A 71598-nucleotide genomic window follows, 5' to 3' on the forward strand; every position below is an offset into this window, starting at 1 on the left:
CAAATCAGCTAATAGCTGACGCAAATTAGCCAATTTTCCCTTTTTTTTGGTTGACAACATACCCTAATTCTGTAAATCGACCATATATGCATGACCATTCACTGTCATTATGGGTGTAGATAACTAGATAACAGTTCAGCCGTGTATATTCATGTTTTGTAGTGGCATATATTATCATCAACAGGGACTTTCAGTTTTCACGCGTCGCCAAATTGGGACCCTTAAGAGTTAAGAGTATAATATTATCCTCCTCTTAAGGGAGGGAAATATCTTTGGCCTAACGTCCAAAACTTAGAATTGGACAATTCCTTTGAATATTATTGTCAGCAGTATATAGTGAATGTCGTGACTATGAAATTATACAACTTTTTGTGCGAATAAGCCTAACTAACTATCAATGTAGTTCCTAAAGGACAAATATTATTAGGACGTTTACCTTTTTTTTCTTCAAATTTTACTTTCTTACATGTAAATGTGCATGGAAGACTTGCAAGTGCCTTTCGAAGTCAATGATTTTGCATAAATATAGAAACCATATATACGGTGGTTGGATGTGGGTATATAATATAAAGGTTAAAAAACATTTTTGGCCTGATGTTTCAAGTTTTGTGCAAAATATGCTCCTACATTATTTTTGTCGATGTTTTTACTACTCATGTTTTCAAACAGTGTATCGTCTACTCCTTCGTCAGTCAGACGTTAAAAAACTAACAGAATGAGCTGATGTGACTTTTTTTAATATTTTTTGGACCTGTCACGTGGAAATTACAAGTAAAATTGGAAAAAAGAAGCAAGGGAGATTCAAACTCAAGACGTGTAAGTAGCAAAACATGCATTTAACCAGTTCAATTACATACATAATTGATATATACATCAAGCAAATTTAATTTATATCATTTCCTAGATCATCATCAACTTCATATACTCATTTTCATTTTTCCAATCCACTCAGGAATCTCTCATGAGAAAGCCTGACTGACGGAGGGGTAGACGGTGCACTGTTTGAAAACATGAGGGGTAGAAACGTTGACAAAAATATAGTAGGGGCAGAATTTGCGCAAACTTGAAACATCAGGGGTCAAAAATGCTTTTTAGCCTAATATATAAAGGTTTTTAAATCTGAATTTTACTGGATTGTACTACGACAGAAATGACATTCTACATCGCCTATTTTAAAGCGCTTAATATGCAAAATGCTTTAAAAGATATCATGAACAAATACTAAATCGCCCTCTTTAATGAGCGCTTTAAAATATTGTACATTTCATAGCGTTTCATACTGCAAAACGCTTTAGTAAAATTCTTGTATTCTTTAAGGCGCTTTTTGCCTAAAAACGCTTTAGGAAACAAAGATCGTTTACAACACTTTATATGTAAAAGCGCTTTAAGTGTTAGTTTAAAACGCTTGTGGTATTAAACGCTTTAAGTAATACAGTATACTCTACAACGCTTTCGATATAGGAAACGCTTTAAGTGATTATCTCTTATCAAAGCGCTTGAGACAGGAAGTGCTTTAAACGCTTTAAAAACATAATTCATTTGACAACACTTTAATAGAAAACGCTTTAGATTATTGGAATTTTTCTCAAAAAAAAAAGATAAAACAAAATTTTCGAGAATCTCTTAACAAATTTTTTTTTTGAAAGTATCTCTTAACAAATTTCTGAAAACAGATAACAACATAACAAAATTTACTTCTTATTTCAAAAATAAAGCAAAAGTTATCTCATAAAATAAATTTGTGTTATTTTTCAAATTCCAACTCAAGTGCAGATAATAATATAACAGATGTAGCTTCCTTAAAAAAAAATATAACAAAGTTATCTCCCATTTAAATAAAATAAAAAATGAAACAAAATTTATCCCATAAAATAAATTTAATCTAAGATTAAAATCCAAAATCCCCCACTCAGAAACTGCACACGGTAAAATCGCAACATCTCACATTCTCACTCTCTCATCTCACCCGTCGCCCCAATTTTTCTTTTACGCGGAAGCAGTTTATGCGAGAAGGCACGAGTAGAGGGATTCAGGCACCTCTGGGCTTTGGCTCTCTTTTGCGCGCGGGTAGTCAAGGGAACCGCTAGGGATCGTATAGAGTGCTCTCTTTATCTCTCGTCACCAAAGGTAATCACTTTCTCTCCCAAACCCATTGCAGTATCTTGATTCTATAAGATGTCACTCAACACTTGGGGTTATTAATTATAATTATTCTTTCATGTGTCTCTTGTTGCCATACAAAAGAATTAACATATTTGGGTTGTATTTTGCTGTGGTTGGATGTTCTGGGGTTCTGAGTTGGTGGTTGAATTTAACATTAGTAGGAGCTGAGATTTGGTGTTGTGCTAATGTGTGCAGGACACCTCTGATTGAACTCAATTTCTAGTAATTATGATTTGTATATGTTTTGAAGTTGCATTTGATATGGTGAGGTTTCCTTGAGATTGTGGGGCTTGGGTGGCTATCCCTTGGAATTGAAGGCTTAATGTTTTTTATTCTTCAGCACAAGTGTGGGAATGACATTTCTTAAATCTCCTTAATTTTTCTTTTTCTAATTGGCTTATCTTGCAACTTAATCGTGGAAACCACTTGCTGGTTTATAATGTCCAATGTAGTTTTAAGAATACAAAAGAAAATGAAATATATATGCAGAAATTGATGAAGTAGCTTTCATAGTGTTGTAGCTTCTTTTGGGAACATGGGATCAATTAGGTGAAACTAATTTAGTCCTTGTGTATATGTATTATATTACTCACACTATATAACAATGCAGCATGTGATATGTTTTGTCCTTTACATCCTATTAAAATATTGTCCTTAAAAATGTTATCTGTATCTAATCTCACTATTCAATTGTTTCCATATGCTAAATTTTCTGCAATGTGAGGTTGAAGGTAACAAACTATGGCTTTTTCTACCCTTGATTATTAGTTGAGGCTTCTTTGATTTACTAGCCTTTGTTTTGCATTGTTATCCGCTGTTGCTGAACATGTTGTGCTTCACATGTGGTTTTTTTATTTTATTTTTATTGACAGAGAGAAGCTCTAATTTTGCTTGCCATGTTAGGTATTTTCAATTTTTTTTACCATGGGGTATCTTGTTTTGCATCTCTTTTTAGTTTGGCTTTTTTTATCCTAATCTTTTCCCAGGCTGTTTGTTGCTGTATAGATTCAACCATCTCTGGTCTTTATCCTAATCTTTTCCCAGGCAGTTTGGTGTTGTATCTTGGCTTACTAGTTTACTGGTTTTTACTGGTATATTTGAGCAATTCTTGACTGTGAGTTTGCTGGTTTTTTACTGGCTTTTACTGGTATATATGAGTTGTTATGGACTGTGAGTTTGCTGGTTTTTTTACTGGTTTCTACTGGCATAAATGTGCTGTTATTGACTATGGCTAGTCTAATTTGGAGGCTGGCTTTAAGGGCAGCTTGCTGTTGTGAGGGTCACGGTGTTGGCTAGCTAGTTTTTGAGGGTGGTCTCTCTCAATTATGTTCTCTGATGGTCTCTCTCAATTATGTTCTCTCCTTTTGCTGAATGGTTCGTTTCCCCTGTGGAGATTGAGTTCCTTTGAAATTGGCATGCTGCCCCCTTGAAGATGCTGGTTGAAAATCCTGGTCTTAATATATAATGTTGTTTGTTGCCCCTATTCAGATCAAGATTGATCTTGCTGTTGCTGCTTTTTATTTCATTATTTTTCCTCTTTTTTACTGTATGCTCTTTACTCTTCTAGCTATTGTCTAGTTTCTTTGCTGTTGTTATTTCTTTTGCTATTGTTGCTTTGCTTACTCTTCTAGCTATAGTATGTTTTTACTTAGGTTCACCTTGCATGCACTGATAGGATTAGAAAAACTAATTAGTTGCTTGAGAAAGATAGTGTGTTCATTAATGTAAGTTCTTAAGATACTTGTGTATACTGACTTAGTGAGCACTGAGCAATGCATTTTTATTTTGCACAAGTGTTATATGTTATGGTGAACACTGAGGATTATAATTTGTTTTGCCCATAGTAATATGTTGCTTGCAGGGTAGTTCTCAAGGGTGGTGCTTTGGATGGGTTGCTTCTTGATTGGGTTGGTTGTGCTATTTTTACTGGGTGCATGTTTACTGCTGTTTTTTTTTTTTGCAGGTTTTTTGCTGGTTTTTATGAGTACAGGGCTGGCAGTGTGGCTTCGGGTTTGAGTATGGCTCTAGGTGTGTGCTGCTTTGTTCATTATCATCATGTCTATAGTAGACTTTTCTCCACTTCAGATTGAAGATTTACATGGTAGTGAGGCTTGTGGTTGATGGCTATGGTGATATAGAAGTTGTGCTAACAAGGATCCATGCGTTGGCTTTGATTTTCTCTAGGTTTAGTTTGTGTTTTTGAAGGCTTCTAATGTCTTTATATGTGGTTGTCTAGGTTATTTTGGTTGACTTGCTTGGGAAGGAGTACTCTTTTTCCTTCATGTGGTGCTGGATTTGTTGTTCCCTTCTTCATGAGAGAGTTGTTCTCATGGAGTTCTTTCTATTAATAATATTTTTTATTACAATTTATTTGTTTAGTGGGAAACAAATTTAGGAATTGTTTTATGTCTCAAGAATATAAAAGTATATATGCTATAGAGTACAATGCAAAAAGTATATATCCAATTTAAAATTAAGTTCATTCTAAAACGTCTTTTTTTTTTAATTTAAGCGTTGTAGCATGTCACATCCTACAACGCTTTTCAAAAAATACGTTGTAGTTCATTTCTTTATTACCATGCTTTCTAAAATTAAGCGCTGTAGGATGACTCATACTACAACGCTTTTCTAAAATTAAGCGCTGTAGGATGTCTCATTCTACAATGCTTCTTCAGAAAATATGTTGTAATATATTCATATAATACCACGCTTTATAAAATTAAGTGTTTTAGTATGTCCCATGTTCTACATCGCTTGTTAAAAAAAGCGTTGGACAGTATTACAGCGGTACAAGCTACAGCGCTTCATAAGCGCTATAAAAATGAAAAAATAAGCGCTTTAAAATGCAATTTCTGGCGTAGTGTAAAGATATTTTACTTATAATACATGCAGACTTATGCCGTGAAAGCTAATGATATATTACTTGTAATACTTGAATAATAATATAATTATAGAGCATTTACTTGTAAAAGGTAGATGGGAACCTCTATATATGAAAGTATGAAAGAGCATTCACTTCATGAGAAGAGACGTTTCAGAGTAAATTTTTGCCAAATAAAGAGAGAAAGATGGATGCTTGTGTCATATGGTTTGGTTGCTCATATTGAGCTTCCAAAAGACATAGTTATCTTTTTCTCTCATTCTTACTCCTTTTAATAGCTGAGTTTTGATTTGAAATTGTACAAATAATCACATTTATGGGAGAGTATAGGGTTCGGATGACCATACTACGATTCCACATTTTCCATTCTCAAACTCTTATTAGATTTATTGATATGTATCTTGGTAATCGAACCATTTCTTTTTTCCCTTTCAGTTCGTTTTAAAATGTCAAACTCCACAAGAATTCTGAATGAAAAAGCACACACATACAAAATTCAATTTGCCCGAAAATTGAAATGACTTTTATTTGCTCTAAAATATAAATCAATTAATTATATCACTTTTTTTTTAGTGTCATGTAGTTCTTTGATTTTTTTTTTATAGGTCAATGTTAGTTGTTAATTGTTAGTAAATTAGTTCCTTCACCATGATTCGAACCCTAGCCCTTCACCCTGCAAATCCCTTTATTCCCTTAGCTCACTAAGTGAGCTACCTTCCCCCCCTCATGTAGTTCATTCTTTGATAGTTCTTTGAGAATACTTGAGCAGTTGAGAATTGGACATTCTTTGCAGCAACTTCCAAGTCAGTATTATATGCATTTAATGTTGAATTTGAACATTTATGATCCATCCCAGAGTGTAGAAAAACCTGACATGAAAGTTTCGGCCAAGAGTGACCATTGACCAATATCCACCAAGTGAAGTATACTCCACAAATGAACATAGTTTAACTCTTCATCTAAATTAGCATTTGTCTAATTCCACAATTTCTACGCATAATATTAGTATAACATTGGTGCATCATATCTTGATATGCTTGATGAATGAGTATGTAGATTTTTTATATATTTGTCAATGCAAATTTAATGATGACTTACACCATTTTTAACTTTTGGGGGTTTCTAAGTCGATGGTATCTTGATGGCCAAGCAATACGACGTCCCCTAACTTGAAGATACTAAGCATATTAACTCCAAGTCAAGGGTATTGTTTGAGCGGGACGAGATCAACCAATTTAGATATATCCTTAAGCAACGACCAAATGACTATAACTCTCATTATGAAATTTGCATTGACAACCAACATCTGCGCAAGTTATGGCTAACGCGACATTTATTATAAATAATATTTTGAAGTTTAGCATCAGTCTACCAAAGCCAACACTAATTATCGTAAATAATACGACGGATGTTGATAGAAAGAACAATAGCATTGATCCTATTATAAAGTGTGCGGTGTTGGCTTGAGCGCCATTAGTACATTGTCAGCCATTGGGATCGACCCTAAATAACTAGCTTCAAGTCGTTTAATGTGAGCCCTGACGCTAGCGTTAAATCATCTGTAGCGTTGGCTTTTCACCGAGGCTAATACCTATTTTCTTCTAATGCGCACAATTGAAAGTGGACCCATATAATTTAGTGGATCTACCATTGATTACAGCCGATAAAATACAATGTTAAAAATATGTGTCATCTAAATGGCCTATAGAAGTGATTTTTTTGTTACAGGAGCAAAAATAAACACCGAAAAGAAAACTAATTACAAACATCTAAATACAGAGCTTCAACTAAAAAAGAAGGAGGTTCCCTTCAATGTGTCGGTTCCCTCCGTTAATGAGTGATGTAGTTTTAAAATTCTATAACTGATCAATTAACTTGAAGTCTTGAAGGACCAAGTTGGCGACATGGATCTATTTTTCTGACCATTCTGGACTTATCACATTATTATAGTCATACAGATCTTGTTTATCCCTTTTCTCTGACGTTGTTTATTTCATAAGTTCCAACGTAATATGGAGAATATTCATGCCCACTTAATTATTGACCATTGAGCTCAGAAATAATTTTCTTCCAACTATACGTCAAGGTTCCGTTGACAATTTGAAGGGTAATGATATATACACACCTCTTTTTTTATACACTTCATTTCCACCAATTTTTATTTCTATCTCTCTCCTCTTATCATCTATCACATCTTATACTTTCTCACTCTTACTTTTTCTTTTCTTCCTATCTCTCTCTTTCTCCACCTCATTCCACCTCATTTTGAGGTGTGAATAAATAATTATTGTAATTTGGCAACATAATTATAACAAAAATAGACAACTGTATAAGTTTTTCTCATTTGGGTTTCCATAAGAGTTTGACCACACTACTCAAAGGTTCTCGAAATACAATTTAAGTAGTAAGAACTAGATGATATATGAATTAAGAAGGGAAAGGTTAAGAGATCAAATCCCAAAAGGGAAAAATTGCATGGGTCGATAAATAAAAAGTACGTACTAAAAAACGTTAAAAAAATGGTAGTGTATACTCCTCTAATTATTTTTGGGGAGACTAGTGTGGAACTTTTAAAAAGTTGTTTCCTTGGGGTATCCAGATTATTTAGGTAATTTAAAACAAGTTAAAATATATCAAAAAAAAAAGAAAGAGATGCTAATATAGTGGTCTATGTTGTTGCTGAGTCTGTGGAGAGGTTACCCAGACCGGTTGGAATCTCGCAAGAGATGAGCCTCAGCGAACCATCTCCTACTTGATTATTTGTGTTAGTATTAAATCTATTTGTTTCATATTCCATATCAGAAGCATAAATTGAAATCGAAATGTTGGTCCAAAAGATTATTCGGTTTTGAGTCCAGTGCTGCACAACTCGCCGTCAACTTCATGTGAGCTTCCCGGGCATGTTTCAGCTGCTTCTTCTTCTTTAAAGCAGCTGGTTTGTTCAATAGTCGCATAGGACTTGATGTAGCCGGGTAGGGGCTGATGGCAGAGCTAGAAGGTGAGAGAAGGAGAGAAGTGGATAGGGAGGGGAAACATTTTTACTCTTGTATTATTCATCAAATCTAGTCTGATGTGGGCGAACCAGTTATTTGGGCTTACCAACTTAGTGTAATATATGGGCCGGACAACCCATGGTCCAATCGGATAAAAATTCAAGCTATAAATATTAGACGCCACCCAAGCGTTGGGATCTAACTTTTCACGCATTTTCCCATTTGTTTACTTGCTTCTCTTTCGCTCTAAATCGACTAGCCTGTGTTCTCTAGTTCCATACCGGAACATTGGCGTCCACCGTGGGGCCGACGGAAAATTTTTCCCAGGCTTCGTTTTCATCGACAATGGTGACTCGATCCGGGGCGAACGGAAACAAAAATCAAGTCCCTCTAGACAATGTTTCTCCCGACGTTCTTCAGTGGATCATGGATGATCCTAATGATCTTCGTCAGCACAATCAGCAATTGAAAACACAACTTGTTGATCTCAATCAGACTCATAGGCTACGATAGGGCGATCGAAGAATGGCTGAGACGGTGGTATATTTTCAACCTTTCACGGAAGAAATAGCAAACACTACCATTCCAGACAATCTGAAGACACTCGTCTTGGACTCTTACTATGGAGATACCGATCCAAAGTACCATTTGCATTGGTGTATTTTAATACGAAAATGGTTATTGTGGGAGCGTCAGATGCACTCAAATGCAAGATGCTTCCATCAACTTTCAAGAAATCTGCTATGACTTGGTTCACAACGTTGCATTCGCGTTCGATAGTGAACTTCACTGAATTATCGCCGAAATTCCTTTCTCAATTCTCAACCAGTCGTGCCCAGAAATTGACACCAGCAACGTTGTTCAATGTTCGCCTGGGACCAAATGAGACTCTGCAATCATACATGGGGCGATTCAATCAATTGTCAGTTCATTTGGAGGACAAAATGTCAGAAATTTGTATCGCTGCTTTTGAGCTAGGTTTGAGACCTGAAAATTTGAATAACAACTTGAGCAGGAAGCCGGTAACGATTATGGCACAATTACGAGTGAGAGTTCAAGGCTTCATCAAGGAGGAATAGAATGATGTTAACAGGCTAGTTGATTTGAATTCGGCAGAGGAAGCTCAAGCAGTGGTTCGTTTGCGACAAGAAGTTGTGAAGCAAAGGTCAGAGAGGCGATATAATTAAAGAGTAGTTCCTAGACAAATGAAAGTGGGCGATCTGGTGTTACGCCGAAAAGCAAAGGGACCTGATGATTCAAAGCTATCACCAAATTGGGAAGGACCTTACAGAATTTTGCAGGAACTGGGCCAAAGGGTATTTGGAAGAACTGTCAGGGCGAAGGGTGTCGAGGGCTTGGAATGCACAGCACCTCCGTTATTACTATAGTTGATTCGCCACACGTTACTTTTCAGTTTCGTTTGTTGTTTGTTTCAGTTAGTAGTAGTTTATGTGTTGAAGACTATGTTTTTTCGCCATGTTGTTGTTTAAAACTATGTTTATGTGTGTAAGACTTAGTGTGGTGTGCTTTTTCTCTACCCGGAAGGGAGAGTTTTTAATGAGGCATCACACATTAATAAATAGCAGGTATGCACTCTTTTCTCTACCCTAGGCGGGAGAGTTTTTAACGAGGCATAACCTTTTAAAAATGATCGATTGTGCAACATGTTATTTTGTTCTCATGTTCATGTTGAATATGCATCAACTTAGGTCTATCAATTAGGCGATGCCAGGCAATTGAGAAAGAGTAAGTCTCTTAAAACTAGAGCGTTTGACCACGAATTCATAAGCACAGCCTTATGTTGGATTAAGCTAGTCCAAATTAAGCACAAGTCTCCACGCGAGCACATAATTGAATCGGATTGTGAGACTCTGGCTCAGCTTATAACTAAGTTCAAAATGAAAATTTTGGCTAAGTTAAATATACAAAGGCCTTATGATTCAAAGACTAGTTGATTGAAATAAAATTTCTCTAGAAATTTTAAGGCTAAATAGCACTTTTGGTCCCCCACGTTTCAAAAATGTGCAATCTTAATCCCCCACGTTTAAAAATAGCATAATGGTACCTCAACGTTTAGCTCCGTTAGCAGTTTTGGTCCCTCAGCTAATTTGCCGTTAGAAACTTAACGTTTTTGTTTGACATGGCATTTTTTTCTGATGTGGCATTAAGACTAGGAGAGAGAACCGGTTTTTAATGAGCTCACATGCCCCTCACATGATTATCTCCTTCCCCAAATCTGAAAATCACGAACCCTATTCTCATCTTCTCCCCCAAATTCCAAAATCGCGAACCCTAATTCTCTTCTTCTCCTCCAAATCCCAAAATCGCGAAACCTAACCATGGGAGGATCTTCAGCCACTCCTAATTTCAGGGATTTTGAAGCTGATTCGAGTTGCAGGGTACCTGAATCGCAAAGAAGAAATGAAGGTTATCATGGGTTGTCTGGCTTTCGCGATATTTCATCCAACTCGACTAGTTCTGAGACGAGGCGACGAGTAGTGCTGTGTGATTGTGGTGTTCAAAGTCCATTGGTGACAACATGGACTGGGGTCAATCGTGGAAGGAGGTTTTATGGTTGTGGGCTGTTTGAGGTTTGTATGGTTAATTGGTTATTGAATCAGTGACTAATTTCTTCTTCCCTGATCTGTATAACTAACTTAAAATTACAGGTGCATCGTAAGAAGGTATGCAACTTCTTCCAATGGCATGATGCTGATGATGACAATTGTAATGCTAGGGAGAAGAAGTTGATTGTTGTCTTAACCAAGAAGAATGAAGAGCTGCAGAAGAAAGAGAGGATCCTAGTTGCCTCTTTGTTCATGTCAATGTTTGTGATCCTTGTGTTGTTGGTAGCTTATGTAAGGAAGTAGAAATACTAGTTTGGGGTTAGATAAGTAAGGGGGGCAGAACATGTATCCTGTAAGTGAATGTACTTGCAGTTAGATGGGAAAAAATCCAAGCAGAAAGTTAATGTACTTCAATTTGATGCAAGAAATGAAATTTCATCAAATATGTTTGGCCAATATGTTTCTATTAAGATCAATGTTATGCAATTAAGTCTGTGGTTAAATGTATCCAAAAAATAACTTCACCTCAAAAAATAACTTGACCTCAAAAACTAATAAACTGCCACCAACATTTGTCATATATAATCAAAGTCAGCCACCAACAATGCTATATACTGTTCAACAAAGTTGGTCCAAAAACACAACCAGAAACACTACATAATTGGTCTATACCAGAAAGATACATAAATCCTTCCACAGGACAATAGGTTCATTACATGACCATCCAAAACATATATATAAAAACACCATCCACAGGACAATAGGTTCATTACATGACCATCCAAAACACTAATCTGAACACACAATCCAAAACACTACTGAGTGCCACTAGTAGCTTCAAAGCAGACATAGATCCTCTCAAAGACTGGCCCATGTACTCCCACTGCTGATTTTATAACGACTGTGGACCCAGGATTGCTTCTCAGCAATTCAGCAGCATACTGCCTCAGATGACTGTATTGCTCCATACTTGCACCATGCAACATCTCCAGACTTTTCACCTTTGCCCTGTAAGCCTTGAACCTCCCTATCACAATGCCCCACCTGAGCCTTGCCTCCTCTATCAAGCCCCTCACTTTCAGATCCGGTGTGTGTCTCAGAATTTGCATAAATTTCTTAGCAAGCCAAAATGTCGTTGCCTGCCTGTTAGTGGCTAGCCTGCAGCAATTATGGTTGTTACAGAAGCTTACAATTTGCCAAGTAGGCCTTGAGGGAGTCTTGCTTGCTCTCATGTAGAATGGACACTCATCAACACATTTAACCACCACCCTCTTTTTATCATTTTTTGTTATTGTCAGATTCTTCTTCGTTTGAATTGCAAAATCCTTGACAGCATCTGTAAACTGATCTTTGTTGTTGAAAGTCATACCTAACTCAAGGTGGACAAACTCCTCATCTGCAGTAGGCTTGAACTTAGGATATTTCCTTGAACCTTTTCCTTCATCATCACTTTCTGATGGACTTTCTAAGTCCTCAGAATCACCATCCTCATCTTGAAAGTCCTCATATGTACTGGGCTCCTGGTTACTTGACTCATTCACAGCTTGTGTATATGGCTCAGTAGAATCTTCTGCAAAAGTTGGATCTGGAGTGGCCTCAGGTATATTCAACAGAGACTCTTTAGGAAGCACGCAGAGCCAATCCCAATCTTCTTCATAATCACTGTCATCCATTGAAAAATCAGAGGGTGTGTCTTCATCATCTGGATCAAATTCAGCATCAGAATTATCATCTTCATCACTGAGAACAACCTGACTGGACTTTCTTTTTCCCTTATCTACCCCCTTGTCTTTTTCCACAACATCAACCTGTTCATCATAATTTAATTTACATAACTTACATAAACAACTTAAACATAATTTAATTCATAAATTGTCTCATAATTTCCTTACCTCGGCCTCCTTGTCTTGAATAATCTCAGCCTCTTTGTCTTGCACTACCTCGGCACCTATTCCCCTTTCAGATTGAAGAACCTGAGGATTATCATAAACATTAACACAGGATCAAGCTATTTTTTCATGACAAGTTAAAGATTATATTAACTTTATTTCAACTTAGACAAAAATTTCATTCATAATTTCATTACCTCAGCCTCCTTGTCTTGCACTAACTCAGCCTCTTTGACTGTCTCAGTCTCCTTCTCTTGAATTACCTCAGCATCAAAGTCTTGAACAACCTCAGGAAGCTTGTCTTGTACTGCCTGAGACTCAGCTTCCTTCACTTGAACAACCTCAGTTTCTTTGTCTTGCAATACCTCATCATCACTATCAGAATCAACTTGCAACACATCAGGAGTATCTTCAGCACTCTTGTAAGCAATTAGAGGAACAATATCTGCCTCTTCCACTATGTGTTCAACATATAGATCAACTTCAGCTATATCTTTAACATCTTCAATGAATTGTCTAACCTCTTCATCATTGGAAAGTGGACTAAAGCTGACAGAGCCATCACTTTGAACATGCCTATACCACAAACATTTGAACCTGGCATATCCCAGGTATTTTACAATCTTACCCAATTCAATGGATGAAATGAGATCCACATCATACGGATGCCAGACTTCGCAAAGCCCACTTGGATAGGGCATAGTTGGGTCAAATGTCAATTCACCCCCATGATACACACTCATGGTTATCTTATGGGGAGCAGTAGGCCTGCAGAAGAGACAATACAATAGAATACAATAAACTTTGTAAACTTTAGTGGAAGAGGGAATCTCGTGGACCACATGCAAGCACAAAGCAGAGAAAAGGATAGAGAATCTGACTAGGAAAGGCACCTACTTAAATAATATACATCAATGCACTTAAATCCTTCAACAACCATGACTCACAAGATAGAGAAAAGGATAAAATATATACCTGGAAACATAGTTTGCGGGCAAATCTCCATTGAGCCAAAAGTCCAATTTTGAAAACGGAGTTTTCTCTGGGACCATCTTCTCTGGGACCACCGTCTCTTTTGTCGGAGTTTTCTTCTTTGGCCTTCGAGGGGTCTTCTTCGACACACCTTTTTTGTCGGTCGCCATTTCCTTCCTCTCGATTTTGCCTTCGGACCACCTTCTCACCACCGATGACCTTCTTACCCAGAAACCGTCTTCTCACACTCGCAATCGCAGTTCCTTCACGACCGCCGGGCTTCGTTCCTCTCGATTTGGTCGTCATCGTCGCGATTTGGAACCAAGTTGCAATTGGGAATGGATTAGGTTAGGATAAGACTCACGTGATCCTCACATGTTATGTCTGAATGCCACATCAGAAAAAAAATGCCATGTCAAACAAAAACGTTAAGTTTCTAACGGCAAATTAGCTGAGGGACCAAAACTGCTAACGGAGCTAAACGTTGAGGTACCATTATGCTATTTTTAAACGTGGGGGATTAAGATTGCACATTTTTGAAACGTGGGGGACCAAAAGTGCTATTTAGCCAAATTTTAAAGATTTTCCTCGGAAACTACGACACGCAGTAATAATGAGGCGAAATGATATTTCAACAAACCCGAAGGTGAAGGTTAGTACATTTCAAGTGTCGAGTAATACCATTACTTAATATGAAAAGATCATGCTAGATGACTTAGAATGTTTATGTTCTATTTATACTCTTATGTTGCTTCGTGTGAAGTATTTTCTGAGAAAGATTATGACTAGGGTTTAAGTTGGATTTAGTTGTGAGATTCCGAACATTTTTCAAGTGAATAGAATTCATTGGGGTTATTATTTGTTGTGATTGTAAGATTGAAAATTTCTTACAGTTAAGTTAAATACTTTGGGAAAGTCTGAGATTAAGATGAACAAAAAGACATATTTCATATATAGATTGATGGAGGTATTACATAATCAAAGGGGAAAAACAAATAATCATAAAATGTTCAACACTTAGACAATTCTAGAAATTAGAAATTTAAAAAGCACTTGGGTAGAACTTGGCGAAGGATTATTGATTCTCTCATTCGCCCTTCTTCTTCTTCTTCTTCTTCTTCTTCTTCTCGTTTTCCTTCTCAGCATTATCAGGGTTCATGACCAGTTTTCCTTCAATGATGCGGGAATAGGGGCCACTGTTTTCAAGGTTGAGGGGCACTTCAGGGCTAAGGAAGGAGATTTGTTTTTTCTCCTTCGCGAAACCAACTTCAAATTGCTCCAGGATGGAGTCCTTCAATTCTGAAACTTCAGAGTTCAACTTAGAATTTTCATTCTGCAGGGTGGTGTTGACAGAAGTTAATTGTGTAACTTATGTTTTCAGCTTCAAGTTTTCTTCATTTATTTCCTTTTGTAAGGCATTGCTCTCTTCCAGAATCTTTCTCAGATTTGTGTTCTCCAAAGGCAGGTCTGCGGCTTTCTTCTCATTGGCTTTGTTGGCATTATCCAACAACTTCATTGTGGCTTTCATCTTTCCAAGTTCTTTTTCTTTTTCTTCAAGCTGCTTGGCGTTTGAAATCCCATCAAAGTCAGAAGTCTCCAAATCCACCATCTTTGAGATTGCTGAAATCTCCAAGCCTTTGGTCATAAGAGCCTGACAAGCCTCCTTAAGACCAATTTTTTTAATCTTTTCACGGTCCGGATCAAAGACCAAGTTTGTTTCCACCAGCGAGTTGAAGTTAATTTTAGAATCCCGGAGTGAGGTAACGTCCTTAGAAGTAAGTTCTTCAAACTCCTTCAACAAACTCTTCCATGAAGGAGGCGGAGCGCTTGATGAACCACCTTTGTTCGCTGAATCAGAAATTGCCTGTATCATGAATTTTTCCATGGAGGGTTGGCTTGAATTTTTTCCCTTGGTTGATTCAGGAGTGTCATTCTTTCTTTTCTTCCTTGGTGGACGGTTGGACTCGGTGCCAGAATGGCTTGCACCATTTTCAGTGAGAGTCTTGGTAGGATTTTTTTCTCTTTTGCAGCCTGCTGTTCCCGGCGAAATCGAAGGATGTCATCATCGGAGAGGCGAGTGATTTTAGCTGAAACAAAGAAAAATTATAAGTTATAATAGAAGGAAAAATTTGTTATATGCAAATTTAGATGTCTTACCCACATAAACGCCCAATTTATTTTCAAAATGGGCATCCGGTAAACCACTAAGGTTTAACTCTATAGTGGACAAGAATCGACAGTCTACCAATTCTTCAGGGGTTAGGGAATCATCGGGCAGCTTGATGATGACTTCATATTGGTTCGTCCAGTAAAACGGAAATCGGGGACTTCCATCATCAAAGTAAAAGACATCTCTACACTTCTCAGTCTCTTGGAGTTTGAAAAAATTTCCTTTAAATTGTTTGTAGTGGTTCTTAAACAGTGTGAATAGACCCATTCCCCTAGAGGTGGCAAGAGAAAGATATTCGCCTTTAAAGGTAGGTTCTATTCCTAAGCAACCACACAGGATTTCAAAAGCTTTTAGATACGCCAAACTGTTACAATGAAGTTGAGTGGGCGCAACATTCAGTATGGTTAGCATAAGGCATGTGAAGTCAGACAGGGGAAGTGTGTATCTTAAGTCGGCGAACATGTTTTCAAAGAAGTATGTAAATTTTTTGCCTTGGCTATTAGTTTTTCAAAACAGCATGGTTCATTTGGGGAGCAAGGGACTATATTTAAGTAGGCATCTTGGCCGTCAGTTCAAAAGGTGTATTTAGTGATTGAGTTCATAACAGCTTTGGTGGTACAGATTTTTAAAACTTGTTTTTGATTTTGCTAGAGACCCAAAGAGACTCAGCGGTAGGTTGAGAGTTAGGCATATTAGTATTCCTACGAGAACGCTTAGAGGCCATTTTCAGAAGGGATCCTGAAAGTAAAGATTTTGAAGTAATGAGATGAAAAGATGGAGTTTTGTTAGGTTTCAGTAAAATGTAGTTTGCATTTCATGAGTGAATAAATGAAGGCCAATGAATAGTAGGAATTTTTAGAATACATGCATGTTTATATGTAACATTTTTTGGGTTTTAGAGGAGGAATAAGAAGATTTTCAGTATGAAACACAAGTGGAGAAGATCAAAACCAAGTAAGTTGAATAGAGAAGGGAAGAAAGAACATGAGACTTACCGTTGAATGGATACAAAGAAACAAAATGAACAACTAGACCCATTTGTACCGTTTTTTCTCTTGCTTCTTTTGTAATCGGTTGGAGTACCCATTTGTACACCTATTAATATCTTTGGGCTTATCTAAAAACAAACTTATCATTGAATGGTGGAAATTTCAGAGGAATCGCAGAGGAAAGTTTAAGACTTGTATTTTTGAGTGATTCTAATAGTGAGATTGTAAGTGGAAAGAAAGCGAAAGTATGTGGATTTTATAGGAGGAGAATAGGGAAGGTGAAAGGGTGAGACTTGGTTAGGAGTAGACGTGTGGTTTCACGCGGCTGATTAAGACCGCAGGTTCAAACGTTTCCAATTCGAAGGTACACATTGGTCCTTCAAGCGAAACGTTTTGGGGAAAGGTTGCAACTTTTCGTGTTTGAATTTAACTTGAATTTATTTCCTTTACTCTTTTCATTAATGGTTGCCTCAGTGGAGATTTAAAGTGCTTGTCAACATTGTTGTGCCCAAGTTCCCGAATATTTTTTTGTATCTTTGTTAATATGATTGTAGCAGGTAATGATGGTCTTGAAAAATGAAACTTATCATGATAAAGACAGGTGAAGTGACATGTGAAGCGATTCTTTTTCTGATTACACACGCAAAAGGAAAAAGACAAGGAAGAAGATCGTCACTATTACTGTTGCAATTATTTGAAATTCAAATGTTGGAGCCTGCGCGCCCATTTTATTTCTTGTATTAGGGCGAACCAATCTGTTGGGAGCTTACTAAAGATACCTTCGTCTTAATCTTAAGTCTTGGTGTCTTGTGGGCTTGTGGTCTGATATGAGCAAACCAGTTATTTGGGCTTACCAACTTAGTGTAATATATGGGTCGGACAACCCATGATCCAATTGGATCAAAATCCAAGCTATAAATATTAGACACCACCCAAGCGGAGGGGGATCTAACTTTTCACGCATTTTCTCATTCGTTTACTTGCTTCTATTTCGCTCTAAATCGACTAGCCTGTGTTCTCTAGCTCCATACCGGAACAAAATCCTAATCACAATTATAGAATATTCTATATTTCTAAAATTCCATAGTATAAAATCATGGTATACCAACTGACCAAAATTTTGAATATTCACCCTAATTCTTGCCCTTATTTTTCATCCAAATCAAGTTCAATTTCAAAAAGAGCTTTTAAGAGGAGAGTTACAATTTTTATTAATATTTGATTACACATGAAATTAAAGTCATGATTATAATGACATTGTACTTGTTGATGATTACAAAACTATTTGAATGTGCTATGAATATTCATACACACCTTAATTTTTTTTACTTTTATTTTTTTCTTATCTATCAATCAAATGTTCTATCACATCTTTACTTTCTCTCATTCTTTTCTTTTTATTTCCCTCTTTCGTCACCTCTTCACACCTCAAAAATGAGGTGTGAAGAAATGATTATTGCTATTTGAATGTAATATTTGATTTGCATGAGGGTTAACTGATTTTGAAAATCCACATACATTTAATTTGATGTTTCTATTTGTCCTTAATGATCATGATGATGTTTAACTCTCAATCAACCAAGTGTACAAACACAAATATATTTTATAACTAATATTTTCTGTGAGTTCCTGTGCGTGATGGAGACAAAAGACTGATTCCAGGTCTCAAGTAACTGATTCCAGGTCTCAAGTAATTCCAGTACCATGCTCTGTAAAACTGGTAAGTATTTAACATTTGCCTTTATATATATGACAAACAATTTGAATGAAACATTTAACAACTTCACTGTACATGGCTTAAAAAACATCTCTTACAACAACGCGTCAAAAAATATGGCAGAAAGAAGAAAGAGAAAGGATTAGGATCCTCTAGTCATCTTGAAAATTTATGTCTAAAATTCTATATTTTTCAAATAATTATTAATAAAAATAAAATAAAATAAAGAAAATAAATAATAATTTAATTTTAAATAATATACAGTTGATTGTTGAACTTCAACAATTTGTGACATCAAAATCACATACTATTTAGCGGCAATTCAATCTCCACTAAATGTGAAATGTTAAAAAAGACATAAAACACATCTAGATGTGTAACAAAATTTACGTATGAAAACGTACACGAATTTTATGGTCATTTGATATCACCACAAGCGTACGTGTTTTATGTTTTCTTAACAGTTTCAAACCCAATGTTTGATCATTGCGATCATATAATATACTACCTCCGTTTCTAATCAGTTGTTCGGAAAGAGAAAAAAATACTCATGTGCAATTAATTTTATTAATTTTTATAAAAGTATTAATTGCTTTCTTTTTTTACTATTTACATCACCACAAGAGTATAATATGTTTTATCTTTTCTCATTTATTATTCATACATACTTATTACTTGAAAAATATTAATTAATGCTCTCTTGGAATTATAAGTGGACAAATAGAAACAATAAATTTCTTCCAAATTGACAGTAAATAGAGATAGAGGTAATATTTGAATGATGTAACAATATCTAATGGTATGTTTAGGTAAAGAACTTAATTAATTAAATTCTTATTCATGAGTTAATTTGAAAATTAAAGCTTATCAAAATAAGCTAAAAATATGTTATGGATGAGTTGCATTAGCACTTATTCATAAGTTAATTTAAACAGCTTATGAAAATAATATTAAAACTACTTATAGGTGAACCATAAACTATCTAAATAAGTTATCTCAACACTTGATAAACGTTTACACTATAAAATAAGTTGTTTCAAACGAGAAGTAATTAATCATGTTAAGAGGATAAGAAGAAAGAGTTTAAAAAGCATATTGTAGGATGGAGGACGCTGGACAATTTGGAATCATTGAATCGTCATTTTCTCTGATTCTGCGTCGTAGCAGCCCTTGCATTTGCTTATTTCTCATTTTGTGCCATAGTTTTCCTATCTGTCTCTTGCGCACTCATTACTTCGAGACAAGATTAACCAATGACATTGTTTTGGTCTGTGATGGCAATGACTCTTGCTCTGATCTAATTGTATGGATGTTGGTTTGTCCAAGTCGGAGCGTGTGTGTGGTCCTCCTGGTTGGGGTTGCTGCTGGAATTGGTCACGAAGTTGTTGTTGTCATGTCTAAAGCTATGTTCGTTCGTATTATGAAGTTGTATCTCTTGTCGTATTTTATAGGCTCCTTGCTACGTCTAAATTAGAGTGTACTGGTGTTCTCATGTTGGGTTTAGTGGAAGCTATGTGGATATGGATGTCCAAACTAGCGTACGTGTTATGCTTCATGAGGTGTCTTTAGATGTTGTATATAGATTTGCGTATTTGTGATTTTTCTTTGATAGGGCTGTTGTAATCATGGCGTAGGTTACTTTTCGTTGTTTTCACTGTTTTCGTTGTTGGCGTTATATTTTATCCTTTATCAGAAGGACTTATATATTCTCGACACATCATTCATTTATTAAAACTTCTGTTTTTGGAAAAAAAAAACATATAGTCTAAGAAAACAAGAATTGAAAATTGTAGAAGAAGATAGATGAATCTTCAATCAATGAATCAATGTTATGAATGAATCAATTACACGAAAAAACTATGTTTAGTGTTGATTAACCTCTAACTAACTCTCTTAGATCTAACTAACTAACCATTATTACACTGAAGTCCCTGAACTATTTCTGATTATTATTTTTAGTCCTTATTCTTTTACATAATGTACTACTCTCGGTATTCGAATTAGTATTTTCTTCGGTACATAGATTGCATATGGTAATACTGGCACTGAGGTAAACTGAATAAAAAACCTTCATAATTTCTTTTGATAAGCCATATTAAATATATTGAAATGAAGTACAAGGGGTACTTCAACCAATACAAAAAGGAAAAGAAGGGAAAAGAGAACTAAAAGTATCTACTTTTACAAAACGCAATAATGATCCTCCTACTAATGAAAAAGCCACCACACACCACCTCCTTGGAGAAAGATTAAAAATATCAAACCTCAATTAAACCTTACCGGAAAATAAAACCTTCATAATTAAGTGCTCCATTGTACTCCCTCCGTCCCTAATTATAAGCTAACATTGAGACTTTTTTTGTGTCACTAAATATAAGCTAACCTTGCAAAAGTTAATATTTCTTTCCATATTCACCCTTGCATTTATTGGTAGTGGAGCACCACCATTAGTAGTACAATGATGAAAAAGTGTTATCATAAATAGGGGCAAACATAGAAAGTTGTACATTTTTTTTGAAAACCAATGCATCAATTAAGACTTTCTTAATAAGTGTGATTTTTACAACTTTAGCTTATAATTAGGGACGGAGGGAGTATAAAGTTGACACCCCCAACCCAAGAAACCCAGAGCTAAGTTTTATTTACGGAGCCAGGAAATAAATTTAGGGGTTAGTTCCCGATATAAGAGTTAAAGATCCCAGATTGTTTATAGTGTAATAAATTATGATTATCGTTGATTTAGCCTAGGGTTTCGGAAACCATAACACCCACCTCGACTTTGGTCAATGCTCAAGGTTTCTTCACTCATTCCAAAAGAAAAAATGAAATGGCATCATTTTGAGTTGAAGAACCATACAATTAATTTATGGTTTTTTAAAATGCACTACATTATGTAACAAAAAAAAATGCACTACATTATAAGTGTATTTAGGCAGGAATTGAAAAGATAAATAGTATTATAAAAATATGGCTTAATACATCAGAAGGCCCCTGTAATTGTAAAGGGAATCAAATCCAGGGCCTCAAAAATTTTTGCATCAAATTGGGTCCCTAAGAATTTTTTTTTTAATTCAATTAAGGCCAAATGCTGCCAGATCTCAATTTTATCCTAGTCATCAATTACACGTGGCTTTTATAAATTTTTTTTAATTAAAAAATTTTAAAAATAATAATTTTTAATTCCAACTCAATCATTTAAATATTAATCAAACATTAATCTTTGATCTTCAGAAAATTAATCCAAAAATATCTCTCTCACACATGTTCATCTTTTCTCTCTGAATCTTTGATTTCCTCTCTCTTCTTCTACTCCAAACCTACTCTTCCTTCCCCAACCTCCACCGTGAACCATCACACTCAACCTTCACCTGAAACTTCCGGCCACCACACAACCATCTTCCTCCCCAAACTCGCAGCTAAACCCACTCCCTGTAACCACTCCGAAAGTCAACCCGCAATCTTCTCTTTCAAACACCACCAGATCCATAAAGTTGATTGTTGCTTTTTCTTCCTTCTTCCTTCTTCCTCGATCTGGTCTTCATACGCTTTTTCCGCTTCGATCTCCGTCAGAGCCACCAGGTGCAAAGCCGGTGCAGGGAAAATTAGTGGTGTTGGTTCAGTCTTCACCGCCGCTGCATAACCCTTCACCGATCTGGTGGCCGTCAACGAAAGGTTGCGTCTTTTCAAGATTTCAGTGGTGATTCGAAGATGCGGAAGCAAATTCGAAGCTTTGTTGAGCTTAAACGAGAATGGTTGTTGAAGTTGGAGTTATGGGTTTTGCCATCTTCTCAGTCTCTACGATTTGGTGTTTGATTACTAGGTTATTAACAGTGGGCGATTTGGTGTTTGATTACTGGGTTATTAACAGTGGATGGCTTATGAGAAGAAAAAAACCCATCTTTCTTTTTAGGATTTAATTTTCACCCACTTTTTTCTAAAAAAATCATACGGGTCTGAAGAAGATAAGTTCTGGGTTGTTGGGAGGAGTGATATTTGTGAAGATAAGTCCAGATCTATGAAGATTGAGAGGGAGGAGTTGTGCATATTAAAGATTTTCTAATTTGAGAGGGTTTGGAATTAAAAAATTAAGTTTTAAAAATTTTCAATTAAAAAATAATTCTAAATGCCACGTGGAAAAGCTGACTAGGCTAAAATTGAAGCCACTTCAGCATTAGACACACTTTGGCCTTAATTGGATTAAAAAAAAATTCTTAGGGACCCAATTTGATGCAAAAAATTTACAGGCCCTGAATTTGATTCCCTTTTCAATTACAGGGGCCTTCTGATGTATTAAGCCTAAAAATATCAAAGGGAAAAAATAGTATTTGAATTTTGGTATATAAAAAAAAAATTGATTTTTATTTACAATAAACTTGCAATTGCATTAATCAATAAAGTCCTACCAACTAGGGGTTGGTTCAAGTTTTTTTTATAAGCCAAATTATCATTGAAAGGCACAAGGGGCTGGTTCAAGTAATACATGTTTGATTCTCCTTAAGTAAGGTCTCGGGTTTGAGTCCCTTAGATGAAAAAAAATTACCGCTGAGAGACTTAGTCTCACCATAATATGGATGTTTGCAGCTCAAACATGATTGCCTCCAAATGTTGATATCTTAAAGTGCGAAAAAAATATCAGTAAAATCACTACTACAGAAAAGGCCTTTCGTCACGGTTAAAACCGCCCATTCGTCACGGTTTAACCGTGACGATAGAAGGCGTGACAATTGCTCAATTGTCACGGTTATAGGCGGAACCGTGACAATTGACTCACCTGTTATCGCGATAGAAGGCGTGACAATTGCTCAATTGTCACCTATTGCCACAAATACGTACTTAACCGTGACAATAGATTCCACCTATTGTCACGGTTAAGTACGTAACCGTGGCAATAGTTGGCCTCTATTGCCACAGTTTTAACCGTGACAATAGGTCATACAGATCTGTTCTGCGAAATAGCTACAGATTTTTTGATTTTTTTTTCCTGGTCTGTGCATAAATTTTAGTACGTTTATATTAAAAAATAAATTGCATAAAATCACCAACATTCAGATATTCTAGCCAAATTACTCAAATATTCCAACCTTGAATAAGAAAACAATACTAATTGTTATTGAGAACATACTCTCACAACGAATTAAACCAAATAGCCAACACTAGTCAGTACAGTACACTGTTTGAACCAAATACTCTCAAAAAACATGCAGTACAGTTCCTAACCATAAGTAGTCCATACTCTCACAAGGAATTAAACCAAATAGCCCACACTAGGCAAAATTCTTTAACACATAAGTAGCTCACTCTTCTTTAATTTCATTTAGTTGATCCTCATCATAGAAGCCAAATTGACAATCGGAGAAGTATTGCAAAATGATGGTAAAAGTAACAAAATTTAGAGTCACACTTAAAAATAGGAAAAATTAAGAATTTAGTCAAAGTTCCATACCGCTTGTGGAATTGTAGATTTTTTGTGCGTAATTATCTCCTTTAGAAAGCTTAGTACATAGTACCCGCAATCTATATCATTTGTTTGAGCAGGGCACTACAAAAAACAAATATAATATATATCAGTGATTTGGTAGATCTAATTGTTTTCAGTTATGTAAATATGTATACCTTTATAGTATTCCATTTGGCTTTGGACCATGTAATCCTCTTGTCATTGCAATTAGCACGGTAGATCATCATTGCACTAACAAATTGAATGAAAAACTCATGATTAAATATTTGAATAGCATGACTAACATAGCAAGTAGATCTATATAAGCTTACTTATCAAACATTTATTTCATGACTTTGCGTTGATTCAAACTACCATGTATAGGATCCAAGTAAAATAAGGTCCCTGTAGTGACATTAATCACAACCAACACCCAATGTGCCCTACAAGCAAGACATGTTAAATTATAATATTAATAAATCAAGTAGTGGCATTAATCACAACCAACACCCAATATTACTGCATTCCAACACCCAATATTGCTATTTTCATGTCATATTTTGAGTTCTATTTTACTAAAATTTTAAACAAATATAAGCTCAGATCGATGATCAGAACTGATTTTCTTAAGGAAATGAATTTGTATTTCTAGCAAGCAATTAAAAGCAGAAACGACAGAATGGGTGGTACAGTACACTAAATTGATTTTTTAGATTGTGGGTGCTCAAGAATCATGTTGGTCAAAAATAGAAAAGTTTATCAGACTCCTTATTAACCTTTCACAAGTTGTAATTATTCAGATCAGATCTCCAGTATGCATTTTATTGGCAACAAGAAGATTCTGCTCGACAACTTGAATTAATATCATGTTAAATAACAGCTCATTCAATCATTTCAAATAACAATGTCTAAGAGGTTCAGGATTATAACTAATAAGGCCTACCAACCCTGAAAAGTGACTCCGCAACCACATATTAAATAGCACATATTTCAAATTCATACAGCGTTGAGACTCATTCAAAAAAAAAAAATTAGAGAAAGAGAACAAAAGTCCTACGCAGAACAAGATGCCCGTAAACATGAGCTGTTATCTCTTTTGCTCACCGGAGCTTAGCTTTTATGGGTACATATGTTGCCATGAGCTCATATAAATGAGATAACCAAACACAAGGTGACACAAATTAAACAATAGACATAGAAGTAAACTACACATGATAAACCTCTGTTGACCTGGCCTCAATTAGTTCTCTATTTCTATTTGTCAACATGTACTATACACAGTTATCTCTTTTGCTCACAGGAACTTAGCTTTTATGTATACATATGCAGCTTAAATTCTGAACCATATGTCAAAACTCACTTAATTGATACAAAGCAAGGAAAAAAAATCAAGCTGAAATGAAGGTAAGGCAAGGAAAAACAAAGCAAAGATGTAAAACAAAATACCTTTTTGCCAAATTGAAACAACAAATCAACCAAGTAACTTTGCCTATGACTACGAGCTCCAGCTGTGGCACTTGCTCCTCTGCAATTTTCCGATTCCCAAGCAGGATACACTGATTGCAATTCTAATCCTTCAAACAAGATAAAGTAGACCAACAATATGAATCAAGGAATTTAATTAATCACAGTGAAGCTTATAGAAAAATAACTTATAAACCCTAAACTTGACATGAAAATTCAGATCACGGTTTGTTTCCAGACACACACACACACACAATTAATACAATGAAGATCTGTAGGCATGAATTGAAAACAAGAAACCCTAACCTATCTAGAATAAACATTGAGAAAGCAATGGAGAAAAATGAAACCCTAATTTTGCAGATAGATAAAAGAAAAGAAAGAAGATAAAGGAACGAACCATCTTTGAGAGAAGTCAAGCACTCGTAGGAAATCTCGAACTGAAAGGGGGTGAGGAAGGAAGCGGGGTTATCGAGGACGGTGACGTTCGTGATGTTCACCGCACTCATGCTTCTTCTTCTTCTTCTTCTGAGAAAGCGAGTGAGAGAGAAGAGAGAAGAGAGCTCCTCTCAAATAGAGAACGCAAAACAGCGAAAAATGTTGGCGGGAGCGGGTTTGAAGAAAGAACGAAACCAAGAGCGAGCGAGCTCAAACTCACAAATATGTAAACCCTGCTTCAAACCTAAATCATGAACAGAGCGACGGCGGCGGTGGGAGAAGGACAGAGCAGCGGCGGCGGCGGTGGGAGAAGAACCGAGCAGCGACGGTGGTAGATAGGGAACGGGTCGATGGAGAGTGGGAGATCGAGTGGGAGAGAGGGTTTAGGAAAAATTCTGAAAAAATTTGAAGAGTAAAGTTCTCTATTGTCACGGTCCATAAAAAAATTAATAAAATATTGTTACCTATTACCACGGTTCCTTTTATAACCGTGGTAATTGCTCTATTATCACGGTTCCGCCTATAACCGTGACAATAGAGGCGTGACAAAATGTCATTTATGTAGTAGTGAATCCGAAACCAAAAAGGACCAAGGTCCTCAATCCAAACACAATCCGGATAACTTAAAGCAATTATTAATAAGAGTCTTGCCAATTTGTATTATCTTTTGTAGTTCTCAAGAAAACATTAATTATATCTTACTAATTATACCTTTAACATATAATTAAAGGTATAATTAGTAAGATATAATTAATGTTTTCTTGAGACTCTGGTTGTGTGTTATTTTCTCTGTCATTCAATCTCTTCTTTCATGTCTGCATCTTTTTCTAATTCACAATCCCGGTGGTTGGAGATTTTAACAACCATTTAATATGGGGTTGGAAATTAATACAGAAACATTTTTATATGGAAATACTTTCATGTTAAAAGTAATAATAAAATATATTTTCAAATAATTTAAGAGCAATATCCTCCGTGCAACACACGGATAAATATGTGCATAATTGAAGTTTTTAGCGACTTAATCCTTTTAGTTTTAGGGATAATAATATATGTTAAAATTATCTTTGAGTTCAAAGCACTACAATTGAGTATTTTCATATATATTTTTAAAATATTAAGTCCCAATAATATATGTTAAAATTATATTTGAGTTCAAAGCAATACAATTGAGTATTTTCATATATGTTTTTAAGTGATTCCTAATGTGGATCACTTTTAAAGTGGTCTAATTTTAGTTTTTAAAATATTAAGTTCTCTAATTAAGATTGTACTATCATTCTTAGAATCTAAATTTTCCTCTAATGAAACTATTGATTGGTGTTAACTTCAATAACTAATTCACCGTGCAAAGCACGTGCAAAAAACACTAGTATTATTAATAAATAGAACATGAGGTACTCTAACTCATTTAAATTAATTATTACAATTAGATCAACGCATGCCGTTTATTTTAGATGCTTCCACCTATAACGTATTTTAAATGTATAAAATTCCACATATGTAGTCTTCTTATCTTCTAGTGTCTTATATTTTTTTATGAATATTTTATAAATCCTCTCCTTGAACATTTAAAATGTTTGTGTATCATACATCTCACTAGTGTCATTTTCCGATATATACTCTCGAGGAAAACAAAACGCAAATCCACCTGTTTTCTTTTCTATGCCTTTCTGGAAGAATTTCTTTCCTTTTGCCATTTTCTCATGAACTCATGATTCATAAACACCAAATTAAAATAGTACACACACTTACAAATACCACATATCTCTCCATTCTTATTACATCATATCATATGTCGCTTTTATTACTTCTTCCATTTTTCCCTTTCTGACTCAAGATGTGTTTGCACCTACGAAAAAATCTACGAACACTTACTTTAAAACTAATTTTTTAACATTTCTTTAATTATTAGTTATAATTCATGTGGAATCAAAATATATAGTTAGCATTTCCAATTTATCGGGATCCACATAAATTTTAACATATCAATAATAGGATGTTGAAAATAATGTTATTAGCCATTTATAAAAAAAGAATAAAATAATGTTATTAGCATTCCTCCTCCAACTAATTAAGGCTATGTTTGGCATGTCATTTCAGCTAGCTTATAGCTTATTTGACTAGCTTAAAGCTTATTTGACTAGCTTAAAAGCTCTTCAAAAGTGTTTGGTGAATGAGCTTATTTCAGTAGCTTAAAGCTTTAAGCTATAAGCTATCTCAGGTAGCTTATAGCTTAAAGCTTATAGCTTATTAAATTTATTCTCATTTTTATCCTTATTATTTTATTAAAATTCCACCATTACCCTTATATATTTATAAAAACACTAAACATATTTTCCCCTCACACTTACGTATGCAGTTCCCGCCACACCGCTGCACACCATAAGTATTAAAAATATTATATTAATAAAAATAAGTAAAAATCAATATTATATTTTTAAGATGATAAATAACTTGAGTTAATAAAAATATTTAAAGTGATAATAATTTTAATATTAATATCATATAGGTATTAATGTGAAAATAAAGTAATGTTAAATATAAAAATAATTACCTTTTATGTCATTTTACAATTTCAGCTTGTTTAACAGCTAGTTTTACCAAACAATTTTGTTTCAATCACGTAGCTTTTCAGCTTTCAGCTATCAGCTTTCAGCTAGCTTATCAGCTTTCAGCTATCAGCTAGCTTATAAGCTTTCAGCTAGCTTTTCAGCTTTCAGCTAGCTTATCAGCTAAACATGCCAAACATAGCCTAAATTAGTGTACACGAATTATTTTCATTTTTTTTGAATGTAGGAAAAATAGATTTCTTGAATGTCGGAAAAATAGATTTTTTATTTAATTAAATTGAGTGACACGGCAAATCTTTAAAATCTGATTGGTTGACGGTGTAAAAAAACTCTACACGGACGGTGCATCAAAATTAAACTCTTTTTATTTCCACTCTAAACCGGATAAATGTTTTTTTATATATAATTCAAATTCACTCACCCTTGAAGTGAGATAGAAAGAGAAAAAAAAGTGAAATAAATAATATAATATGTGAAATAATAGGAAAACAAGAGAGAAATGAAAATAGAAAGTGAGTAAAAATGAAATCTAAGGGACATTTGATTTTGGATGAGTGTATCAAAACTCAAAAAAATATTGATTTCCTTGCATCCATCTCTCCTCCATCCACTGCTCACAACACCAGTCCTCTCCCGTCTCTCTCTCTTTCTCTCTCCCATCACACTTTCTTCCGCTTTCTCTTGAACATGTTTGTTTTGCTAGCTAAGTAGCTAAGACTCATTCTTCTTCTTCTTAGCTTTCTCTTTCTTACTTTTATCTCCAACTCCAATCTCCTTCTCCTTTCATATATTTTTATTTATATTTTTCAAAAACTCAAGGTTAATTTAGTTTCCTTCCCAGATAGCTAGCTAACTCAAGTTAGCTTTCCAGATTCTTTCCCTGGGAAAGGGAAGAAAAGAGAAAAGAAGAAGTTGAAGAAAAAGACTCAATACTAGTATATATTGAAGGTGTTGAAGAAAACAAAAGGATTACATTTACACACAGTCCCTTGCCTGTGAATATTGCACTTTAATTGCTTTGTTTGTCTCTCCTCTCCTGAGTATCGAAATCTGATTTTAATAAAGGAAAAAGAACCTCCCTCTCTCTCTTTCATATATATTCTTGTAACCATCACAAAGCTACCCCTTCTAAAGAAGATGCCCTTGGAGGGGATTTTCATTGAACCCCCCACTTCTACTTCAACTCCTCCTGATCTCTCCCTTCAAATAAGCCCACCCTCCACTTCCTCTTCCTTGATTTGCACCACCTCCACCGCCGCCACCGATTATGAAGGCCGCCACAATCCACCAAGCACCACTAATTTCAATTTTCCTTCAAGGACTGTGCCTCAAGCTCACACTGAGCTCTCTCTTGGAAGAAATTTCAGTGGTGAACCACCCCATCAGTACAACTACAACAACCCTTATTATCAAAACCAGCAACAACAACAACTACTAGCCAGAACAGGAGCAGCAACAACAACTAGCAATTCCACAACTCATCACATCAATCACATAAATTATGGGGTTTCATTGCTTGATGTGTCATCATCAGATGGAGGATTGAGGCCAATCAAGGGGATTCCAGTGTATCACAACCGTTCATTCCCTTTCTTGCCAGTGGAACATTCAAGAGACAAGGATCATCACCATCCCAAGATGTATTTGTATCATCACCTCCCTAATTCTTACCCTCCTTCTAATTCACCCTCCTCTCTTCCTTCTCCTCCTTCTTCTTCTTCTCCTTCACCCTACTTCGCCGGAGCTCTGGATCCCATCTCCTCTCTGAGCTCCGGCGCCTCCGCCGCGGCAGCAGCAGCCTACAGAGCCGCCACCACGACAAGGCTCAACGGGATTTCAGGCGCCGAGCCTTTCAAATCTCACCCCTTGCACCACTACAACGGTGTTGGATTAGGATCCTCTCATGAGACATCACCAGGGCTGATGAGATCAAGGTTCATGCCGAAGCTGCCGACAAAGAGGAGCATGAGGGCACCAAGAATGCGGTGGACAAGCACCCTCCATGCTAGATTTGTCCATGCCGTTGAGCTCCTCGGTGGCCATGAAAGTAAGATAATGTTTACCTTTTTTCTTTCTTCTTCTTCTTCCAATTATTCCCTTTATTTTAAATAAAATATTGTTTCCATCTTGACTTTTCTTCTTTGTTCTTTCTTTTTTTCATTTTCCTGTTTTAGGCTTTTGGCTAATGTATTTAAATGTTGAATTTTAGGAGCTACACCAAAGTCAGTTCTTGAACTCATGGATGTGAAGGATCTCACATTAGCTCATGTCAAAAGCCATTTGCAGGTTTGAATGAATATCTTTGTATCTATCTCTATCCCTTTGTTTCTCTCTCTCTTTCTCTATCTAATAACCGGCACGGTTGCCGATGAAGAAAGCAGTGAATGCGGGAGTGGATGAATTTAAAGAGGTAAGAAGGAAAAGCCTTTATCGTCTCAGACAGACACAGCCTCTTAGCAGAGAAAGAGAGAGAGTGTGAGTTGAGGAAAGAAAACAGACAAAACAAAAGTCATCATTTTGCAATAATTTACCTCTCATTACATTACAACCTTATCAAACATCAACCTCGTGATTAATGAGGAAAACCAGACAAACCAGAGTCTCAAATAGAGGGAAAGAGATAGAATGGAAAAGGGATCTGAATGGGAGTCACCCCATTTTTCTTATTTTCCTTTTTAATTTAATTTAACAATAAATACATTAACACTAGGTTCAATATTTATATTTTTATATTATAATGTATTTGTGTGGGTTTATGCTAGTAGTTTTCTTTTAGTGTTGAAATGTTTTTTAACTAAGATTATTTCTTGTTTTGTGATTTCTTCTTCAGATGTATCGAACTGTTAAGACCACTGACAGGCCTGCAGTTTCTTCAGGTAATTCGGATTGCTTAACCTCAACTTTTGTTTTTCTCTTTTGATCAGCAGCCTTAATTTTTTTTTTCATCTTAAACTTAAACTCAACATTCATTTAATTTCTTCTTTGTATAGAAACTATACTGGGGAAAAGGCCACTTACCTTGTTCTTTTTCAGAGTCTTGTATTATTTCAGTTACTTTTTTTAGTTGTGACAGTTTGAGTTTGTATTTAGATACTAATTAAATGTAAGAACAAATTTTCATCTTAATTCATTAGGATACTTATGTTTACTTTTTTATCGTGTAATAACGTCAGATTAGAGTACAGTCACGGAGATCCAAACATAACCTTAACTTATTCAAGTACTTTCAAGTGTCTCTTGGCTTTACACTGTATGAAGAACATTTTAAGGTTTTCCAATATCAAATATCCAACAAGGCCACAAATTAACCCAAAACAAGTTATATAAAAATTATGAAGAGTGTGCATGCATGCACCCACCCCATTCACTCACACAAAAAACATCTTGGAATTTCTTCATAATTTCTTAATATTTTCTTCATTGTTAATTTTTTTGCAGGTCTTTCAGATGGATCAGGAGAGGATGACATGTCTCCAGTAGCCAGCAGTGGTGGTCCTCGTCAATTTTCAGATCAAAGAGGCTTGCAGGATCGGCCATTGCAACAAGACATGGATTATTCTTCCACCACCACCACTCTATGGAGTAATTCTTCAAGGTACAATTAATCATTATATAGTACTAATTTTTCTTCTCCTATTTGGCATCATGAATTAATAATTGGCCATGTTTTATGTGATTAAACAGACGTACATATTTAATGATATTTTTGGGATGCTGCATTGGTTTTCTTTCTTACTTTTTTGCTTTTGCATGGTGTGTCTTAGAAATCAATGCAAACGCACGTCCACCACACTCTTTTTTTATGAACAATGAAAAGGGTTCTTATGGCAGCTTTTGCTTTACTTGTGTTTGATTTTCTTCTTTTCTTTTGTTTCTTTATATATCTTTTCTACCTTGGAGAATTTCCCCTCCTTAGAAATACTATATATATATATATATATATATATATATATATATATATATTCAGGCATTGTTAGGCATAACAAAAGAACACTACAAGACATAATCAAACGTTAAGTAGGATTTATTAAAGGAAAGCAACCCGCATCTTCATTCACTTTTTATTCTCTTGCTTTTCTCCCTTTGAATTATGTGTAGACTTGTCCTAATCCACCTATTAACAACTCTCAATGGCTATTCATCTTAACTATGGAACACCTTGAAGAAATGTGGATCTCACGTGTATATTAATATAAAACCGAAATGATTATATCCTTATTGCTTAGTGTGTTTTTTTAAGCATTATTTTTTATTATGTAACATAGTGTTTTGATATACATTATGCAGTATGGGGAAATGTACATTTTATACTTAAGTTTTATCTTTAAAATGAATTATTAAAATGCCAACAAACAAATCTTAAAATGATTTTTTTCTTTGCTTTTTATCTTTAAGAAATGTGATTGATGATGGGATAGAAAAGAGAAGAGATGGAAGAAAGAATTAGTGTGTGAAATTATAAAAAGAAATTTCTTATTTGTTATCCTTTTTTGAGGTTAACACTTGAAATTCTCTTCTATAATCTATATTCGCCTGTGTAGTTATACCTTTACAGTAACCAAAATAATTTGAAAGATTGAGAGACCTCTCTTTCTCTTATTTGACAATTTCTGGATATATTAAACTCCTAGTAGAGGAGGGTTTTTTTATCCTTTGCAGAGATCGATTATGCACCTGCATGTCCCTTTGTTACGTTATCCTTCACGACACTCGAACCGATGTTTGTCTTCATTTAGAAAACTTAAACTAATGGTTTATAAGTAACTGAGATGCTAGCCTTTATTTCTCATATTGGTGTATTAACTTACTTGACTATGCGGATGTTCTAGGAACGAACATTGAAGAGAGGCATAGTACCTAGAGGTGGAGGGATTGTGTCAAGAGAGAGTGAGAATAAGAGAGAGTGCTGAATTTCAAGTGTTATTTCATCAAATGAGCCAAAAGTCCCTTACAATTGATAACTACCTCCTATTTATAGAGCTTGGGTACTACCTATTGGGCCAATTGGGCCTCCGAGATCAAGGCCCATCTGAAGGCCAGGGCCCCGCCTCAGGGCGGGATACATGCTGGGCGTTGCCCCTCTAGGGGCTCGCCCAGTCCACTAGTCCACAAGACACCGAGCTCGAGGTACGAGAGCTAAGGGTGTCTTTTAAATGCTGTTACATGTCTTATTGTACACCGGAATCTACACTGCCAACATGGCTTGAGAAAAGAGAAGTTAACTATATCGCCAACATGGCGTGAGCAAAAGGAAACTAGCATTTTCAGTTACCCAGTCCACCGACTCGACGAGCAAACCAAGCTGGCAAGTCCACAAGTCCGCAAGCGGCGAGAACGACTACTTTGTATTGGTGATAAGTTGGAGCAGGTGTATGATCGCTCGCCGGCGGGAAAGGTGGCAGGCATGGGTCATGTGCCGATCATTCAATCATTGACTGGCGGTGACCCCGGCGAGCGACTGAACTTCGTTGTTGGTGTCAATCGTCAGGCGATGGCGTTTGATCCTTATAGTGGCGAGGCTTTTCGCGCTTTCCCTTATTTTAAAACCCTTTCAAATTTCTATCTGCCTCACGTGGCTGCCCCACGTGATGTGTTGGTTACATCAATTTCCCTCTTTCTCCGGAACCGTCACTTCACCTTTCATAACCGTCCCACCGTGCGCAGTAACTCCCCTTTGCACGCGACCCACCTCCCCAAAACCATCATGACTTCCAACCTTCCACACGCGTCCAACACGCGTCACCCTTCCAGCTTCTCCCCTTCTCCTATAAAAACCCTTCTTCCCCACTGTCATCCCTTTCCGAGACCCCTCTTCACTTCCCTAATCGCTTACCAAACTCCTTCTGCCCACTTCCGCTCCGGAGCCGTCGCTTATCACCCTTTCCGCTACCCACTCTTCACATCCTACTCCGGTGAGTCCCACTGTCCTTATCTTTACATCGCACACATACTGATCTTTTCCTTTCTTTCACTTCACTGTCTTCTAAAAATGGCTTCAAACCCTACCTCCCCTAATCACTCTTCTTCCTCCTCCGAAAACGACCCTGACTCCACCGCTGCCGGCGGCCTCCGTTTAGAGGTTCCGGAGATCCCAGCTCACCGACTAAAAACCTACGCCACTCTGCCCCTTCCAGTCCAAGTAGCCCCCAAACACGAGGCTATAGATCAACCTTCCATCTTCCAAGATAGCGATCCCATTGTGCAATTCGTGAACTCCCTGGGTGGCTTGTCCAATGACGATGAGTTTAACGCCAAACTCAGGATCTGGGTTTGCAGTCCCGGGGATCGCCCCTGGCTTCACAAGCCAGACGGCGACGTAAAGAGATCCCATTTTTTCTTTGCGTACGAGTACATGTTTAGCGAGCTTGGAATCAGGCTTCCTTTCTCGCCCTTTGTCCAAACCGTCCTCCGCGACATCAACGCGGCTCCCTGTCAACTCCACCCTAACGCCTGGGCCTTCATTCGATGTTTTGAAATCCTAAGCGCCGCTGTCGGCATCGCCCCATCCCCCACCAGTTTCTTCTACCTTTACGACGTCGACCCCAAGTCCATCAAAAACAAAGGATGGATTTCCTTGAAGGCCCGAGCCGGCCGGAAGTGTTTGCATCCCCACAAAAGTAACGCGAAGTCCTCCTTCGCACGAAAGTACTTCCGTGTGGCGGTTCATCCCGCCTACCCAGAGGCATTCACCCTCAGAGACGGGACCGCCCTCTTTCCTCTTTACTGGACAGAGAAGCCCAACGGGATCACCGATCCTTCAGAGGATTCCTTGTCCGCCAACGATAAAGCCTTTCTTAATCTCCTTGCCCCACTTCCCATCCTTGACTGCACAACAGTCCTTGAGGGCGCTGACCTCTCAAGAACTCCCAAATACTTAGGTTGCCCATAGCTCACTTTTATTATTGACATTTCCTTTCTCGACTCCTATGTTATCACTGATCGTTTTTTTTTATTGTTACAGAAGATATGAATTTCACGAACGCCGAGCTCCTGAAGGCCCGCGAGAGGAGAATGGCTCGCTTTTCCCCAAAATTCAACACTGAGGGCGACGCGAAAAAACGGGGCGGTGCTGAGAACCAAGCCGAGAGCACCAAAGCTCCCAAGAGGAGAAGATTGACCAAAGCCTCCTCCGACGCCGGCACATCCAACCCTGGCGCTCAGCCCACCACTGCTGCTGCGCCTAAAGGCAAAAATGTCGCTGAAGCCTCTGTCGCCGCAGCTACCGAGCCAACCGCCGTACCAGCTTCTTCTCCTGCCTCCTCCGGTGCGACCGCTGCTGTTGCCGCTGAGTCCTCTATTGGCGCAACAGCCGCCTCCGCCGGCGTTAACGCCACAATTGGAGATAAGGAAAAAGAAAATGAAACCCCAAAGTCTCCCCCTCGCCAAGATGCGCCTCCTAGCCCGCCCTCAACACATGATGCAGGCTCCATGCCTTCCCCACCTCATCAAGGGGAAAAATCCTGTCCTGGCGCTGCCACTACCTCTGAAGCGGCTCGAATTGAACAAGCCCCTGCTCCCGAGGTCGGTTCTTCAAGCTATTATAATATGCTCCCCAACGCCATTGAACCCTCAGAATTCTTACTTGCTGGTCTTAACCGTGACGCCATAGAAAAAGAAGTTTTGAGTCGGGGCCTGAATGACACCAAGGAGGAGACTCTTGCTTGCCTCCTACGCGCTGGGTGCATCTTTGCTCACACGTTTGAGAAGTTCAATGCCGCCAACGTTGAAGCTGAGCGGTTGAAGGCCGAAAGTGCTAAGCATCAAGAAGCCGCCGCTGCTTGGGAAAAGCGTTTCGACAAACTGGCGACGCAGGCAGGAAAAGACAAAGTCTATGCCGACAAGATGATTGGCACGGCGGGGATTAAAATCGGCGAGCTGGAGGATCAGCTGGCGCTGATGAAGGAAGAAGCAGATGAGCTTGATGCAAGCCTTCAAGCTTGCAAGAAGGAAAAAGAGCAAGCCGAGAAGGACTTGATCGCCCGAGGCGAGGCACTGATTGCTAAGGAGTCAGAGCTTGCCATACTGTGCGCTGAGCTGGAGATAGTGAAAAAGGCGTTGGCGGAGCAAGAGAAAAAGTCTGCGGAGTCCTTGGCCTTGGCGAAATCTGACATGGAGGCGGTGATGCAGGCTACGTCCGAGGAAATCAAGAAAGCGACCGAAACTCATGCCGAGGCCCTCGCCACGAAAGATGCTGAGATTGCTTCCCAACTAGCAAAAATCAAAAGTCTAGAGGACGAGCTGGCGACGGAGAAGGCCAAAGCCATTGAGGCGAGGGAACAAGCCGCTGACATCGCCCTTGACAACCGCGAGCGCGGTTTCTACCTCGCCAAAGACCAGGCCCAACATTTGTACCCGAACTTTGACTTTAGCGCCATGGGAGTAATGAAAGAGATAACCGCCGCAGGACTGGTTGGTCCTGACGATCCTCCCCTGATTGACCAAAACCTCTGGACAGCGACTGAAGAAGAAGAGGAAGAAGAAGAACAGGAGAAAGAAAACAATGAATAATGTAATTTTTAACATTACTTTTATCTTTTACTGTCACCTTGTAGTGTACTTTTCCGCCATTCGTCTATGTTTAAGCAACCCTTCGTCATAGCTTTTTATATCGCCGTTGGATATGTTGTAAGTCATATTGGAATGCTTTCGCCGTACACTACTCGCCTCGCCTTCCCTCCTATTCATTCGCCGACCTTATATCTTGCGCTATTTTTCACGCGTCATATGATTGAATTACGCCTAACGATTTCGTGCGTTAATTTTAACTAGGACTTGTTGCTTGGTATTCCACCACCAAGACTTTAGACGTTTTTTCCCTAATAGGAAGAAACGGCCTCCATTCTCGAGGACTTCGCCCGGGGCTTTGCCCGCTCGGGGCTTACAATGCTTGGATCCCAATGGCCATTTGGGGGTCCCAAGACTTTTGCCTAGTTAACGGCGCTCGTCGTATTCTGGCGAGACTTACCCAGCACATCGTTTACGGGACCGGCGATCACGTCAGACTTTCCGGAGGGTGATTCCCAGGCGTCAAAGGCCATTTGTGGAATCGCCACAACCTTCAGGGTTCCAGCAAGCCCCTTTGGGGATCAAGCTTGTCCCACTTAGTGATCGCCGTAATTCTCTATGTCGACCGGCAATTCCGATCGTCAGGGAATCCCTGGAATTTTTTGGACACGAATTTCGTGAATTTTCGTCTTATTTTATTGATTTGTCGTTGCAGTACATTGGACAATTTGAAAACACTTCGGAAAATCTTAAAGATATCTGGCTCCGGCGATTCCGACTTGTTCACTTTCTCGCCTGCAATCAACTATAAAAGTAGCGCAAGCTCAAACCATTGAACGATCGAGGTAACCGCCTCCCATCAAGCTCTTCTAAGTGATAGGCCCCATTACCAAGAACTTTAATAATGCGGTAGGGCCCTTCCCAGTTGGGGGTAAGCTTGTTCCCCGGGGCTCCCGATCGCCACTTGAGGACCAGGTCGCCAACCTGCATATTTCGGACGCGAACCCTGCTGTTGAACTTTGCCGCCACGCGCTGCTTCATCGCTGTTTCCCGAATGTGCGCCTCGTCGCGCGTTTCCGACAAAAGGTCCAGCTCCACCGCCATGTTGGCCTCATTTTCCTCTTCAAAACCTGGTCGAGTCCGCCATGTAAAGTTGTCAATCTCCACCGGCAACATGGCATCTACTCCATAGGTCATTCTAAAGGGGGTTTCCCTTGTAGTAGATTGCTCGGTGGTGTTGTACGACCACAGCACCGCCGGAAGTTCATCCAACCAAGCTCCCTTAGCCTCCGCGAGCCGTCGTCTTAGTCCTCGTAGGATTACCCTGTTTGCAGATTCCACCTGCCCGTTCGTCTGCGGATGCTCAACAGAGGCGAACCTCATCTGTATGCCCATTTCCTTGCAGAACTCCCTTGTTTGACTGCTTGAAAACTGGGTCCCATTGTCAGATACGATCGCCCTTGGGATCCCGAACCTGCAAACAATACGCTTCCAGTAGAAATTGACTATCTTTGCAGAAGTAATCTTGGCCAAGGGTTCAGCCTCAATCCACTTAGTGAAGTAGTCCACCGCCACCAATATAAACTTCATTTGTGCCCTGGCGGTCGGGAAAGGTCCAACTAAGTCCACACCCCACATGGCGAAAGGCCACGGGGCGCTCATCGTTACCAACTCCTTTGGCGGTGCCTTAGACAAATCCGCGAACACTTGACACTCCTTGCACTGCTTCACGAAGTCCATACAATCTTTCCTGAGGGTGGGCCAGTAAAAACCCGCCCTCAACACTTTGCAAGCCAAAGACCTTCCCCCGATGTGGCTCGCGCACACTCCTTCATGTACTTCAGACATTATCGCTTCGTACTTCTCTGGCGATACACATTTCAACAATGGCGTCGAGAAACCACGGCGATACAAGTGTCCGTCAATGAGAGTATAGTGACTCGCCTCCCGCTGCTGCTCCTTCGTGCATTGCTCCACTTCTGCCGGGTCCCCCGCCAAGATAGATATTATGGGATCCATCCATGTTCTCCCTCTGTTTACGCAGGACATGAGCTCGCCTTCGATGCTTGGGTACGCCAGCGTTTCCTGAATCACACTTTTGTTATTGCCGGGCTTCCGCGTGCTCGCCAGTTTGGCTAGCGCGTCCGCCCGCTGATTTTCTGCCCGAGGAACGTACTCCACCACGACCTCTTGAAAGAGTGTCATCAAATACCGTACCCGCTCAAGGTACTTGATCAGATTAGGATCTTTGACCTGGAAAGTTCCCTTCACTTGATTCTCCACCAATTGTGAGTCCGTTCTTATCAACAAACTCCTGATCTTCACTTCCCGCGCCAACTTCAATCCGGCGATGAGAGCTTCATATTCTGCTTGGTTGTTCGTTGCTTTGAACTCGAATTTCAGGGATTGCTCCAACACTAGTTCCCCCGGCCCTTCTAACGTTACTCCCGCGCCGCTGCCACTACTATTGGAGGATCCATCCACGAAGAGAGTCCACTGAGTGTCCACTCTTTCAAACCGATCTGGAGTCAACTCGACCACAAAGTCAGCTAGTGACTGCGCACCAACCGTGCCCCGCTTATCGTATTGCAAACCATACTCTGACAATTCAACCGACCAGGCGACCAATCTACCTGATAAATCCGGTTTTTGTAATACTTGCCTCAAGGGCAAATCCGTCCGCACCTTCACGGGAAAACTCTGAAAATAAGGTCTCAACCGCCGGGCGGTGACGAGGACCGCCAGCGCCGCCTTCTCAATTTTCTGATATCTGACCTCCGCGCCCTGGAGTGTGTGACTAACGAAATAAACAATTCGATGCTCGCCATCTATCTCCTGCAACATCACCGAACTCAGAGCACTATCGCTCACAGCAAAATACAAGTGCAGCGGGTGTCCCTGTATTGGTTTCGACAAGATCGGCGGTGACGATAGGAGTTCCTTGAGGCGAACGAAAGCTTCCTCACACTCCGCCGTCCACTCGAATACGACATTCTTGCGAAGACACTTGAAAAAAGGAAAAGATCTGTCACCAGACTTGGGAAGAAACCGAGATAAAGCTGCTATTCGCCCCGTCAAACGTTGGACCTCTTTCACATTGGAAGGGCTTTTCATCTGCTGAATCGCCTTGCATTTTTCTGGGTTTATCTCGATTCCTCTGGATGTGATCATGAATCCCAAAAACTTGCCCCCCTGAACACCAAAAGAGCATTTCTCCGGATTGAGGCGCATACTGTGCTTCCTTATTTCGCCAAATGCTTCCTCCAGATCTTGATGATGGTCTAAACCTCGTACTGATTTAACAATCATGTCATCAACGTAAACCTCCATGTTTCTTCCCACCTGCCTAGCAAAAACCCTATCCATCAATCTTTGGTAGGTAGCCCCAGCGTTCTTTAGTCCAAACGGCATGGTGCGATAGCAATAATTGACTCTGGCAGTCATAAAAGCCGTTTTGTCCTCGTCTGCCGGGTGCATGCGGATTTGATGATAGCCAGAATAAGCATCCATCAAGCTAAGCAGTTCGTTGCCCGAGGCACCATCAACAAGGCTATCGATGCTGGGAAGGGGATACGAATCTTTTGGACATGCTTTGTTTAAGTCTGTGTAATCTACACACATTCGCCATTTCCCGTTCGCCTTCTTCACCATTACGACGTTTGCCAACCACGTCGGATACTTCACTTCCCTGATGAACTCTGCCGCCAACAACTTGTCGACCTCCTGTTGCACCGCCTTCCCCTTGTCGCCACCCAAGCGCCTCCTAAGTTGTGAAACTGGCTTGACACTTGGATTCAATGCTAACCGGTGGCATATGAAGTTTGGATCAATTCCAGGCATGTCTTTGCAGCTCCAAGCAAACAAGTCTAAGTTCCCCCCAAGCAGTTTTGTCAGGCGCGTCTCCTGCTCTTTCGTCAGTCTGGTCCCAATCTTCAAAGTGCGATCGCCAAACTTTAGCGCCTTCGTTTCCTCAATTGGCGTGGGCCTATTTACTCGCCCCTCGCCCCGGGGATCAAGATTTTCATCCGAAGCTTCGATTTCATAACATCTATGACCAACCAACGCACTCTTCTTGCCGTACAAGTTAAGGCAATTATTGTAACACTCCCTCGCCATCTTCTGATCCACTTTCAGCTTTCCCACCTTTCCACTGCTTAGCGGATACTTGACCGCCAAGTGGGCTGTCGAAATTACAGCACAAAGGCGATTCAACGTATTTCGCCCAATGATGACATTGTAGGATGCTACCACCTGGAGAACCAGATACCTTACCTTCAAAACCCTAGCACACTCGTCTTCCCCAAATATTGTGTCTAGATCAATGTATCCCCGCACCATTACTTGCTCCCCCGCGAAACCTACCAAGGTTCCCGCGTATGGAGTTAGATCATTGTCAGTTAGTCCCAACTTGTCAAATGCATCACCATAGATAATATCAGCCGAACTACCCTGATCCAGGAGTACCCTTCTAATGTTGAAACTGTTCATCCTTAACTGCACCACAATCGGGTCGTCCTTATGAGGCTTTATCCCCTCAAAGTCCGCCATCGAGATTGTTATGTCAGGGTGTACGAATCCAAAAGCGACCTCATGAACGGAATTTACGGCACGAACATGGCGTTTACGCGCCGCGTGAGTGTCGCCACCGCCGCCAAATCCCCCGGCGATGGTGTTGATGGTCCCGACGGGCGGTCCTGAGTGTCGAGCGAACGTGTCATCAGCCCCTTTTGTGGCGATAGCCGCTGATTCTTGCTTTTTCTTGCCCTTAGTGTCCGCTCGCTCCCCCTCCCGCTTGTGCGCTTTGTTTTGATCGCCTCCATTGCGCCACTGGCCTTGACGATTTCCTTGATATCCCGCCCGAATCAACTTGTCAATCTCCCGCTGCAAAGTCCAACAGTCATCCGTATCATGCCCGGCGGACCGGTGGAACTCGCACCACTTCTTGGGATTGGCGTCCCGTGGCTGATACTTTGGGGCCTCCGGCTCATCCACTAGATTTGCGTCGCTTGCCCCTCGGAGCGTATCCGATACATCTGTGTTCATCACCATATCAGTTTCCTCCCGCTGGCGATGAGACTTAGATTGCCAAGGCCGACGTTGTTCATAATCATCACGCCGTGGATACAACTGTTCCTTGGTCGGTTTGAATACCGACTTCCCCTTACCCGGCCTCTGCTGTTTGCCATCCCCTTTATCTTCGCCGCTCCTATCTTTTTTCACGCGCTTGGGCGACGTGTCGCCCTTTTCCAACTTCGCGCGCTTTCTTTTGAAAGCGTCGTCCTCCTCGTCGAGAATATAAGTGCTGGCACGAGCACGCATCTCTCCCATCGAGCGCGCCGGCTTACGTGTCAATTTGCTGTTCAACCCTCCCGGCAGCAAACCGTTTTTAAATGCTAAAGCACAAGCTCGAGGCTCCTCGTCCTCTACCTTTACCGACGCCGCGCTATACCTTGCCATGTACTCTTTCAGTGACTCCCCCTCCTGCTGGCGAATATTGTATAGGTCATTGATTGTCACCGGCTGATTCTTATTTGCCGAGAATTGCACTAGAAACTTGGATGAGAAGTCTCTGAAATTTGAAATCGATCCACGCGGCAAAGTTGTGAACCACGCCATCGCCGTCGATTTGAACGTCGATGGAAACATCCTGCACTTCACCGCATCTGACGCCGCAATTATCACCATCTTCGTATTAAAATACAGAAGATGATCTTTCGGATCGGAATCTCCGCTGTAAGAATCCAGAACTAACGTTTTCATGTTATCCGGAATCGCCACATTCTCAACATCTTCCGAGAACGGACGGAACTCAGCCACGGAGTCTGCTTCTCTGCTTCCATCATCTCGCTGCTCACGACGGTAGAAATCTAACTGAGCCTGTAGATGCTCATTCCGCTGCTGGATGTTGCCAATACTGCGCATCAAATGGCGCCATTGCTCCTGTGTCACCGCCGGCTGTTGTTCCGGAGCAGGTGAATTCTCTGGTGAGCGCTCCAGAGATCCTACCTGTGAAGGCGATGGAGGAGGTGGTGGTGATGGAAGAGGAGAAGGCGACTGTACTCCTGTCGTTCGTACCGGAGAATCCAGGTCCACACGATGAGGCCGCCGAGGCGGCGAAATCCGCTGTCGCATCGGTGAATGATGCTGCCTCCTGCGTCGAGTCTCCATCCAAACCAGAAATGATGCAAACTCGATCGGAGAACCAACACTAGTCACAGAATCAAAATCGGAAAACCAGAGAACTGCCTAATCACAATCAGAGGTAACCTCATGCACAATCAATCCACGTGAATGGGAGTAGAAAGTTTTCGGTCCCCACAGACGGCGCCAAATGTTCTAGGAACGAACATTGAAGAGAGGCATAGTACCTAGAGGTGGAGGGATTGTGTCAAGAGAGAGTGAGAATAAGAGAGAGTGCTGAATTTCAAGTGTTATTTCATCAAATGAGCCAAAAGTCCCTTACAATTGATAACTACCTCCTATTTATAGAGCTTGGGTACTACCTATTGGGCCAATTGGGCCTCCGAGATCAAGGCCCATCTGAAGGCCAGGGCCCCGCCTCAGGGCGGGATACATGCTGGGCGTTGCCCCTCTAGGGGCTCGCCCAGTCCAGCGGATATAGCTATTTGATCTGACTTAGTTTGGTATGTATATAGGTTGGAGTATTCCTTGTACTTTCTTTAATATATTTTGGCTCATCCAAAATAAAAAGAAAAGTAATTGTCTATGTGCAGGCTTATTACAATAAACATATAGAGATGGAACTAACTTTCAAGCTCAATAGAGTGATATCCCTAATTACCTCTGAAAGAAGAACAAGTTTTCAAGCTCTATAGAGTGAATTTGATAATAGTAACAGTAGAGAGCGATGGCCTTGTGAACTTGTTATAAAAATTATTCTACTTTGCTGCAAATCATGCATATATATGGTGGAGTTCTGCAGTGCATTTCCATTCAACAAAAGTGATATATAATTAATACTATATTTTTAATTTTCTACTATCTTTCTCATATTAATGAAATTCATCAACAGTAGAGAGCCATGGCCACAAACTAGTTCTAACGAAGTAGAAGGTTTTAGACCAACAATCTTCCAATCACAACCAATTTCAGGAGGGCATCAAATTCAGGTACAAGTTGGTTATAATTTTTTCCTAAATTCTCGACATTGTACATCTCAGTTTCTAATGGTTGTTTCCCCAACAGAAGTGTGATTCAACCCAACTCAAGAACAATTTGTCAGGATCTAATTTAGAGTGTAAGAATCCAAGCTTGGAGTTCACATTAGGAAGACCAGATTGGAATGGCAAAGGACAAGCCTAGCTAATTTTTCATTGGTTTCCTAATTGTCTCTATTTTGCATTAATTTGATTATAATCCACCAAGGTGGTGTTAATTAGATATATATAAGTTGGTGTCAAAGAGAAGAAGAAATTCTCTGCATAGTTCTACTAATGAAGTTCCTTTTGGAAGTTTTCTGAGCTCATGGACAGTTTTGTTTAGCATTTTCTTGTATTTAATTTTATTTATTTATTGGTGAGGTGGAGGAAAGGAAGCTGATGTAGCAGCAAAATGTAGAAGAACAAGAAAGTGAGAGAGAGAAGGGGAAGAAATTGAACACTTTATTTTGGTTATAGCAGTTCTCATTTTCTTCTGTAGTCTCTATAGTTCAATTTCTGTTCTTTTTTATCACATAAAAGTGTGCGTGTGTATATCCCTGTTTGCACTTGCTATTGTCAACAGAATAAGCAAAACTTCAAAGTCAAAGTTTGTAAATGAGTTTTTTTTAGAAATAAAGCACAAAACAAGACTACACAATAAACTCTTGACAAAGAAGAGAAATGACACTCGAATGAGGAAACTCTCAAACACGTAAAGAAGAGACTTCTTGAGTAGCTTGTCTTAGTTTTTTTTTTTTTTATAAGCCAAAATTATATTGAAGAGGAGTACAAGGGGTACTTCAACCCAATACAAGGAATAGGGGAGCAAGAAAGAAAATGTAAATACATACAAAAGCCCCAAAGAAGAACCCAACCCAAAGGAGCAAGACTTGATAAGGTATGCCTCATTAAAACCTTACTAAGAAAACCCCCTTGGAAAAAACCTAGAAGGAAAAAGAGTACATACATTATCAAACCAAAAAGTCTCTACAAAAAATAAATAAAAAAAACCCAGTGATGTAGCAGTAGCAATAGCACCCAATTTAAAGTCAAGCTAACCAATTCATCTCTTGGACAAATGAACAAAAACTCCACCAACGCAATTTAATGAAGAAGGATTGTGCCATTTAGTACAGAAGAACAAATTTGCCTCCCTAAGCAACTCGGCAATAACGCAGCAAAGGATAGCATTAGTGCAACATAGCAATACATTCCTTAGGATTATTTTCCCATTCATAAAAAGAAGAGATGAAATTCCTATCATGAGTTCTCAACCAAAGCCAAACTTTGTACTTCACTAGCTCTACTATTCTAGCAACCTCAACCCCACACCACTGAATACCGAGCCATTCCTAGTCTGCCAAATTGAATTCACCACAACAATCCAGATTAAGTTCATGATTTGACCATCCTTCAGTTTGCAAGAAATCAGATTTTCATGAAGGAAAAAATGAGATTCTGCCTCACATGAAAAAGCTGTTTGTACACCTAACCAGAAACATATCTCCATTCACACTTTCCATGACACTCCACAGGTAAAGAAAAGATGCTTGCAGCTCTCCTCCTCAACTTCACACAACCCACATGACAAACTAGCATTCACAGGAAGTGCATTTCTCCTGACCAAGTCAATTTTGGTATGCACTTTTCCTATAAGAACTCTCCATGCCAAAGCTAGCGATCCTAAAGGGGCTTTAGCTTTCCATAGTAGCTTGTCTTAGTAATACCATATTGAGTTCTCTAGGAATATGAAACAAATCAATTTTTTTTGAAACAGCCAAAAAAACTATTAACATTAAAGATAGAAAACAGGGGGAAGCACCAGGAATGCTTCCACCAAATACAAAGATCAGTTACAATCTGAGGATAGAAATAATGGCCTAGAAATAAACATGCCAAACCCCCACCAATGACTAAACCAGTACGTCCTGTAGAAATAAGTAACAAAAAGACTTATGACAATAGTTCAGAGCCTGGTAAAAAAAACTGCACTGCCCGCAACTACACCATGATAAAGAGCCTCCACCCATCTGCCATACAACATGCGTTTTTCTTACCCTATTTGCACCGATAGAGCGAATTACTTATTAGAGCATACCCTCAAGACCTTCAAACCTTCAAAGAAAAAACCTCTCATTCATAAAAAGATAATTTAAATTGCTGCACTTTTACTCTCAGCCATAGCCAGATCAATTTTAACCCAACATATTCTTAACTATGAGTATCAAATCTCGCAACCAATCATCATAGATGTCACTAATGCTCGTGAGTATTTCCATCTTGAAACCTATCCTAGTGCTTGCTAAGTGTCAATACTTTCCATCTTCTCAGGTCTCTTTTATATTGTATTTAGATTTAGATTTAGATAATAATAATAATAATAATAATAATAATAATAATATTATATTATTATTATTATTATTATTATTATTATTATTATTATTATATATTAGATTAGCGCGCAGGGTTTTGGAGACTTCTTGGACAAACTATCAAGTCTCAACTGAATTGAGGAGTAGCTGTCAACTGCGTGAACAAATGGAATATAGCTAATCATTTGTTACGTTTCCCTCCAAAAACTTACTTTTAAAACCATTCAAATCAATCTTCATTCTCCCCAAATCACCTGAAACCCTTTTATCTGTATACTATTAAAAAGAAAATCATTATCTAAAGACATTGTACACATGCCATTACAAGAATAAAAGTTATCACACCCCCCTCTCTGGCTGACAAGTGTCACGGCCAAAGAGACTCACACACATTAAATATCTTACGTGATTTCCCTTAATTTTGTATCTTTGTCCCCCATTAAATGATGGTTATGAATGCATTTAAAATAATTTATTAATTACATGATAATACCGATTATTTATGATAAATAATTGGAATTAAATTTGTTCAATTCTGATTATTTCTATAATGTTGTTTCATAATCTTTTTAATGATAATATACACAACCGTAATATAATAGAGTTTATTTTTATAAGTACAGTAGAATTTTAAGTCTATATACACAATCTCAATATAGCTTATACAGGGTTTATCAAGGTTTATTTTAATAGTATTCAAGAATTATTATATTCAAAGTTTTGCAATTAATTACTTTTTGCAATTAATTATTTAATTCATTCAAATTCCTTAAATATACCACTTAATGGGAATAGCCATCATAGTATTCAAGGAAATTACTGTTTGCTATCTATTTAAGGAAATTACTTTTTGCAATTAATTATTTATTTCCTTCAAATTCCTTAAATAGACAACTTAATTATATTAATTTGTATTTACACTCATAAAAGACATTAAATGATATATTAAATAAATGGAAAATCCGTTTTTTATAAAAAAAAATCCATTTAAAATAAATTTTCACATTTTAATGCAATGACAATTTGTTTAAGGAAATAGAAATTAAGGGTAATTATTTTAATCAATTTAATTATAACCGTTGAATACCATCAAATTAGGATCGATCAATTTAATTATGTATCATTGACAATTTTAAACATTTAATAATTTTGCATGTTTAAAAAAATCATAATACATCATTTAATACTAATTACGGTTAAAAAAACAGAAAACACTAATTTCCTTATTTAACATAAATTTAATTGAATTGAATTAAAATCATTTTATTACACATCAATCTTAGGACAAAATTACGTGATTAACTTTATAAATAATTAATGGTTCCAATTTTAAATGCAATAATTAAGGTGATAAATGATTCTAAAATAACTAATCCAAGTAAGTTTTATTTTCCAAATTACCAAAACCTTGAATTTCCGAAAAAGTCAAAATATTGAAACAAAATTTTCAATATGTGGGTCAACTATTTAAATTAGAAACCATTAATTATTAATAAAGTTAATAACGTAATTTTGGTGAGAACATAACTTAGTTGCAAGCAATGATGCAAGCAACCAAGTTGGTTGTGTCTACATACCATTGTAATAATGGTCTATTCGTAATTGAAGAAAATCGTTATCCAAAACAATTATACACATGGCATTCCAAGAATCAATTTCATCCCACCCCCTCTCTGGCTGACAAGTGTCACAGCCAGAGAGGGGGCTCTGGCTGACAAGTGTCACAGCCAGAGAGACTCACACAAATTAATTATCCTCAGTGATTTTTCTATAATTTTGTTGGGTTGTCCCCCATTAAATGAAAAAAATATAAATAAAGTTAATAACGTAATGTTTGGAATTTTGTTTGTGTAAATGAAAATATACAGGGATCCGGAAATGTTAATAACGTAATATTTTCAATTAATATACACAACCTCAATATAATATACAGGATTTTTAATAGTATTCACCAATATAATATATAGGTAGCCTACATGAACGGTTCAAGATTTATTTGAATAGTATTCAAGGTTTATTATATTCAAGGTTTTGCAATTAATTATTTATTTCCTTCAAATTCCTTTTAAGGAAATTACTTTTTGCTATCTATTTAAGGAAATTACTTTTTGCAATTAATTATTTATTTTTCCATCAAATTCCTTAAATAGATCACTTAATTATATTAATTTGTATTTACACTCATAAAAGACATTAAATGCTATATTAAATAAATGGTATATCCGTTTAAAAAAAATCTCATTTGAAATAATTTTTTACATTTTAATACATTGACAATTTGTTTAAGGAAATTTTTTTTCGAATTTCATTGATTAATTCTAAACAATTTAACTATAACCGTTGATTACCATCACTTAATTTAATTATGTAGTATCATTAACAATTTTAAACATTTAATTTGTTGAAATATTTAAAAAAATTATAATAGACATTTAATATTAATTAATATTTGAAAAGCAGAAAACATTGTTTTCCTTATTTAACATAAATTGAATTGAATTAAAATTATTTTATTACACATCAATACTAGGCCAAAAATTCAAATAGTCATGCAATTAATTCTGAGCCAAAATTACGCTATTAATTTTATTTATAATTAATGGTTTTCAATTTTAAAGCAATAATTAAGGTGATTAATTATTCTAAAATAATTAATCCAAGTAAGTTTTATTTCCTTAATTACAAAGTCATTAATTTTCGAAAAAGTCAAAATAATTAAACATAATTTGCGTGTGTGGAAAATCAAAAAATAAAGCTGATTATATGTTTGTATAAAACGTTTTTTTAGAAATACAATTGTATGTACTATACTGTACGAACTATGTACCTGGACTAATTAATACATGTATATGTATACACACATCCTATAAAACACTTCCACGGGGAAAAATATTTTACATAAAAAATAATTCATGTAAAAACTAATAATTTTTGCTAACTCTTTATTCCCCTTCAACCCTTATGTCTCATAGCTCTTACCACTTTTGCAACTCTTGGTAATAATTTTTCATCTAATTTAAGTATGTTTTTCACAATCTTAAAAATGTTTTCACAAAATATTTAGGATTAAATATATATGGAGTTTTTTTCAAATTTTGCAAGTTGTGTGATACCCATTATTATTTTGCTTGGTTGAATACTCATTTTTGCGAGATCGTCGATTCATTATTACGTGCCTAAATAATGGGGTTAAAATTCACCGTGCAACGCACAGGGTAAAAACGCTAGTATAATAATAATAATAATAGGATAGGTTTCAAGCAAGGAGTCAGACTCACAATCAACCGCTCTAAGCCTCAGTTCTTAAATATGGCAACAATTTTTTGTTTGTTTGTAGGCAACATTATTGTAGTACTCTAGTAGATCACATAGGACACATAAGAATTAAGATAAGCTCCAAGCAAATCTAGGGACTAAAAAGCATTACTGTAGAACGATAGATAGTGTCAAATAATTTTTTTGTTTTTATTTTGGACAATGTGTCAAATAAGATTTAAGTGCCCAAATATATTAAAAAGGCCTTGCTTTTTTGGGCTTTGTATGGGTCTGATCAGCCCCTATTTCTCATTTGTCAGTCCGTGACTCAATTGTAAAATGCAAGATGCGTGCGATATTTCGTTATAAGACCAAGAAACTCTGTGAGACAATTATATGTCGCAGTCTTTTTCATCACAAGTTCTTTGTATAATGCTTGACTATATAGTTGGAACAATTCAAAGAAAGATGGCAGTGGACGTGTTGGCGAGATAGGAGTTCAAAGAATGAAGCCATGCATCAATGGGCAACACTGAAGACCATCAAGAGAATCCAACGCCACATCGTTACCCAAAATGTTAAGGCATTGAGTTTATAGGTCACATCTCTTATAAAGCCTGCACTTCACCTATTTTTAAGCAATGTTGGACTTCAACTTGCTTGAATTCTTAACATTCTCTCCCTCAAGTACGAGTCGCAACCACATTATCATACTCCCCTCCGCGGAAGATATCTGCACTTGCATTGTCGTTCGCTTCACCGCATCAACGAGACACAATGAGTCGTCACCATGACTACACCAACCATCGGCTCTGATACCATTTGTTTGGGAGACAGGGGAGCCCAAACCATGAGACCATGCAACAATGGGTCAACACTGAAGACCACCAAAAGAATCCGACAAAGCGAACCTCGCCCCTATCCTTGTGTTTGGCCCAACTGTTTGTTACAGAGTGCTATTCGGGGGTGTGGGCGTAGCCCCCCACAGCACGGTATAGAAGTATTGTTGTAATCTGGAACATAATTATCTCTATATAATGCTTGTAACAATGTAACCCTATATCTTAACATAACAATAAGACAAAACTACAACTGTTCTGTAGTCACAGACGTAGGCACATTTTATCGAACTGCTTGAACAAACCTCATGTGTTTCTATTGTTTGCTATTGTGTGTCTCTCTATTCCTTCTGTACTGGTTGTTGTTCTAACAAGACAGAAACGCAATCTCGGTTTTGAAGTTTTAAATAATTGATTGCAAGCATGCCATAGATTCTAGTATGATCTTTTACCCAATGGGTGGTGAGTTGTTGAAAATGACTATTTGAACCTCTAGCTGAAATTTCAATATATTTGATTCTCACCACATCCGAGTCAGAATTACGAGAGCAATTAAGCGCTAAAAAAAACAAAATATTCTAGTATTATCTTTTGCTTTTTGGTGTTTGATATCCCCTAAGTTTAATTTTGGTAGAAAGATCCCCTAGATTGATTGCCATTAGGTGATGCTTTAAGCTGATTAATCCAAGTTCCTTTAACCGGAGAAAAAAAAAAACAAACGCCATCAATTCGTCTGTGTTGTTTCCATAAGAAGCTCATGGTTATTGCAAAACAAACTGTAAATTATGGTTCGATGAAGTCAATGCCACAACACAAGTTAAGTGTATATTACTATCTAGCATGAAATCAAGGTTTCAAACAATGATTTAATAGTTAATGCACTTAGTGCTAATATGAGTATAAACTCTCTCCGATATGATCCTACATTTATTCCATTCCAACGATGGAGCTTCTGCTTGATTTCAGCTCCAAACGACAATGCACTAGTTGGATTCACCAAACACAAATCCAAATAGAGATCCTTCTCTACTTTTCATTTGAGATGTTGTGAACCAAAGTTTGCAATGTTGTAAACCATAAAACAAATATAGACTGAATAATGACAATGATTATGATTCCCTTCTAATATTTCAAACAAAGATCATCATGAAGTTAATCTCACAAAATTGTGTCTACCAGCTTCCTTTTTAGCTGTGGTTCACATATGACATAGCCACATTTAGCATGGCTAAACATAACGCATGAAATTCAAATCAGCTGTCTTCCTTATGATGTGGCCACCCAGTGAATCGCTTTTTGAGGTTGTAACGCCTTTACTATTTGTATCTAACTTTTAGTGAGTCTTTTGTTTCTTTTTGACTCAACACAAGTTTATCCTAGAACCTTAAGAGCAAGAGCAACTCATACTTGCTACTTTGTTCAAGATTCATATTTTGGTTCAAAATCACTTTAAACAAAAAAAAAAAAAAAAAACAAATCATTTGACTTCATATTCACTTCAATTCAAAATCAATATCATCTAAAATTTAGTTTGCAAATGCTCACCCAAATTCCCTGAAAGGTTCCCATTGTTCCAAGTTTTATTGATACTTCTGTTTTTGTCAAAAGCAAGTTTTGATTACATCCAAGTGGTGGAATCATATATGATAATATGACATTATTAAACCCACTATCATATGTGTAGCTATACTAGTGTCCCATGTGCATCTTTGTTCACAGAGTCTGCAGAAATATAACTCGTTTCAAAATTACACCAGTAACACATTAAGTGTAAAATCATACTGTTATATGTTGTACAACAGGCTAAGGAAGAAAAACACTATTTTATACATACCTCAAACTTCAAACACAACAGACAATAACCTGTATTATTCATCAGTTATCAAACATCTATCAGTTCATAAATACAAAACAAAATATAGGCATCGAAAACAAACTGTGGAAGGTGAAGGAACAAGGCAAGGCAGGCATCTTGCCCATAACAAAAGCTTGTCTCATTACAAAGCATGCTAATGTAACTAAAGATTTGTACATAAGCAAATACCTGTCATTATCACCTAATCTGAATCTTTGTGTATTTGGTGGCGGGCATGCCGAGCAGTAGTGTAGGTTGAAATCGCAGAGCTAGTCACGCTCAGTGAGTGTTTAGCAAGCCCGAGACTCTTTCTTGTTATCAGCCAAACAGTGTAAAAGAATCCCATCCAGCCTGGCACAGATTGATTTCCATGTCCAAGGAACATTACAGTGTTAACTCACAGAAAAGAAAACCCGAAAAGATATAAAGAGAAATATTATAGAAATTCATTAAGGAAATATCAATACAATCTCTTATGTTTTAGAATGAAGAGAACAAAATTAGTTGCAATTAAGTTAGAGATGCCCCAAAATATCCCTAATGGCTTTCATCTTCACATAAATAGTCTACGATTGTTGATATTTTAAGGAAGGCATCGACCACACCAGTCATCGCTGGTCTATGGCAACTTCTTTTTTTTACTGTTAAGTGGCTGAGTGAAGCAACATTCAAATAGTGGACATATAAAATCCATACTCATTCAAAGTTCAGTTGGTGATCTTTTTGCTGAAAGAAAATCCATTACCAGTGCAGTTAAATGTGAAGTTGTAAACATTTATTTGATCATGCATACAGCTGACTCCACCTAGAGGGAGGGGGGGGGGAATCTTACTGCTAGTACATACATGATACATGTCCTTTTTTCTATACAGGGGAAGGACCGAAGGACAACAAAACTTGTAAAGTGATTACTATGATATAATGTCTTCCTGATCGCAACAAAAGGGTGCAATTTATAAAGTCACAGATCCTACGTAGAAGCAAATCGTCTAAAGCAATGCTCCAACCATTGATTTTACACAACTGATTTAAGTTTTCATGACAATGTAAGCAAACGACAAACCTAAAACATGGTATATGTACAGTAAAGGAGAAAAGGACTATTAGGTGACCAAACAACTTGTTACCTGCGGTTATCAGAACAGCCACAATTGTCCAAAATGCAGTGAAGGAGATCACAAATATGGCTACTGATAATGCTCCGATATATATAGCTGTAGCAAGAGCAAAGAAAAGAGCCAAGAACCCTCCAGCTGCTGCCAAAGACATCAGCAGCGATATAACAACGGCATTTATGGTCGCCGCCAGAAAGAAAAGCATAAACACAAGCAGCCCTGTCAGAGCAACGAAAGTAACAGCCCCAACCTGCAGCAGTAAGAGGGGGGAACTTCTTACACATTCAAAGCAAAAGATAAATTTATCATACACCTTTCCCTTGATAAGAATATTATACAGAAGACCGAAAAGTGAGCTGCCTAATATATCCACTGAGCAGGCATATATGAATTGTATTCATTATAAATATGATTACAAAAATTCAAAAGGACATGACTAAAAAACTAATAATCAAGTGTCCCCTTCATATAGTTTCCCCTTGAGCAATCTTGCATGCTATGAAATCTAGTGATTCAAACCTTCAAGTTAATGTTCCTCTAATTTGAGTTTTTCTCTTAAATAAGCAAGGATGTATCATGTATCCACTTTTAGATCAGTGTTAATTTTGATACACTTAAAACTAAATGGTAGATACAGTCTTTACTTAGTCACTTCAAAGCTATTAACAATGCATGCATCCCTTTTCATAAATTTTCTTGACTACTTAGCTCAACATGTGAAAATGCACTTCTTTTTTTATAGGCAAATGTTAGTTGTTAGTAATGTTAGTAAATTAGTCCCTCCTCAGGGTTGGAACCCTGGACCCTTCACCCTTCATCTCACTCAACCCTTATGTCTCCTAGCTCTTACCGCTTGAGCTAACCTTCGTGGGTGAAAAACTGAAAATGCACATAAACCCTCTTTTGTCAATCCCAGTGTTTGATTTGTTTTCTAATTTCACTTCAGTTGTCATATTTTTCATTAGTAATTATAAAAATGCTGCCTTTATTCTCAGTTTGTTCTCTATTGAAATGATTTCTTTAGCAAAAATTTCAAAACAGAACATAATAAGGAAAAACAATGAAAATCTTATAATTATTAAAAAAAAAACACTAAATAGACGAATAACTCACAAGTTCATCTATTTTGGAGCAAAATTATTTAATTCAAAGAAACGCGTGAAGAAATTAAAATCATATCATGATCTATAAACGCTAGAAGGTTGTTAAAACAGTTAGAAAACCCGATTCAATCAATAAAAAAAACTGAAATCATAATCAAATTGAATGATCCTCACGGAGATAACGAGAAGCGCGCGGAGGGGGCTGCCGCGGCGAGTCCAGACGATGACGTGGCTGGCGGAGTTTCTAGAAGCTTCCGGAAGGAGAGGAGCGTTGCCGGCGACGGACGCCTTGATCCGGCGAAGCAGGGAGGCGTCGTCGGCTGGTCCCGGGAACAGGATGTCGGTGACGAGACGGTTGAGGACCTCGGGTAAAGTCTCCGTTGTCACCAGTCCATGCTTTCTCCGACGCTGCTGCAGCGGCGGCGGTGGCGGCTTTTGTTGGTCTTCTTGTTGTTCGTGGTCGACGTAGACGCCGTTGCTGTCAGTGCTCTCCGCCATTGTTGATCGCAACCACGATGCGAGAACCAGAGAGAGTGTTGTGTGTGAACTGTGAAGTGAAGAGAATGCTAATATTGCATCAAAGGTGGGTCCCGCGATTTGATGCATAGCGAGTTTTTTCTGCGAGGTGGGTCACTAAAGAAGCCCGTCGACATTCAGTGTCTGCGTCGGGAGTTGGGTTTGGAGCCCATCCCTTAGGCTTTGCACCCCACTAAAACAGATACGGAATTTAAATTTCCATATCAATACGGAAAATAAAATTCCGTATCTATTTTAGTATATAATGAATGGTTGAAAATGTGACACGCATACTTAAATACAGTACGGAATTTTAAGTTCCGTATTCAATATGGAGAATACGGAACTTTAAATTCCGTATTTGATAAAGTGGGGTGCCAAGCCCCATAAGTGGGGTGCCAAACCCAACTCTGGTCTGCGTCGACGGCTCTGATTAATTAGATCCCAATTATGCGGCCTTGATTGCATATAATCTTATATGCACAACTTTAATGCTCATATACTATTTAATACTTTATATTTTTTGTTGCACAAATCATCGTTAAGTCGATATTATATAATGTATTATGTATAATTGACATATGTAAATTAATGTTATTTCGGTTATAATCTTACAACATTTAAGTCGTTGATAAAAAAATTAATAGTATGAAGAGTTCTTAAACACGTCATTACTAAACATGCTGGCGCCTCATACTTTGATCCATGTGGATGGATCTTGTTGTAGACGTCTAGATTTAGTTGCGATACTAGTACTCAATGAATGCTTATGAAATAAAAAATACTACTCAATGAATCGAGAAGCACCTGGTTATTTTTTATAAGCAAATAAATTGTATTCAACCTTAATACAAGGGGTGCAATCCAAATGAGAAAATGAAGTCATAAGGCAGCAGAGTGATGAATTATACAGCAATGACGAAAAGATAGTGTGACATCATCAACTGAGATCAAAGAACCACTGGTTGCACTAAATAAGCAAAGCACTCTTTGGTCCACATATTAATCAGTAACCCAAAGCATCTAACACATGTATCCTTGTGATCCAACGACACTGTTGGAGACCAAGTGTAGACCACGTCAAATTTTTTGTTCACCCAAGCCTCGGAACCAGCAAGAACCTCCTCCAGATTTATGTCCTCCGAACCCGACAGCAAGACTAAATCATCCCCAATATATCTTACTTGAATAGTGGCAAATCCTTCCACAATGAAAGCATCTTGCAGGGGAAGAAACCCACTCTAGATTCTTGATCACACCCATCAACTTTTTTAGCCAAGTCGTCGTCGGAGGAATTTCAGGCCCATTCCATACTTCTTTTGGACTTCCGAGTAACTCGTCACCCAAATAACTTCTAGAAAGACCAGGAGATTGCTCTCTTGTAACAGCTTGTGCTTAAGATCTTCTTGCACTAACCTCTAAATGCTTCGCCGGTTGCACTTGCCTCTTCGTCCCATTCATTGGTTTTCCAAGATTAGACGCCACACGAGAATTTTCCTTTGTTGCACCCTAGTCAAATCTGGGAAGATTGACAAGCAGTTTGTGTGCACCAATCACAATACCATCCAGCTCCCATTCAAACCTCCTTGGATCTTGAACATTCAAGAACCTAACAAAGCTAAATCTATTTTCTTTCCTGTCTCTCCTTGGCGGAATGTACACCTCTCACACCCTCCCATACTTCTGGAAATCCCCCCACATATCCTTCTCTCCAAAGTCATCTAGAAAACGAGTAAAAATGTAGGAGGTTATGTCACCTCATTCTCTAGCTCTGCACACTCCCTTGTGCCCTAATCCCTCTTGAGTTTTCTTGCCACCCAATTCTTCGTTTTCCCATTTTAGACCACCACGACTCCTATTCTCTCTCTTTCTCTCTCTACCCCGCTCTCTCTACCTCTCATTTTTTAGGTTTGTCGTACTAAAGCTAAACATGAAATTGAAGCTAACTGTTCTGAGACACTAACAATCAACAACACTGACCCTTCACATGACAATCTTGTCGTTTCATATCGACTAGCAATCCAAATGAGAAAATGGAGACATAAGGTAGCAAAGTGATGAATTATAGACCAATGAGGAAAAGATAGTGTGACATCATCAACTGAGATCAAAGAACCCACCGGTTGCACTAGATGAGCAAAGCACTCTTTGGTGCACATGTTAATCGGTAACCTAGAGCATCTAACCCACGTACCCCGGTGATCCAACGCCACTGTTGGAGACCAAGTGTAGACCACGTCAAAGATTTTGTTCACCCAGGCCTTGGAACCAGCAAGAACCTCCTTAAGATTTATGTTCTCCAAACCCGACAACAAGACCAAATAATCCCCAAGATATCATACTTGAATAGTGGCAAATCCTTCCACAATGAAAGCATCTTCCAGGGAAGGAACCCACTCTTGATTCTAGATCACACCCACCAAACTTCTTTGTAGCCAAGTCGCCGCCGGAGGAATTTAAGGCCCATTCCATACTTCTTTTGGACTACCGAGTAACTCGTCACCCAAAGAACTTCTAGAAAGACTAGGAGATTGCTCTCCTATAACAGCTTGCGCATAAGATCTTCTTGCACTAACCTCTGAATGCTTCGCCGGTTGCACTTGCCTCTTCGTCCCATTCACTAGTTTTCCAAGATTAGACGCTGCACAAGAATTTTCCTTTGTTGCACCCTTGTCAAATCTGAGAAGATTGACATGCAGTTTGTGTGCCCCAATCACGATACCATCCAGCTCCCATTCAAACGGGAATTGGGTTTGGAGCCCCACCCCTTAGGCTTTGCACCCCACTTAAAGTGCGGAAGTTACCGTAAAGTCCCCCCTGACTAGAATATGGTATATTATATGCCGTTTTCAATATGAACAATAATTTACCGTATTGTATTAAAACGTATAAACAACGAGCGAGCGACCCGTTTTCAGCATTTTTCAAACCCTCACCTTTCCCTCCCCAAATCACTCGAGCTTGAAATCAGTCCCAATCGTTCGTTCCTGCACCAGAACTCCTTCAAAGCTCAACTCTCATCATCATCAAACCTCCATCAAAGCTCAATCGAGTCCTCATTCCATTCAACACGCAAGTTTTGATTTTAACCGTTTTGATTTCATTTAAGTTTAAATTAGGAGCATTATTCAACCCTAGGGTAGTCGATTGATGATTAATTAGAGGTTATGTTGTCTGAAATGGTATGAAATGAGTATGGGTATGAGTCAGTTCAGCCTAGGTCGTTAATGGAGTTTCACTGCAAATACGGTTTATCATTATCCATTTTCAATATGAAAAATCATTTGCCGTATTCTGAATGGAACTTTATTAACCGTATTCAAAACGGAACTTTATTAACCGTATTCAAGATGAAACTTTATTAACCGTATTTGAAATGAAACTTTATTAACCGTATTTAGTGAAAATAGATAATTTATTTAGAAAATATTTAAAATGTATAATTAATTAGTGGAATATAGATAATTTATTTAGTGAATTATTTAATATTGAGATAATTTAGATAATTGAAATTACTTAGATAATTGAGATAAATTTGTTAGTGGAATCTTGAACAGTTCATATTGAAATAATTGATTAATAAGTCATTCATAATTGATGTTAATGTTATTAAATTTGTTGGATTTGAATAGATAGCGAGAATGAAGAACAGAAAGAGGTCTCGAACTACTAGTGAGGATGTAGGGGGTACATAGGATCGACATAGGGGCTTACATGCTTCTAGCCGGCGCGGCGATCATTGTGCAGCCACTCACGCGGTCGAGTCTTCAGCTCCGGCTGCTACTGTGTCGTCTACCATGGGAGAGTCTTCAGCTCCGGATGTTAGTGTGCCGGCTCCCGTGGTTGACCCTTCCGATCCGGTTCCTACTCTGCCGTCTCCCATGGTTGAGTTATCTCCCCATTCCATTCCTGATCAGCGTTCTAGCGAGGACACATCCGACGAAGAGTCATCCGGCGAGGAGACATCTGACCATGAGCATGAGGAGACTAGTGAGAAGGAGGAGGATATTATTCCTGAGGTTGATGTCGTTCCAGAGGAGGGGGTACAGGGTGGCGATGATGACCTGATCCAGATGTTGCCGCCGTTTCCGGGGGGGATTGTTGAGCTGTCGCTTCTCACGCATTATGTCGATCACAAGGCTCCATGGACGTGGCATGCACTCCTACACATTGACCCGCGGTACGAGGACCGACGACACTTGAGGGTGGCCACCGTCGGGGGGAAGGTATAGAACCTCCCTTGTGATGGCGATTCATATTGTCATAGACGGGTTCGAGAGCTGCTCCAGCAGACGGGTCTTCATCACCTACCCTGGTGCGGCTACCCGGAGATAGACTCAGGCCTCATATTGGCCCTTGTTGAGAGGTGGCATGAGGAGACCAGTAGCTTCCACATGTCGTTCGGGGAGATGACTATCACCTTGGACGACGTGTCGGCTCTTCTCCATCTCCCCATGGGGTCGAGGTTCTATACGTCTGGCAGGGGGGAGAGGGATGAGGCCGCAGCGATCTGCGTCCAGCTTATGGGAGGATCCGCTGCTACTTATCTTGAGGAGTTTGATTACAATAGGAGCCAGACTATTCAGTTTGGGGTCTTGCATACGATGTATCTGTCTGCGTTGGAGGGTATGTCTTAATTGTTAGTTGATTAATTTGTATCTATTTTTAGCGTCTTATTATAAACTGTTAACTCAATTCATTTCATTGTAGGTCACCGGTACGAGGATGCTGCCCAGATTTGGCTGGTGAACCATCTGGGCGCGACGCTCTTTGCCAGCAAGAGCGGGGGTTATCACACGACTGTGTACTGGATTGGGATGTTACAGGATCTTGGGTGAGTGTCGGAGTACGCGTGGGGCGCGATTGCGCTGGCTACGTTGTACGACCAGCTTGGTCGAGCGTCCCGCAGGAGGACGGCCTAGATGGGAGGGTTCACCTCGCTCCTGCTAGGCTGGGCTTATAAGTACCTTTCAGACCGCGTCATTATCCGAAGAGCAGATCCGGACTACTCTGAGGACCATCCTAGGGCGCGCCGGTGGGTTACGTCCCAGGTCGGGCATGCCGGACTCGATGAGAGGCGAGTCATGCTCGATGAGCTTACGGTGGATGACATTTTATGGACCCCATTTGAGGACCATCGTGCTCATCGACCGCGGGATCCGAGGGCCCTGTATTCTGGCTATATCCAGACGCCATTCGGTCGGGCTGTTCGACGACATCTACCAGTGAGGGTTCTGCGCCAGTTTTGCTACATACAGAATATCCCTTAACACCCCTCTGAGATCCAGATGACTGGGTCCCTTGCTGAGACCGCAGATGCTGCCTATGCTGACTTTGAGCCGCACCTGCGCCCTCAGGGGATCCCTACTACATATCCGGGAGAGGCGGTGGAGGGTTACATGAGGTGGTATAGCCATGTGTCCCATCGGTTCATCATCCCTGATGATAGGAGGGAGGAGTTCAGTGCTGTGGTAAGTTTGAATTCTATTTTCCATTCAATTGTGATTTTTTTTTCATGATATTTTCTTTGTACCTAAACATGTATATTATTTTTTGCAGTTTGCTATGCGTCGGGGTGTGGATCTGTTGGAGCAGTCACTGGAGGTGTTAGAAGCTCTCGCAGTAGGCACACAGGCCCGATCCCTCATTGAGAGGGCGCTCGAACTTTTTAGATCGAGTGCCTTCATTGGTACCCAGGGAGTTGCCTTTGCTGCTGTTCGAGGAGCCGGAGCTGAGGGAGGCAGAGCTCGTGGAGGTAGAGCCAGTGGAGAGGGTGCTCGTGGAGGCAGAGGAGGTCGTAGGGGGCGGTAGGGGTCGGGGTCGGGGAGAGTGATTTAGTTGTATATTTTGTATATTTTTATGTCGTAGGACATGTGATTCTTTATATTATGACTCTTTACATTTACATGCTTTCTATTTTTACTCTTTATATTAAGACTCTTATAATGAAAAAAACCTAAATAACTACAACATAAATAATCCAAGGCAGGAAAAATAACATAAATAATCCATGACAAACAGTTCAAAGGTTACACGTAATTATCCAGAAGCAGCACGAAAAACAAAATTAATCCTCGGTGATATCGATGAAGTCGTGGGGTCCACAATCCTTTGGAAATACCTGTATTATAACATAAAAGTCATTTGAAAACCCAAAACATTGACAAAGCTTGATTTTAGACTTGTTCAGATGATTTTTATACTTTGACTACGTTGGGCAATGTTATATTCATATAACAAACATATTTTCTCGGTGCAAACAGAGCAACCTACAAGTAAATTGCAGACTTTAATCCAACCATGCATAGTTGTCCAAAGGAAGCAAGATTAATGTTTAGGTTCTAGAGGATAGACCTTTTGGAGAACGAGAACAGATCCAACAGTTATGTCATTCGCAAATTCTCTGTGAGTGAAGGCCTTGCGATGGATGCTAGCTTCAATGGTGCCCGTAGGATCCTAAATTGATGCAATCGTGAGAGAAAAAAATTGGAATGATGTACGTTTAGAGAAAAGGGACAAAAGCAAGGAAATACCTTGAAGGTAACTTTCGCATCTCCGAAATCATTGGGAGTGCATGATTTGATAACAACAACAACATTCTTCACTCTCTCAACATTCGTTGTGATTGTGCCCAACGGAGTGGCAGATCCCCCCAATTGCAGGGCTGAAAGCCAAGCATTTGAATTGAAATCAAGATCGGTTTCGGTTGATCCGCCTTCGAGTACACGCCTCACGATTTCTTGGGTCGGAATGAGTGGTGTGTTAGTGGTGGATCTACGGGCATACATGGCAGCCTGGACAGCGCCAGCCGGGCCAGGAATGAGAGGATGAGAGCTGCTAGAAGTGTTGCTTTGACGTTTGCAATGGCGGACGAATACATTCGGGTCTTGTTCCATTGTATTTTTTTTATCTTGGTTACAAGACAGGAAGAAGAGGATGAAGAAGAAGAAGAGAGACACCATAGAGATTTATAGCAGAATGGTCAGAAGATTTATGGTGTATTGGTGGATAGTAGAAGTGTGGTTGGGGTTGGTGGTTGAGAGTAATGCCAGGTTTCAAGTTCGTCTCGTGTAGTGGATGAAAATGACAATACTTTGATGACGGAAATGACAAGTCTTTGATGATGGAGTAGTTGGAAATGACAAGGCTTTGTCTTTGTCTATTATTCGTGATGTGTTTCAATCAACTGTTGTTTACTATGCAAGACCCATCAAATTAACAAGGCCCATCAAAATAACAATGTCCTTGGTAATTAATATTACCAATAGCAGCAAATGAACATAACATCTATGGTTATGTCTACATAGTTATCCTTAACAACCTAAGGATAAGGGCCGTCAAATCAATATTATAGAGCGTTTACAAATGAATATTACACGATAGTGAACAGTTAATCTGTGGTGATGTCCACATAGTTATCCTGACTAGGACCATGAGGAACACCAAAAGTAGCAAGCCAAGCTTGGAATTCTGCTGTGAACATGTCTAAACGTGGACCATATGGGGGGCGCCAGCTTTCAGAGGTAGTGTCAACATGCCATTCCCACTGGGGAACAATTGGCGGCATAGGATGTCCATGAGTTAAATGGAGCTACATTATAGAGAAGAACAATAAAATTAGATAACTTCCAAATACAAAAATTAATTGACAAGCGAGTAGCTAACCAAAATATTAGTGTACTTAATCAAAATATACTTGTACAAAGTGATTTATCACATGACCAATAGGTATAACACGATGTACATCTGGTGGACCGGCTCCTCTGAGTGGAAGGTATGTGTAACAAACCTTAGATGACATGGATATCAGAACCAATTGGAACGTTGTTGCTACAAGGTATCCCATCTCTGGCAGTTGCATCCATTTATCAGGGGTGGCCGGATCACCAGGAGGAAGAGTGAGTCGGACATGTAAGGCATAAAAAACTTGGCTGGACCACATGTTCTCATACAACATTCTCTGTTGTTCAAGTTCTCCTATCAAAAGTGCCCTAACCCAAGGCCAAGCGTCCTCACCGGAGGGATGCCCCACTAATGCAGCAATGGCTCTATAGCCACAGTTACCATCATCATTAACAGTTGTAACTGTGTGTATATATGAGTGGAAAAAGGATGGAAAATGACCCATGAAATAGCTTGTATCAGACTTCTTCACACACTTCTTCCTCTTTTGTGGTTGTGAAGCATTCTTTGCCGCTTTGATCTCCATGTCAACATGTTCAAACCCTGAAGGATCACGAGTCAAGGATCCTATTGCTTGACCCTTGGGTGGTTTTCTCTCATTCGCCTTAAGAGTGCGCTTGGACTTTATCCGAACCTCAGGAGTACACATTGAACTGCTTTCAGGACAATAGATCGCCTGAAGTTTCCTCCTTACCATACTCTGGCCTCCAGTATCCAAAGAATTGGAATTAAGTGTCAATGCCTCAACTTCTGGTTGCATTTCTCCATGGTTTATGCCGTTAATATTTGAGCTGCCAGTATCTGCAACAGGTACATGCTCCCAACTTAGGCTCTTCCAGAATGGATGAATTTCCTCATATGGAGTACTTTCATAACCTACAAGTTCACAAATGTGTCACATTCAATAAAAATAGAATTAATTGACAAGAAAGTGGTTGATCGGTAACCTGCAAGTTGACAACCGCAAGGTAGTCCATGAGTCTCTCTCAATAAGCAATCGCATCCGCCGTAGGACTTCATTCTTGTCTGTTCAGCATCAATGAGTTGCAGGCATTTGTTTGACACAAATCCTCTAATATTTATGTAAAATGGGGACATGAAAATGTGATCAATTATGTGAATACTGCGCTGAAACGATGCTACTATTTCAGTGTGTCGATTCATGGTCAAACTATGCGACGCATCCCATGAAGTGGCCAGGTCACTCTTGCTGTCCCGCAACTTCTTCTTCAAGCTGGCATGTGCACCTTCGACCCTGCAAACAAACAACGCGCCTTATTATTTTCTACTTTAAAACAAATAGGAATTAATACTGTAATAATCTATCAAATGAAAAACATATAACAAGTAATAAATTAAACTCATATATTTTTTGTACCTGTTACTTGTTGTCGTTCCAAAATGCATCACATGATTTGTCCATGCCTTGGAAAATTTCTCCTTGTGGACCAACCATATAGTAGAACAATAAGTGGTAAAGCTGTTGTATTTCTCCTTGCACATATTAAACAATTCCATCCACTGACCTTCAAATTCTTCAACTGTTGCAGCATCTACCAAGTCGGCCCACTTCTCCATAACCAAATCAGCAAAATTATCTATGCCAACATACAATTTGCACTTTGCCAAAACACACTTGTTAATATGCCACAAGCATAATAAATAGGTAGCGGTGGGAAGGCTTTGTTTAGCAGCACTCAATAAGCTCGATCAGTCACAATCACTTTAGGCAACCTGGCTTGGTCGGCAATAAGAGACTTCATACACTTCAATGCCCAAATGTAGTCATCTGTGCCCTCATTAACAATGTAGCAGAATGCTATGGAGTGTGTCTTATTTGTGGAAGTCAGGCCAACAATCTCGAGCAAGGGGATTTTATATTTGTTTGTCTTGTAAGTGCAATCCATGATCACTACATAAGGGAATGTGTTGAACAGTTTGACAACATTCGGATGAGCCCAAAATACATCTCTAATGACTTCCGATCCGGGTTCATGTCTTTCAAAGTGAAATACTTGTCACCGTCCAACTTCTTCAGCAAGTGTTGCATTTCTGTTAATGACCCGCGAAGGAATTTTCTAAACCTCTTGCAAACACCATAAATTTGAGAGATGGTAGACAAGTTTGAAGGATTGTTTTCCTTCAAAGACAACAACATCTTTCTCGGTGCAACCCAACCCTTGGCCATTTTTATAACTTTCCCCTTCTCGTCTCTAGTTAGTCGACCAACATAATTGTGGCCAAGTAGTGAACTAGCTGGTTCACGGTTGTGTATACCATCCATCACCTTCAGCCACCAATCTCTACCATTTTTCCTAGGTCGTTCTTTTAGTCTAAAAGGACAACCTATCTTTTGTGTTCCCGTTCCTCCAACAAGATTAGGGTCTCTGTATGGAACATACATACCATGCTTCTCGCACCCCAACATAACATATTATTTTCTTCCCATCGCACCACTATCTGACTTTGTGATCACCACAACATATCCATTTCTAATCGCAATTTTGTGAACCCAATTGAGAAGATCAACACGTGTAGGGAAAAGTTGTTTAATGATAAACAAGGCATAAGGCATAAACAAGACATAAGGCATGATATATAATACTTTTAAAAACATGCAAAAATCTGTTTAATGAATACCTGATCAGTTGCAAATAAGTGCGAGACATCTATACTTATACACGGGGGTACAAATGGTGGTGGTTGTTCCTCTTTAATGGCCTCTTTAGCATGACCATTGTCCAATTCAGCTTTAATCAATTGTGATTCACCAAAGAAAAATGAATCTGTCATCCCTGGAAGCGAATACGGAAGTTTAAGTTTCATATTAAATACGATATGTTAATATTCATATTCAATACATAAGTTTAAGTTTCGTTTCGAATACGACAAATAAATGTTCATATTCAGTACGAAAATTTATTTTCCGTATTTGTTCGCGATGCAGAAGCTTAAACTAACAAATAACTACTTAAAATAACAACTAACTACTTAAACTAACTATCTAATAAATACACTACTAAAAACTAACAACACTTACCAGGAGATGGTGGTGGTGGTAGTGGTGATGGCAAGAAGAAATGTGGAGATGATGGTGGTGGTGGGAAGAAGAAATGTGAGGGAGGATAAGGGTAGTCTGGAGGTTAATGGTTGTGTGGTCGAGTTATAGGGGCTGGTGGGGGTTGTTCATGGAGGAGTAATGGTGGAGTGGGTTGGTGGAAGGATGAGTAATGGTGGAAAAGGTGGTCAGCGGATCAGATACAATAATTCCGTATTGTATATATTGAATACAGAATATAAAATTCCGTAAGGTAGTTTTGGGTTTAAAAAAAAAGGGTAGGGTGCCGAGCCCCATAGGTGAGGCGGCAAACACAATTCCCCATTCAAACCTCCACTCCAATTTTAAAACATAAAAAAACTATCTCCATCAACATTTTTTTTTTGAACTCTCTCCGTCAACATTAATAACTAGTAATAACTAATAAGTAATATCAACAATCATTTTCTACTAATAACAATTATTTTCCATAAACTACCATAACATCACTCAACCAAAAGAAATTAGAAACTCCACCCCAATTTTTATTTCATTTTTTAATTTGTGGTATCGGAATGAACACTATCCTATCCTTTTTCCACAAACACGTGAAGCTAACCATGGTGCTACTGCTATCTTAAACTAAGCTCTTCCAAAATTACGACACCCATAACATGGCCGAGAACGAAACGATTCGTTTCGGCATCATAGGCTGCGCCAACATCGCCAGAAAACTAGCTCGAGCCATTGCTCTCGCCCCCAACGCCACACTCTCCGCCATCGCCAGCCGCTCCAAGCAAAAGGCCAACACCTTCGCCGCCGAGAATCAGTTACCAGCCACCGTGAGAATCTACGGCAGCTACGACGAGGTGGTGGAGGACCCCGGCGTGGACGCCGTGTACATTCCCCTCCCTACGAGCCTCCACGTGCGGTGGGCGGTTGCGGCGGCGAGTAAGGGGAAGCACGTGCTGGTGGAGAAGCCCGCGGCGCTTGACGTGGCGCAGCTAGATCTGATCTTAGAAGCGTGCGAATCCAACGGCGTACAGTTCATGGATGGGAGTATGTGGCTTCATCACCCTAGGACTGCCCACATGGAACAATTGCTCTCTCTTTCTCATTCCACCACTGTTGGACCAGTTCAGTTTGTAAGGACCTGTTACATGCGTCACTTGATTGAAATTCACTATCATCAGGCACAAACCACAATTAGTTAATTAATTAATTAAGATAATGTTAAATTTATATTTTAACCAGTCACTTTAGCACATTGGTTAAGATTTTTTTAATTAAGTTGTTTTTATTTACTTTTTAAATTAGATAATCACTACTAATGGTGTAATAACTTACTTTACTGTTTAAAGTGAGTTCAGTCTCTTTAGAGGAGTGAAATCCATGATATTGACAATGTGATTATATTTATGTAGAATTAGTCAAATGTACATTCATTTCAATGACACAAGTTATTCCAACAACAAGAGACAGGAATTGATAAAAACACATTCAAATTTCTCTCGCCACAGAAATACAAGCACACCAATTATGTAAATGAAGTTAACATATGAAGTGAAGCAAAAGGGTGTATTTAAAGTTTTTTATTAACCACCCACCATGATTTCCGGCAAAGAACATCTCTGATTGGTTGAAAATACAATTCTTACAATTCGTAGAGACAAGGCCCGTACTAAATACTAGCAATGCTGTTGATTTTTGGTTTAGTAACTTTGTATTCAGTTTTAGTTCAGGTTTTGTACCTATAATCTTACATTGTATAACATAATTTACAATGTTTTATTGAAGATCCATAGCACTTCAACAATGCCAGTACCACCCGAATTCTTAGAGAACAACATCAGAGTAAAGCCAGACTTGGATGGCCTTGGTGCACTTGGTGACTTGGGCTGGTATTGCATTGGTGCTTCTTTGTGGGCAAAGAGCTACAACCTCCCAACCACGGTCACCGCTCTTCCAGACATCACCCGAAATGCTGCTGGAGTCATACTGTCTTTCACAGCCTCTCTGCAGTGGTGCCAAGGCCAACAACCAGCAGACCAAGCAGTTGCAACAGTTCACTGCTCATTTCTTTCTCACACATCCATGGACTTGAGCCTTTGTGGTTCCAATGGGTCCCTGCATCTCAAGGACTTCATAATCCCCTATCAGGAGACTGATGCTTCCTTTGACTTCACATTTGGTGCAAAGTTTGTGGACCTTCACATTGGGTGGAATGTGAGACCAGAGGAAGTTCATGTGGACAATGAGCTCCCACAAGAGGCTCTCATGGTGCAAGAACTTGCTAGGCTTGCTACAAGCATTAGAGATTGCGGGTCCAAACCCTCTTCCAAATGGCCTGAAATTAGTAGAAAGACTCAACTGGTTGTTGATGCTGTGAGGAAATCCATAGAGATTGGCTTCAAACCAGTTGCTTTGTAAATAGTTGTAAAATCATTATAGATCAACTTATTTTTCCTCAGAATCAATTCTGGCGCCCAGAAGTTACTCGCTGAAGCTTCTCCCCAGTATCGATTTTGGCTTTAGAATAAATGTTGAAGGATTTCTAGACATGCTTGAAGCAGCGACCATGAATAATGATGGAGCCATGTTAATTATCCAGGTCTGATGCTCAATGTTGTCACTAGTGAACAAATAATGAATATTTCCATGAAGTAGCTGAAAGTGCAGTAAGTTGCACATAATATTTAGCCAATGATTGTTTAGAAGTTCATTAACTAAAAAGCACTAGTTGGTTGTAAATTACATGTTTTTCAAGTGTAGGTTACATATATGACAGTAGCATCTTATCTTATTTTTTAAATTACACTTGCACCTATTTCAATTGCCATCTATAACACACTAAAACTTGACATAATTGTTGTCAATCATCCACTTGAGGCTCCAGTAGTTAGAGTCACATTTGTACGCCCAATAAGCCCATCCAAACGTGGCATGAGAGTATACCTCCTTTTGAATCTGCAAAAATTGTTGGTAATCTTTCTTTGATGCATTCTGCACTTTCCAGGCACCACTCCACTCCCCTGTCAGATTCCAATTCAATCTGTTATTCTATACATTTCTTTAATTTATCTCAATTCCATAACAAAATCTAAGCATTTGATTATGTAGAAGTACAATACTTGCCTACAAATACGAGGGGTCCATAAGATGTGGTAAGAGAGCTAAGATCTGAAGCTCTGTATTTTTTAATATAATCGATGTTCTGCTGCACATTCATTTTGGAGAATTTATCCGAAAAGAAATTGTAGTAATGCACATCAATGACTACTCCACTGAAAGCTCCAGCAAATTGCAGGAGCACTCTTGAATCTCTATCCAGAGGGTTAGACATGATCACATAAGCACTCAATGAGTGGTTTCTTACTGCTTCATAACCTGCTTGGTAATACTTTTTAAGGCTTTGCAAATTAACGCCTTGAGGCTCATTCATCAGCTCTATTGCAAGTAGTGTTTCACTGTCAGCATATCTGAAGAACAATTGTAGAGTTAGTGGGTTTAGGAGCAATCTTTAGAGGTCAGATAATAGTGACACATTCCAAACAAACAAATCCTTAGGAGTTACTATAAGCAATTCTGATAAGGCATAAAGTTAACATTCAAAACTAATATAGTGTATTGACCAAAAGAAAAAACTAATGTAGTGTGTTTATGAATAGAATATAACTTTATAGAAGATTAAAAGGGACATTTAATTTAAATTAAACCTTTCAGCTAGGAAATCTATGGTTGCCACAGTATCAGGTATGTATGAATCTCCCCATTCTCTATATCCATCTCTTGTTGCACTGTGAGGTTGTCCATTTTGTGAACCTGGAACAGCATGCAGGTCCACAATTACCTTCAATCCATACTTTCTGCAATCACATTAATTATGATGAGTCATGATGATTGAGAGATTAATGTCTATTTTATTTCATGGTATAAAATAATTAGTCTTACTGTGCCCATGTGAATGCATTGTCAAGTATTTCCAAGGATCCTCCTACAAATGGCTTTGGTGGTGTTGGGTCTTGAGCTATCCACCACCCAACTGGAATTCTAACAGCATTTAAGCCATTTGTTGATATGAATCTGAAATCATCTTCAGTGATATATGTATTCCAGTGATCCTGCATGTCTAGCATAGCTCTATCAATCAATTAAAATCTGCTATAAATTTAACTGCTGGTGCTTGTTCTCTTTAAAGCAGATATTGTACCTGCATGATTGTTGGAGCTCTGTCTGGGCCATAACCATTTGTAAGTTGGTATTCGCCTTTTAATATGGTGTGATTCAAAATTATCATTTTGAAGACTGAAGGGTCATTATCCTCCCAGCTGGATCCTTCATAATCTGCAGTCACTAGAGTCTCTGATATGGCCTGATATACATTATAAAAACATAACATTACAAAATCTGGAAGCAATTACCACTGATAAAACTCATAATATGGTTAGTGAGAGTTTACTACATTTCAACCAGTCCCAAAAGATTAGATTCGAGAGGGTTTAAATCTTCAGCAACATCATTTGATCAATAGCATAACTAAAGTCAATTTACCTGTAAAAACAGACCAGTTGGTGCTCTGATGCGAATCTTTTTTGGATCACCATCATTTCTCACAATCTGAAATGTTTCCATGTTGCCAGGTAAGTCTGAACCAGCCACTAATTTGTTTGCTCCAGCTTGATTTCCCAATCCCACAAACTGCTTGTTAGACACTCTGAAATTGAAGGCTGATTCATTGACCCTCCACAACTGCATTGTTCATAGTTTCACAAAATAAATGTTACAAATAGATAATGAAAACTCATATTAGTGGCTGAAAGTTTCCCCTCTACATGATGAAAGAGGAACGAACCCTGAAAGTTTCCCAACTCAAAGCTTTGGTGCGGTTAGCAACAACAATGGATCCTCCCCCATGTTCTGCGCAGAGATACTTCTGTAACTTGGCAGACATGAACTGAACTTGAGTTCCATCCTGAAAATGACCAAATCAATGCTACCATCAGGGAACTAGGAGGCTAAACTATAAAAAAAAATAAACAAGTCCTACACTAGTAATATAAAATTTATTGATAGAAATACTGGAAATAGAAGGCATTGCCAAAAGATACAAATATGATAGAATAAAGAGATCAATGTACCAAAAGATCTTTGTTGGTTATTCCATCAAAGAGAGAAGGTTTCATCGCCCCTTCTATGACAAGCCAATTTCCAAGATTCACAGCTTTGATTGACAAAGTGGAATTTTCAGTTTGAGCAACAGAAACATAATAATGGCATGAGATGTAGAAAATGAATAGCAAATTTGTGTAGAAGAATTGGTTGCCCATCTTATTACACAGTGCTTGCACGGTGGAGTGATGAGACATTCTCTCTTGTGTACTGTATAAATTGTTTTTGTGCAATTGTCTTTGCTTAGAGTTTACTTGAATATTAGGTGCATTCTAGTAATTATCTACTTCCTACTAGGTCTGTTGCCATTTGTAAGCCACTTTCTAAAAAATTAAGCATTCTGGTGTGTCTCATGTAAAATGAATAATTTAATTAGGAAAGTAAGGTATCTTACAGCCTGTCTGGTTAAAGCGTTAAAGCTTCTGGTGGACAGTTACACATTCCGGATTAATTTTTCTTTCTTATTCCTCAAAGTATCTTCACACACGATAGCCATGAGACTAATATCATCGATCACATTAAATGACTAGGTATCTCCCAATAAATTTTTCTCCATAGGCATCGGCCAAAATTGAACACTAAATGTTTAAGGAATCAAATTATCAATTTTTAGTTTTTGAAAAATAATTCTTTGCCGGAGTAGCCGTTTAATCATACAACCAATAAAACAAACAGATCATTAATTATTGATGACTGAATCAATAAAGTATATTTTATCATTCCACCATCCATAACT

General features: G+C 38.5%; 5 protein-coding genes and 1 long non-coding RNA gene across 9 annotated transcripts; 4 read left to right on the top strand and 2 right to left on the bottom strand.

Moving 5' to 3' along the window:
* The first annotated feature begins 1918 nt into the window (after positions 1–1918).
* On the top strand, positions 1919–4533 carry LOC130726344 (uncharacterized). Its single transcript, XR_009014798.1, has 2 exons — positions 1919–2127; positions 4127–4533. It is a non-coding gene; the product is annotated as an uncharacterized LOC130726344 (long non-coding RNA).
* Positions 4534–10376: 5843 nt separating this feature from the next.
* On the top strand, positions 10377–10907 carry LOC130724859 (uncharacterized). Its single transcript, XM_057576128.1, has 2 exons — positions 10377–10628; positions 10707–10907. The coding sequence occupies exons 1-2, from the start codon at positions 10377–10379 to the stop codon at positions 10905–10907; spliced, it is 453 nt and encodes a 150-aa protein (XP_057432111.1).
* A 17918-nt stretch (positions 10908–28825) lies between these two features.
* On the top strand, positions 28826–44416 carry LOC130723753 (transcription repressor KAN1-like). Of its 2 annotated transcripts, none has more exons than XM_057574880.1 (6): positions 28826–30300; positions 30463–30539; positions 31084–31129; positions 31692–31848; positions 43795–43888; positions 43965–44416. In XM_057574880.1, the coding sequence occupies exons 1-6, from the start codon at positions 29391–29393 to the stop codon at positions 44079–44081; spliced, it is 1401 nt and encodes a 466-aa protein (XP_057430863.1). In that variant the 5' UTR covers positions 28826–29390; the 3' UTR covers positions 44082–44416. The 2 variants fall into 2 exon arrangements, with proteins under 2 accessions (XP_057430863.1, XP_057430862.1); XM_057574879.1 differs by having other exon boundaries at positions 28828–30300; positions 43792–43888.
* Positions 44417–51944: 7528 nt separating this feature from the next.
* LOC130724383 (uncharacterized) lies at positions 51945–55016 on the bottom strand. Of its 3 annotated transcripts, XM_057575602.1 has the most exons (5): positions 54632–55016; positions 53367–53604; positions 52429–52590; positions 52219–52247; positions 51945–52106 (listed from the first exon to the last, which is right to left on the bottom strand). In XM_057575602.1, the coding sequence occupies exons 1-3, from the start codon at positions 54953–54955 to the stop codon at positions 52442–52444; spliced, it is 711 nt and encodes a 236-aa protein (XP_057431585.1). In that variant the 5' UTR covers positions 54956–55016; the 3' UTR covers positions 51945–52106; positions 52219–52247; positions 52429–52441. The 3 variants fall into 3 exon arrangements, with proteins under 3 accessions (XP_057431585.1, XP_057431584.1, XP_057431583.1); XM_057575601.1 differs by lacking the exon at positions 51945–52106 and having other exon boundaries at positions 52108–52247; XM_057575600.1 differs by lacking the exon at positions 51945–52106 and having other exon boundaries at positions 52154–52590.
* An 11234-nt stretch (positions 55017–66250) lies between these two features.
* Positions 66251–68532, top strand: LOC130723325 (uncharacterized oxidoreductase At4g09670-like). Its single transcript, XM_057574325.1, has 2 exons — positions 66251–66838; positions 67491–68532. The coding sequence occupies exons 1-2, from the start codon at positions 66368–66370 to the stop codon at positions 68121–68123; spliced, it is 1104 nt and encodes a 367-aa protein (XP_057430308.1). The 5' UTR covers positions 66251–66367; the 3' UTR covers positions 68124–68532.
* Positions 68358–71139, bottom strand: LOC130723324 (probable glucan 1,3-beta-glucosidase A). Its single transcript, XM_057574324.1, has 8 exons — positions 70832–71139; positions 70546–70665; positions 70245–70442; positions 69904–70065; positions 69645–69814; positions 69410–69559; positions 68829–69172; positions 68358–68725 (listed from the first exon to the last, which is right to left on the bottom strand). Exons 1-8 carry the CDS (start codon positions 71057–71059, stop codon positions 68544–68546), a joined length of 1554 nt encoding a protein of 517 aa, XP_057430307.1. The 5' UTR covers positions 71060–71139; the 3' UTR covers positions 68358–68543.
* Between the last annotated feature and the right edge of the window lie 459 nt (positions 71140–71598).

This window comes from Lotus japonicus, chromosome 6 (genome assembly GCF_012489685.1).
Source record: "Lotus japonicus ecotype B-129 chromosome 6, LjGifu_v1.2".
NCBI classification, from domain to species: Eukaryota; Viridiplantae; Streptophyta; class Magnoliopsida; order Fabales; family Fabaceae; genus Lotus; species Lotus japonicus.

Bases quoted from the DNA above. Each gene is read 5' to 3' on its own strand.
- LOC130723325 (XM_057574325.1), top strand. From the start codon at position 66,368: ATGGCCGAGAACGAAACGATTCGTTTCGGCATCATAGGCTGCGCCAAC. The intron at 66,839-67,490 runs GTAAGGACCTGT...GTTTTATTGAAG, and splicing joins CTGTTGGACCAGTTCAGTTT to ATCCATAGCACTTCAACAAT.
- LOC130723753 (XM_057574879.1), top strand. From the start codon at position 29,391: ATGCCCTTGGAGGGGATTTTCATTGAACCCCCCACTTCTACTTCAACT. The intron at 30,540-31,083 runs GTTTGAATGAAT...TTTCTTCTTCAG, and splicing joins ATGTCAAAAGCCATTTGCAG to ATGTATCGAACTGTTAAGAC. The intron at 31,849-43,791 runs GTACAATTAATC...ATTCATCAACAG, and splicing joins CTATGGAGTAATTCTTCAAG to TAGAGAGCCATGGCCACAAA.
- LOC130724859 (XM_057576128.1), top strand. From the start codon at position 10,377: ATGGGAGGATCTTCAGCCACTCCTAATTTCAGGGATTTTGAAGCTGAT. The intron at 10,629-10,706 runs GTTTGTATGGTT...TTAAAATTACAG, and splicing joins ATGGTTGTGGGCTGTTTGAG to GTGCATCGTAAGAAGGTATG.
- LOC130723324 (XM_057574324.1), bottom strand. From the start codon at position 71,059: ATGTCTCATCACTCCACCGTGCAAGCACTGTGTAATAAGATGGGCAAC. The intron at 69,560-69,644 runs GTAAGACTAATT...ATGTGATTGCAG, and splicing joins AATGCATTCACATGGGCACA to AAAGTATGGATTGAAGGTAA. The intron at 69,173-69,409 runs GTTTAATTTAAA...ATTGTTCTTCAG, and splicing joins ATAGATTTCCTAGCTGAAAG to ATATGCTGACAGTGAAACAC.
- LOC130724383 (XM_057575602.1), bottom strand. From the start codon at position 54,955: ATGGCGGAGAGCACTGACAGCAACGGCGTCTACGTCGACCACGAACAA. The intron at 53,605-54,631 runs GTGAGGATCATT...TTACTGCTGCAG, and splicing joins GCGCGCTTCTCGTTATCTCC to GTTGGGGCTGTTACTTTCGT. The intron at 52,591-53,366 runs GTAACAAGTTGT...AATCTGTGCCAG, and splicing joins GGCTGTTCTGATAACCGCAG to GCTGGATGGGATTCTTTTAC.